This window comes from Arachis ipaensis, chromosome B9, assembly GCF_059453495.1.
Source record: "Arachis ipaensis isolate K30076 ecotype BB chromosome B9, ASM5945349v1, whole genome shotgun sequence".
NCBI lineage: Eukaryota > Viridiplantae > Streptophyta > Magnoliopsida > Fabales > Fabaceae > Arachis > Arachis ipaensis.
The window spans coordinates 16,732,136-16,793,083 of record NC_142444.1 but is presented as its reverse complement, the minus strand read 5'-3'; the positions used below and the strand labels follow the sequence as shown (position 1 = coordinate 16,793,083).

The 60,948-nt window shown below is 34.5% G+C and overlaps 6 protein-coding genes across 11 annotated transcripts; 3 read left to right on the top strand and 3 right to left on the bottom strand.

Moving 5' to 3' along the window:
- Window positions 1–4,745: 4,745 nt before the first annotated feature.
- LOC148543872 (uncharacterized) lies at window positions 4,746–5,751 on the bottom strand. The gene is made up of 3 exons (XM_088498752.1): window positions 5,680–5,751; window positions 5,114–5,575; window positions 4,746–4,997 (listed from the first exon to the last, which is right to left on the bottom strand). Exons 1-3 carry the CDS (start codon window positions 5,749–5,751, stop codon window positions 4,746–4,748), a joined length of 786 nt encoding a protein of 261 aa, XP_088354878.1.
- Window positions 5,752–14,390: 8,639 nt separating this feature from the next.
- Window positions 14,391–15,113, top strand: LOC148543871 (putative F-box protein At1g67623). Its single transcript, XM_088498751.1, has one exon. It carries the CDS (start codon window positions 14,391–14,393, stop codon window positions 15,111–15,113), a length of 723 nt encoding a protein of 240 aa, XP_088354877.1.
- Window positions 15,114–19,990: 4,877 nt separating this feature from the next.
- LOC110266765 (putative disease resistance RPP13-like protein 2) lies at window positions 19,991–27,538 on the top strand. Its single transcript, XM_088498750.1, has 4 exons — window positions 19,991–20,096; window positions 22,860–22,960; window positions 23,900–27,288; window positions 27,379–27,538. Exons 1-4 carry the CDS (start codon window positions 19,991–19,993, stop codon window positions 27,536–27,538), a joined length of 3,756 nt encoding a protein of 1,251 aa, XP_088354876.1.
- On the bottom strand, window positions 21,929–31,385 carry MIA40 (Cox19-like CHCH family protein). Of its 6 annotated transcripts, none has more exons than XR_015900125.1 (6): window positions 31,155–31,385; window positions 31,003–31,040; window positions 30,782–30,907; window positions 29,674–29,892; window positions 25,095–25,396; window positions 23,071–24,991 (listed from the first exon to the last, which is right to left on the bottom strand). XR_015900125.1 is itself a non-coding variant. In XM_088500474.1 (5 exons), the coding sequence occupies exons 1-4, from the start codon at window positions 31,273–31,275 to the stop codon at window positions 29,713–29,715; spliced, it is 465 nt and encodes a 154-aa protein (XP_088356600.1). In that variant the 5' UTR covers window positions 31,276–31,385; the 3' UTR covers window positions 21,929–22,121; window positions 29,674–29,712. The 6 variants fall into 6 exon arrangements, 4 of the variants coding, with proteins under 4 accessions (XP_088356600.1, XP_020966219.1, XP_088356599.1 ...); XR_015900126.1 differs by having other exon boundaries at window positions 23,071–23,221; XM_088500474.1 differs by lacking the exons at window positions 23,071–24,991; window positions 25,095–25,396 and adding an exon at window positions 21,929–22,121.
- A 22,892-nt stretch (window positions 31,386–54,277) lies between these two features.
- Window positions 54,278–55,645, top strand: LOC107615111 (putative F-box protein At3g24700). The gene is made up of 2 exons (XM_016317225.1): window positions 54,278–55,027; window positions 55,424–55,645. Exons 1-2 carry the CDS (start codon window positions 54,278–54,280, stop codon window positions 55,643–55,645), a joined length of 972 nt encoding a protein of 323 aa, XP_016172711.1.
- Window positions 55,646–58,654: 3,009 nt separating this feature from the next.
- LOC107615113 (GRAS family transcription factor) lies at window positions 58,655–60,927 on the bottom strand. Its single transcript, XM_021111614.2, has 2 exons — window positions 60,341–60,927; window positions 58,655–60,195 (listed from the first exon to the last, which is right to left on the bottom strand). The coding sequence occupies exons 1-2, from the start codon at window positions 60,792–60,794 to the stop codon at window positions 58,916–58,918; spliced, it is 1,734 nt and encodes a 577-aa protein (XP_020967273.2). The 5' UTR covers window positions 60,795–60,927; the 3' UTR covers window positions 58,655–58,915.
- Window positions 60,928–60,948: the final 21 nt, after the last annotated feature.

The window sequence follows — 60,948 nt, the reverse complement described above, 5'->3', positions numbered from 1 at the left end:
CTGCTTGGGTCGTTCGAATAATTTACGCAACCATGTTGGGGTTCTCTTCTGTAATTATATTTGAAAATAATTTAATATATGTTATATAGCACAACTGCTTTAAGCATTGAGCCAGTGACCCACTCACCAGACCGGTTCAATAACAGGTTTGGTTTTGGCAACTTTCGGAGGAACATTAAAGAAAAGAGACTCGATTCACATATCAATATTTCAGTCGGGTTGTCAGTACGGTTGGGCTATCTTCAAATTTAACCCTTAATTGGTGGGCAATGCGCTACAAACCAACATAATCACCCAATAATATCTTACTCTAAACGGCCAAAAACCTTAACCATATATGTCATATATCTACACTAACAGCGAAACGTAACTAATTGTTTGTCCACGTTTGCCGAACTTTACTATTGAACGTAAGTCGTGTTTAACATCTTCAAATTATTTTTTCATCTTGTGTTCCTTGCTAACTCTACTTGTTATACATAGTAAGATAAAATAAGTGATACTTTAAATTAAAAAAGTTATGTTTGATGAGTAGTTTATTATCGACGTTGAAGCGATGTGTACGCCCCACATTATGAAGATGCCAGCCGAGATATTTATTAACACTTCTGGCTTGTTATACAGTTACTTGTGCTGGGTCTGGGCCATTAACGTTTTAAAGCGTTTAAATGTCTCGGGCCCAATACGTTTTTTATAACAGACCGGAACACGCCATGCCAAACAAAGGCCATGCTGCAGCTCCCTACCAGGAAGCCTTGCCAGTTTCCAACAAAATAATATTGCAGGCCTCGTTATAAATAAGTTTCCATCATAACCATTTTACTATCATGCTTACATTATCTGGTTTCTTTAGGTTAAAATTGAAATTTGCTTTCGTTACAGTAACGAAGATAACATTTGTTAGCGTAACATCACAGTTACTGCCAACATTCTCGTATTAAAAATTACGGTCCGCTTAAGTTTCATTTGTAAGCTGTACTTTAATCACCCATTTATTAAAAAAAGTTACACAGAAACAAAAAGAAACATATCCAACTAGATGTACTGTCGTTTTAAATTTATGTATACATCCAAAATCAGAGTAAATAAAAAGAAGGTAAATTTAAGGAACTAAAAAATTTACAATCAATTAATAATTTTGAAGGGTTTTAAATATTAAGACACACATGTAAGGTCCGTCAAACATATACGTTATAAAACTAATATGTTCGATACACATTTATTGAATGAAATCTATCGAATTTGGCTTCATGATTCACTGCAATAAAGAAATACATAATATAATAAATAAAAAATTTTAAGCTGTGTTTTTATTCGAATACTAATTATACATCCTGATTATTTTAGGTTAAAATTTAATTTCCGGCTTCATTAGTTTAGATGTGTTACAAATGGAAAAAAATTGTCTTTTTCGGCAATACAATTTAATAAAACTAAACCCATTGATATTCAAAGAACGGCTAATTTTTTTTATATTGGCTAAATATAGGTGTAATACATTGTTATGGGAAAATTAGGTATTTTTTTTTATATGGTGTTTTATTCAAATCGGACGGTCCGATTTGTTTGATAAAAAAATAAACCACAAATTGGAGGGTCCGATTTGCTTGAAGAATAAAATAAACACGAAATCGGAGGGTCCGATTTGTATTTTTTATTTTTTTTAATTTGTTGAAATGGAAATCGGACGGTCCGATTTCAACATTAAATTTTTTTTTATTTTTGAAATTACAAATCGGACCGTCCGTATTGTAATTTTAACTTTTTTTATTTTTTTTCAAACTGAAAACGGAGGGTCCGTTTTCTGCTAGCACCATATATATGTAAAATATCTCTCTTCTCCACATTGTTGTATTACTGCATCCTCTTCTCCATATAAAAAAACAAAAGTTCTTCAAAGAACCAATCTGAAAATAAAAAATATTACTTTAAAAAAATCGTTGCTAACCTTTACTTTTTCTTTCGGTGGTCATATCTGTTCAGTGTAGATATAACGTTTAAAACAATAAAACAAGGACAAACAGAAAACAGAAAGTAATATCTAAGGTTTGAAATGGGAATTAATATAAATTACCATCATCGTTACCTACAAGTTACAAGTAAATATCATTAGTAAATATCAATATGCAATTTGTTGTCACCAAATTATTTGAAATTCTGTATAATTTTTTTCTTCGAATGTATATAAATCTCGAATTGAAGTGGCTACTGTCTTCAATACAAATAACCGGATTTGAACCGAAATCCCTCCTCCTAGCACGAGTCTGTGGCCCATAAAAAAGCATGGATTTGCAACCAAACATCGTCTGCACTCACGTACCGTAGTTCCCTTTCAGGGAAATTAACTCTGATAGCCTTTACCAACCTAGTGGCCAAGGCTTGAACGCAACCCGGTACTTTTAGGGGAGCAGGAGAAGTAGGCATTAAAAGTTTCATTACACGTCAGCACATACTCTTGTATCAACTTGGCCAACACCTACATGATCCGGGAAGGGTACGTGTGTCGAATTACCAGTGACACATCAATCAGATAAAGATTTTGATGTGACGCGAGTGAAGAGAGGAGGCGCTGATTTCATGCTTTTGAGGGTGTTGTTACCCAAAATATCATTTTCAAAGCTTCCCCAGGAAGACTGCTTAACCCTACAAAGACATTATTTCTGATGACGGGGGCGGAAGCAAAACCAAACAAAATTTGAATCCCCAAATCCTCCCACCGTAAAAACCCAAAAAGTAAGTCAGCCTCCCTTAGCTTGTCCTGACCCAATGGAGGAGACCATGAAGCAATTCACCTTTTTCGTTGTCACGAAGGGTCACAACACGGGAGTATACATCTCCTTTGAAGAAGCCAACAAGCAGATTCTCGGCCACCCCGAACCGGAGTACGCAGGGTTCAACAGTTACATCATGGCACTTCACGCCTACGAATCAAGGATGGAAACGCTGCAGGAGGACAAGGAGGCAACTGCGGAAATGATGTCCGAGACGGGCACAGTCGAATCACCAATGCGGACGCCCCGAACCCTACCAACATTCGAAGGGCGCGTTGCCTGTGTTGTTGGTGGTAAAGTTCAGAATGACCTTTCCATGAATGTCACTATATTCACAATTAGTTTATTATTGACAGGCAAACAATTCCAAATTCAGGCTAATTTTTTTTTTAAACTTACAGGAGCACCAATGATCCCGGCGGATGAGTGTGCGTCGCATAACTTCGCCCTTAGCAACAGCATGGAGCTCTGGCTATCAATGTATTGCTACGACACTAAAATACCCAGCCCGTGTTTCTTTCGTGAGGAAAAATTCCACCGGGAGCTGGGACCAATTTATGCTTTCAATGTTATAATCCTTGGAAACCCGTTTGGGCCAAACCTACGGGCGAAGGGTCGTTACACGGTTCTGGAGGATGACGCGAGGGAGGACGCTGCGTTCAGCATGTTGTGGGTTCTTTTAGCATACACGGGTAATGACGTCAGAGACTTCAACTATCTTCGTGCTAAGTCTCTGGAGAGGGAAAACGCGGATCTTCGGGAAGAGATCACGAGGTTGGAGTCTAAGATACACATGCTTGAATCTATTTGCGACAATAGCCTTGATTGTATGACCCCATAGATCGAAGTTAAAATCATGGCAACAACCCAGCCATAAAGGTTGCTTTATTCCTGCTAATCCCTTGGTTACCTAAAACTTTGTTATTTCCGTGTCTCTAGGAGGAGGTTTATGTAGGGTTGTCAAGACTTTTATGTTTGAGATATTTTGTATATCATTGTGTATCTTCAATGTCCTGATGAAGCATGGCATCGAGAAACACATTACATTAGGGTTAATCTGCTAATGATTTCCCGTGCTTAGATTGTGAAACGATAATGGTGTGCAACGGTAATTACTGGTGTATTAGTGTCTCCCGAAAGTTTTTCTGATTAAAAGATCGTTCGTTGAACTCATGTGTTGCGAAAAAAGAACATAAATTTGATGTTGCTTAATGCTCTATGAACTGATAAGACGAGATGCAACTATGCTATGCAAGTGTGCCAAATAAACATTGTAGTGTTGAACCCAACGTTTTACACCTGCAACAACTAAGCAGAGATGAAATTGTGCATACCAAAGTGTAATCTGCAAAACGATAAACAATAGATATTATATAAAATTTGTGGGTTACTTCCAACCGAGGAACCTGTTTGTTTGCATGCAAGTAAACTAATCGGAAAACTCATGCCTTGTAATCCGGATCAAATTATGGTGACGTCATTACAACAATTAACCGAACCTGCACCCTCCACCAATGTAGAAGAACAAAAACCGATGAGAAAGATGGAAAGCTTCCACTTTTACCCATGTTAAACAGTAATAGTGAAGCACGAAGACAAAACAGTTCAGAAATATGATGCGCTTGTCCAATGCTAACTAAGGTTTCAATGCCAAAAATATAACATAGCAGAAGAATTGGCTCTTCCCCACAAAAGTGCATACAGTCGATGAAAATGGAGAGTAACCGCAAAAACAACAACTAAAGAGATGATTGCACCGCGCTGGAGAAATTCATATGGTAGAGTAATCTAAGGCACACAGATTATGTCAAAACTACTTAGTTAAAGGACAGAAAATTTTAAGAGGAACAAAATGAGTTAAGCGTAGCCGTCGCAATACAATCACCATTCACAACGCAGGACAAAAAGTTTTTGACAAATGAAACAGGACAATCCAAAACAAGAAAGTCAACATCCTCTTTAACCCATGTTGATTCATTCAAAATCAACAAATTGGACCAACAGCTCCACCTCAGGTTGGGTACGGGAGATCTCAAAGACGGCCAGCTTGGTGGCAGTTATGTTGCACTTCCTCAAGAAATCCCCCCACCCTTGACTAATGCTGCCACAATTGCGCCTTCTTTTGCCCACGTATCTTCCGTAGACTGCCTGGACGGAGATCTCCCCCGCTCTCAGATTTACAATGGCATCATCGTTGACGTCGTCTCCAAAGTGCGGGACATTTGGCTGACCAAACCATAATGGACAATCATATGTAATTAAGGGGAATAAAACAGATAATGTGGTCCCCAAACTTAAAGAAAGAAATAGGTGTATATAGAGTGTAGAGACAAAGCCATTACCAGGAAGTGGATGCCCAATAGCCTTTTTGTGATGTGCATGATGAAAAAGGGGTGCTCGGACTGAAAAGTCTGCTCCACCTCAGCTGCAGCCGAGCTCTTGGGGACATTGATACATCCCATTCGACGCCGGGGCGTTTCAGTAGTGGTTGTGCGTTTCCTGGGCGCCTGGGGGGGTGTTTCGTCGCCGGAGTCATCACCCGTCGTATCATACGTCCTTTCCACACCCGGCGACTGAAAGATGCGAACGCTGAAGTCGTCTCTGCCCTTGTGCTTGAACAGCAGAATGTTAGATGGATGTAGCTTGTATTCATGATAGAACCTCTGCCATCCCCTGCCGAGAGTGATCTCTTTCCACCCATTGGGGGTGCATGCAATCTTGTAAGAATGGTTTGACCCATCGGCGACCGTAATGTACAGATGGTTGCTATCTTTGGGGAGGAGCCCATTCGGTATAGGCAGACGCTGCATAAAAGGGAACATGAGGAGTGCGAGTAAGAGATAAAACAAAATCCCGCGATTAGAGTAAGAAAAAATCGTAAAGATAAGAAGCGGAGTCGACAACCTACCATCGGCCGCGACATCTCTCCGGCCGCTTTGATAACCCTAAGGGCGTCACCTTTGGCGTGAGCTTCGGCCATCTCTTCGTCAGGGCACCAACACAGTGGATGAAAGGGATATTCTGAGTTAGAAGAACCTGTTCAGAGTCGATAGCTTATGAATCAGGCGGATATCAGGTGGAGATCTTATCTAACTCATTAGGTGTATTGAGAATTGCAGTACCTAGAAGAATGTGCCGTGGGCTTTTGATGAAGTCTTCTGCTAGAAGCCAATTGGTTGCCTGCCTCGTGGGACCGAAGAAGAAATTATGGTGTAGCCAGTTGCCACTCAAAATTAATAAAACAAAATTCTTTAAATGGAAAATTTTTATTTTCGGATATATGAAAAATTTTAATTTGAAATGACGCTTTATTAGGTTATTAGGCTTAAAAATTTGTAATGTGATTGAATTTAATAAAAAAATTACTAATAAATGAAGACATTATGTTGGTAATTTGCACTATTTATAAATTATAATTTCCTTTTTACTCTTATTATGTTATAAATCACCCTTTAATTAAACACGGGAGAAATAAATTATAGTTTTATACGAAACTAAAATCACATTATAACTACCATATATTTAACCAAACGTAGCGATATGCATGTATTTTTTGGAACGTTAATTACCCTATAATATATAGTTAACTCTTTCAGTTTCTACAAACTCGATAGTCACGGATTCCTTTACATTTTTTTTATTCCATCGATTTTTTTTAGCAAGCATATAGACAACAAAATCTAAAAATTTATTTGCGTTAGTGGCTTACGTTGTAACTTTTTTAAATTTTAAGTTATTTACAACTTATTGTTTTAAATTATATACATTTTTTATTTAGGTTGGTATTTTAAAATTTTAGGTTATGTTGTTAGGTTGTTATTTTTGAATTTTGAGGTCATCCACATAAATCGTAACAGTATGAATTTTAAAATTCAAGATATGCAACCCGATTTCGATATTTAATATTTAAGGTTCGTTACGTAATGTTTGCGTGTTATTTTTAAGTATTAATTTCCATTGTTCTTTACCCATCTAGCATCATAGTTATATTGTATTTTAACCACAATAAGAATGCTATTTCTAACTTTATTTGTTTCATCAATAAAAAAATTCAAGCATCGTTACTATCCATCTCTTGAGACAAATTTTAGATCGAATAATAATAAACTCAACAAACCTAATCATTTTCATGTTGCTAACACATTTCACATTATTAAAAATGAAACGCGAAAAATATCTGAACTTTTAAAAAATCTGTGCAGCATCTGTTTACAAAATTGTGAGGTAGACAACGTGTTAAAAACAATTTTATTGTTAGGAGGCCACTCAGATAAACACGCCTAAAACGTCTTTTTTTAAAGATGTCTTTATGTTGTGTTTTAATTGGTTTTGGTATAATTTATTCGGTGTTCCTCATCACATATTATTAAATTCTTCAAAAGATTTTCTTTCCAAAAACAATAAAAAACATTGAATTTGGACTAAAACAAAAAAGGTAATAGATTAACTATTAGATTTTTTTTAAATATTATTTACATAAAAAAATATATCACATTTATCAAAATATATATTTATAAAAGCTCTTAAAAAATTTTATAAATAAAAAAATAATTAATTTTTATCCGTATAATATATAAAATAATTACTATATTATTATTATATTATAGATTAAAATTTACTAATTTAAATTTTGTTTTTATTTTTAATATAAGCATTAGAAATAAATAATTTTTTTATAACAAGATATATTGTAATAAAATATATATAATATTAATTAGTTTTTAAAAAATTCTGAAAAGATGGTTTTTTCTAATAAAGTGTTATTAAAAAATTAACATTATAAAAACTAATTTCAACCAATATGATATAATATGATATAATAGGTTATTAAATATATTTAATACAAAACACATTGAATATAAATTTTTATTGAGTTTAAATTTTAAATAATTTTTAATTAAATTTTGAATATTTTTATTTTAAAGAGTTAGAATATTTTAACATCATTTTTTTCGTATCTTTTTAATTGAGTCTTTGATTTTTTAAATTATAAACCTTATTTATAATTAAGAGTAATGTTTTAACACCACCAATTAGTCACACATATAAAAATACAAGAACAATTCTATTGTCATAATTATAATCTAACTTTATAAGCAGTACAATACAATGAAACTATATATAAGTAATATAACTAAATTTTACCTACATCTATAGTCACATTTCATAAATAATATAATTAAATTATATTTATGTTTATAATTAAAATATGAATAAAAATACAAAAAAGTATCAGGATGGTTAATTTTTTTCATTCATAATTTTTTATTATTTTTGTTGTGAAAAATTTAATTATTTTAATAATTAATTATTTTTTAAAAAAAGATAATTGAATAACACAAAAAAGTCTTATTAAGAGTAATTTATTTATATATGATTTAAAAATAATTGAATAATTATATACGGTAAAAAATTAATATTATTAAAAAATAAAAATAAAATTTATTTTAAAATAAAAAATAAAGTTTATTTAAAAATAAAATTAAAAATCATGGTTTTTTTTTCTTTTTTCCAAAATTTATCTACGAGTAATTCTATAAATATTTTATGATGAATAAAAATATTAAACTCATACTAAAATTTATTCTAATAAAATTTATTTTTATTCTACTAAACATTAAATAAATTATTGAAAAGAATTTTGTTTCCTCCATTAGAGAAGAATGATAAACTTCCATACTTCTATTATGTTATGGCAATAATTTGGCCTGTTATTTTTTAATGTACATAATAATAATAATAATAATAATAATAATAATAATAATAATAATAAACAAGTATATCACAGTAAAAAAGAAAGCACGTCACCAAATAATTTATCATCCGAATTATATATGAATCAAATTGATAATATGAGAGCTAACACTACAAAAATCGACAACAAAGTTAGAGACTTACAAAACCTTTCTTAAGATCATAGAAAAAAAAAACGTTTATATTTGTGTGATATACAAAGCAATTATCATATTATTATTATTATTATTATTATTATTATTATTATTATTATTATTATTATTATTATTATTATTATTATTATTATTATTATTATTATTATTATTATTATTATTATTATATATATATATGAGCAAAAAAAGTCCAACTGTATGTTTTAAAGTAAAAATTTTTTTAATATTTGATTAAATGTTCTTGTATTTAGTACTTTTTTTTGCACTTCCTCTTAGTTAAAAATATAATCATTATAATTTTTTAGTTATTATTGCTAGGGGTATTTACAGATGGGATATGGCTGACATTTCTATCCAATCCGCACTAAACTCATTAGATCAAATTCGATATTCGCACTTTTTATGTTTGGATCAGATATCATATATATCCTTAAAATAAAAAATATAAAAAAAATTTATTTTTATAAAAAAAAGTCAATAATTTTTTTTGTTTACTTTTTTAAACATATTTACTTCTATCTGATTAGAGTGTGGATCCGATTCGATCCAATCCGATCATCTTACAGATCAGATCATATTCTCAAATTACAGATCAGATACGGATAAATACTGTGGATTTATATGGATATGATCTAATCTATGAACACCCCTAACTATTACTATAGGTTCATTGTTGCAAAAGAATGTTTCTTTTATTATAAACTATTATTAGATTTTAATTACCATTAAAACAACTGAATGGTCAACTTAATTACCATTATTATATCCATAGTTGTAAAAACCGAACTGGATCGGTTGGTTTGACAAAATTTTTAAAATGTCTCCACAAGGTCTCGAACCAAGAACCTTGGAGCAAAAATAACCTCTACTTGCCACTTAGCCATTGCACTTCTAAGTACTATATTTGACAAATACTAATTATATAGTATACATAAATATCTAATTTAATTTAATTTTTGTTTTTTCTATTTTTAAAATTAATTATATTTGAATTATATACCATTATTAATATAAATATAAATTTCACTAAAAATTTATTAATTTACTTGATCTATTTTATTGCTAGTATTGTGATTAAGGTTATTTGTTTTGATGTTAGTGTTAAAATCTACTGATATTATAGTTAGATGATAGGCTTTGTGAATTAATTATTTTTTTATTGTGTCAAAATAAGATACTATTGTAGTATTAAAATTTTATGATTTTTTTTATATTAGTTATTTTTAGAAGTTGAGACTTGATTCTTCATAAAATGTTAGTGAAGATATGCATTTCAAATTTTAATTTTAAGTTTTTAACTATTTTATATTTTATATTTACGTGAGACCAGTTTTATCGGTTCAACCAGTGATTTATCAGTTGAACCAATAAACCAGTGAACCAGTAGCTTGATCGGTTCGATCACTGGTTCAGTTCTAACAATTATATTTCAATCTAATTTCAAAAATTTCAATTTACTCAATTTAATAGTTATGACTCACAATTGGTTCCTAATCAAGCAACAACAAATTATGTCTCCCAATTGGTTCCTAATCAGTTCTAACAATTATGTCTTCCAACTTAATAGTTATGACTCACATTGGTTCCTAATATTATTTTTGTCACTGTCTCACAAAATCGTTAACGACATGTTGAAATGGACTAACGACTGCTACATTATACATTCTAGCGACTATTTGATGTGACAATTGAAATTTTTTTACCTTATTTTTTATTTTCAACTAAACACTTAAAACCCTAATATAAGTTACGGATACCTAAGTTAAAAAATCAAACTAAGTAAATTGAAACTTTAAAAATCAGATTAAAGCTCGAATATAACTTCAAAACAGAACTTTAACTTATGTAGTGATTAATTTAAATGAAAATCAAATAAATCAAAATTCAACATAATTTTTATCAATGTTTTTAAATTCGAAATTTCTATATCAAAATTAACTAGGATTTTTCTTTAAATTAAAAATTTAATGAAATAGTGACTTTAATTATCTTAACCAATGTCCTAATTAATTGCTTTTATATCTTAAAAAAACCGTATATGAGAAGAAAATAATTAATTTGTCTACTTTAATAAATAGTTATTTTACTAAAATGAGAAACTATTTTTTTAAAATTTTGAAGAACTAATTAATATTATATATATTTTGTTACACTACATTTAATTATAAAAATTTTATTTATTTCTAATACTTATATTAAAAATAAAAAAATTAAATTAGTGAATCTTAATTTATAATATAATAATAATATAGTAATTATTTTATATATTGTATGAATATAAATTAATTATTTTTTTATTTATAAAAATTTTTAAACGCTTGAGCTTGTTATATATATATATATATATATTTATTGACGAATGTGATATATTTTTTTATGTAAATAATCTTTAAAAAAAAATCTAATAGTTAATCTATTACCTTTTTTGTTTTAGTCCAAATTAAATGTTTTTTATTGTTTTTGGAAAGAAAATATTTTGACAAATTTAATAATATGTGATGAGGAACACCGAATAAATTATACCAAAACCAATTAAAATACAACATAAAGACATCTTTAAAAAAAGACGTTTTAGGCGTGTTTATCTGAGTGGCCTCCTTATTGTTATTAGCGACCCGGGTACTTAATTTAGAAAATTACTAATAACAAAACTAGGGATATATTGACTACATAAACACCAAACACCAAACAGCAAAGCGCAGACCACGTCCTAACCGTCTCCATTCCAATTGGAACTGCCTAATGATACCAGTTCACGAGGGAGTTATTGCAATTCCATAATAAATACAATAATTGTCCATAAACCGTTTTCACAAACTCCAACTAAACACTTTCTGCCGTCTCGGCTTCCACATTTATGATAATAAGTTGTATGCTCTTCAATTTACTCCATATTAAATGGTATACTACGTTCTCAAAAAAAATTTTCAACCATCACTGGAATCACTTTAAATTTAACATCATTTGAAAGCAATGCACTGTAATCTATAACAAAATAACGCCTACCTTCATGACTATATATGGACTGAAAATAATATATCATATAGATTGTAAGTATTACATATTATTGTAATAACTAGATTGATGTTAGAGTCAGGAACCAAAAACATGAATAAGAAACCCTTGACCACAAACCTTAAAACCGTCAACCACGAACCGTAACCAACAAACCCGAATCCCCATAAACTGTTAAGGGTATGCCCAACACCAAACCAACCTTATCCACGGCCGTGCAAGGTCTCCCAAGAAGCCAGGCGCTCCCTTAAGCGAGCGTTCTCAGCCTCCAGTTCAGCGACACGGGAGTCGACGGACAGACTACATATCCGCTCCAACTCCACAACACGTTCCCTGCAACTCTTAGCCACGTAGTAATTGTAGTCGAGGATCTCCTTCCCTGACTCTCCAACAACCGCTTGCAGGGATGATAAAGCGGCATCTTGCCTGGCCATGCGTTCATCGCGGGAGAACCTGCCATAGGCAACAAAGTTGACTCCGTCCGGTGGGCCCACCACATGAACCACAAACCCATAGTAGCGGACGCCATGGACGGAAACGCAATCGCGGGCCTTAAACACTGGAGGCTCTGTCTTAAGGGCGTCGTATGCCCTCCGCAGCGTCTGCTCAAGGTCCTCCGTGATGACAAACTGGTCAGGACTCACGGTGGGGACAACTTCTAGACTTCGAAATGACAAAAAACAATAACAATGAGCAGACGTAAAGGAAAACCGGGAAAGAAGATAATGTGAAACCGCCTACCGTCGTCGCCGAGAGGGTCGCTAGGGCCAGGTCCTCCGGAAGAACCACTTGCATCACCAACGCTGGGGCTCCACATTGTTCCAACCCAATGAACACCGACTCACTCACTGGAGGATGTATAACAACCTTCGATCTTATTAACAAATTCCGCAACAACGAAGTAATCTCAAACATCAAACTTATATATATTTATATGGGAAGTTCTATGGTAGCATTGGTTTTGATGGCTAAGAGTGATATAAATTTGACCAACAAATAAAATATTGACACATGACAAAAAAAAATTAAATCTAAAACTAAAATGATTCTCTCTTTTTTATAATTTTTTATAATTACTTTTATCAAAATAATTTTTTATAATTTTTTTTGTAATTATAAAAATAATTTAAAAAAATATTAAAATAATTTTTAATTATATTTTTAATTATTATTTTATTTTTAAAAAATAATATCTTATAATTATTTTTATAATTATTTTTACTAAAATAATTTTTTTATAATTATTTTTATTTTTTAATTATTTTTATTATTATTAGTTTTAATAATTTCTAAAAATAATACCAAAATTATTTTTTAAGTATTTTTATTATTATTTATTATCAAAATAAAATCTTTTATAATTATTTTTTCTTTTTGTAATTTTGGAAAACTAAAACTAAAATAATATTTTTTCTCTTAGAATTTTTTATGATTATTTTTAAACTAACACCAAGAGAGAGAATATCATTTTGGTGTTAGTTTTTTGAAATTATAAAAAAAATAATTATAAAAAATTATTTTTAGAAATAAAAATAATAATAAAAATAATTAAAAAAATAATATTGGTGTTATTTTTAGAAATTACTAAAAATAATAATAATAAAAATAATTAAAAAATAAAAATAATTATAAAAAATTATTTTAGTAAAAATAATTATAAAATTATTTTTTAAAAATAAATAAAATAATAATTATAAATATAATTATAAAATTATTTTGGTGTTATTTTTTTTGAAATTATTTTTTATAATTATGAAAATAATTATAAGAAATTATTTTGATAAAAATAATTATAAAAAATTACAAGAGAGAGAATCATTTTTATTTTAAATTTAATTTTCTTGTCATATGTCAATGTTTTATTTGTTAGTCAAACTTATGCCACACTTAGCCACCAAAACCAATGCCACCATAGAACTTCCCTATTTATATATGGCGTGCCCCATCACATTCTCCAATCCAATTATGTATACACACTTATCTCATTCGACAGTCACACCGCTTCCCCAGGGCTTTAAATTGGATAATAAATGCATTAACCTCACCTAACCGTTTTTCCCACCCTCCACCAAATGTTGAACGCTTTTTTATCTCTCATTAGACGCGTCTCATCATCTCCTCTCTATGTGATAAAGAAAACAAATTTCAAAAACACTAACTTCAAATACGTGATATTAAACTATCGTGCACTATGCAGATAACACAAGTAATTAACGATTAACTATTCATATATTAAACGGCTAAGTATCTGCCCGAAACTTTAACATTCTACTAGTTGCACGTGGAATAATGTATACAACAACAGCTTAACAAAAATAAACCCATATTTACAACTTTTGTTTAAGAACGGGTGAACAATGTATTATAATAACATTAATAGAGTTAATTTAATTAGGATAGTGCTAGGGGAACATTGTTAAAACATTTTCTGGTTCATCTATTCTTTTCCAATAATTAATACCATTCCCCATACAGTTTTCAGTTTTCACCACACTACACTTACGCTTACTCTAACGTTTAATATAACGAATGCGATACTCACAACGTATCCGCTACACTCAGGTTCAGGTTTCCAACGGGATAGGTGGACTTATAAATATGGAGCCTGTCTACACTCCTATGCGACACTCAAAACACCATACTCTAACGACGTATCCCCATCCACATCGAAAGAGGAACCAACAGGAACAAACTGAAAATGACAATCGACTGTTGTTCAAATATCGCTTTCATTCCGAACGACATATGGGAAGCAATAACCATTAAAGTTGCGACAGACTCCATCCGATCCCTGTGCAGTCTCAGAATGAGCTGTAAGGCTGCACACGATGCGGGAGAGGCCGATATCGTTCACCGGAGTGTTTCCATACCACCCCCGCATGCTACGCCCTGGTGGTGGTGCCTCAACCCGGAGGCAAAGAGATTCTTTGATCGCTGCATGGCAGCTGGCAACCCAGAGCTTCTGTTTCGGGAGGCACTGCGGGAACTCTTCATCAGACGCAACGAAAACGTTGGCATCCAGATGCTGAACAGTGCATCAAGTAGAGGCCATGCAGCAGCCAAATACGCAATGAGCATGATGTTGATGCTTCGCACGGACTACAACGTAGAAAAACAAAAAGGGCTGGAACTGTATCGGGAGCTTGATGCGGCTGGTTTACTCGCTGGCAGTAACGCGAGGTGCTTTTCAATTCTGACAGTATCGTGGCCAGGTGAGGTCCAAATGCCCCGTTTAGAAGAACAACACACTGTCTGTGCCTCACCTACGTGCTCCACCAGGGGCCACATGCCTCTTCTCTATGATTATCGCAGACGTGCGGCAGAGCGAAACTCCGTCCATGCTTTCGGCAGGGCCGCTCATATCCCCTGCATCCAGTGTCGCGCAGACTACGACCTGCAAGCCTTCGTCAATCTCCCATGACTTAATACAATTTAATTACAACCTGCATATTAAACATTAAATAAATGACTTGCTACAATTGAATTTCCCACTTGTTTTATATTTAGTTTTGGTAATTAAGTTTCGAAGTTTATAGATTATTTCATAATATTTAATTTCAAGCGCAACCCTGCCCATCATCGAAGCAAAATTAGGCAGCTTTATGCTCCTATCAGAACGACACATGTGAGCCCCACATTCGCTAACTTTCCTACCGTTGGAAATATTACAGTTGCAAAATTTTAATTTTCCGTTCAAATCACAGGCACATTCCTCGTTGCCTATAAAAACCACCAAAACCAACCTCCCATCTTAAACATGCGCAACCTCTTAACCTCCCATCTATACTCTCACTAGGAATCTCAACATGGTCCGTGCCAAGAAGAAATACTATGTTGTTTTCATAGGGAGGGTCCCTGGTATCTATAGTTCCTGGCCGGGCTGTCATAGGCAAGTTAACGAATTTAGCGGCAACCTCCATAAGTCTTACGAAACCTTCGATGAAGCTCGTTTGGCGTTCGAACAATTCGTATCTGCCAACCAATTACAGACTCAGCTCACCGACAATGGTTCTCTAGTGCATCCAATGCATGCAGCATCCATTCGACACAACCCATCACAGATCCCTGAGCAACTACTACCTTTCGACCAAGGTATACAGGAGCAATGTCAAATTGAAGGAGGGGACAACCACTCAACTGTCCGTCAAAGCAACCGATCCAACCAGAGCCGCCGCCAACAAAATCCCTACCACTTTATCCTGTTTATCTTCGTAACCATCCTCGTCCTATTCTTAACTCTGGTTAGGTTGGTAGGCTCCTCTTAACCTTACATATAACAGCACCTACAAGCATGTGTTACCTGGTTTGTAGCAGTCTTACTTTCCAATGTCTTGCCTTGTTTACTTTTTATCGTATATTCTATTGTATTAATTAGTCTAATGCTCACTTCACGCAGAACATCAGCTTATTATTCGACGTGAACTGTTATTAACTCAGCGAAGTCTAGTTTTTCATACGTGATTTTAGCAACTTAATCCCTTAATCCATTTACCCTCCTCCTCTGTTCAGGACATCTGAACATTTGCCGGTATATGCAGGCTAAGATTTATACAAATCGACAAATTTAACTTGAAAAGCGATGATTTTTTGTTCATTCTGATTTTTTACATTCCTAGTATGATAGAACGTAACGTTACTTCATAAAACTTCTATTTTTTAAAATATAAAAAGACAAAACGTCGTTACTGAACAATGAAAGATTGCTTCTAATTATGAAAAGCGACTACGTCATACGCGTTTTGTTAAAAAGACAAATTTGTTATACTGAAAACAAAATAACTTACCCAATGTAACTAACGACAAAAAACCACAAGAATCATACGATCTGGTGCAATTGGGGATTGAGAATGACACACACTTAATTAATGATAATAATTTGAAGAATCACGCACAGCTACAAAAAATTTTATAAACTGAAAACTGCCATAGGAAAGGCAAACTGCATAAAACATTATTTCGTAGTGCAATGCAACGATGCAAGTAAGGGAAAAAGACGACTACATTCTTTACCCACTCTATGACACCTACAACTAATACGCAGAGATTATTAGCGGAATAAAAACATGAATGGCGGAAAAATGTAAAAAACTTCCATGACAAACACAACTGCTTCACTTGCTAAAAGCTGCGTGAAAATGTATAGCACAAAGTAGAGGTGTAATTCATCTTTCAGCCCGACTGGGAAGTAGAAAACGAGAGTTGATGAAATGGACGGGAGGAAAAGGAATGGCATGTCATGAACTTTCCAAGTTAAAACACCTCCATGATGGTTAGATTATTGACAGTCATGGATCCGATTGAGACTGTGTTCCTTCATTGAAGCGATGTCTAAATACAAACAAATTCCGTACAACCCGGTTGTAACATGAATAGGAACTAGACATTTCTTGTATAGTTTCACCATTCTGTAATGAATTGGAGCAGATCTTTCACCAACCCCCTGTCATGAAAGTGACACATTTGAGTTAAAAGGGTTGAAAATTTAAGGCATGTTTGGAAATCTAAAAAAATATCAACGGAAAACGACAATACAGAAGATTTAGTTGGCGAAAACCAAGTCCAAAACAGCTAAAGTGGTTCATCGGCTTCTGTATTTTCTTCATCAAATAATAAGTATAGTTTTGAAAGGGACAATACAAAGTCAAAGGAGGTTCTTTAAACGATTCATAAAAATATATAAATTTTCAAAAAAAGGGAGGAAGAAACATTGGCATAACGATGGAAAAAACAACAAAAAAAAACAAGAACAGAACATAAGCATACCTGAACCGGATAAGCATAGAAGACAAACATGGGTTCCAGCCAACACAGCAAACCGTGTCTTTGCCTTCCACTAAACGAAACACAAAACCCGTGGTTTGTTTTACAAAGCAAAACAGAAAGAACCAGACTTGAACCTTCAAACAATGTAAAAGAACAGAAGCAACCGAACCTATGCTTGTCACTAAAACTGAAGAACCAAGGCAAAGCAATGCAGTAAGATGCAACATTAGTCTGATGCTAATAAAGCTTTCACTGCAATAAAACTAGCAAAACTGAACAAAAAAATGGGCCACAAGAAGATACACAATCTAAACAAAAATGAATTAACGTTATATTCAGTAAGTTTATTTCCAACAGAGAAAAAAGGATGAATATATACAGCCTCATGGCCCCAGCGAGGTCAACAAACACAGTCACCTGTTCGGCATGTCACGTGAATGAAATTTATAAGGTACAAATACTGAAACAACATGGCAACAACATATATGTACCTCTCCAACAAAATATCCTTTTCATGTTGCGCAGAATGTAAATCCCGTTTCTGACATCTGCTCACTTTAAATTGCTTCGCTCTTGCCTTCCCTCCTGACGAAAACAGGATTTATAGCCAAAGACGACGGTACATGTCGGCATAAACTTTGCATTCTTCCCCGTATTTTCCAATGCGCGCACGCAACATTTTCTAATCCCCCGTTGTGGGCCTCGTCCTCGGGAAGTCAGCGAGAATTACATGCACATCAAAAAAAATTTCACTGTATATATTATTTCTATTGCGTAATTTTTCGACGGCAAAAGAGATTATACATCATATCAGTTTCAATTTCGTGCATTCCTATTGGATTTTCGTGCTAACAACAATCATTAGAAGACCATGTTGGCAACATCACGAGGTACCATCGAATTTCTTAAAACAGAAATTTTCGAGTAGCCTGCGGAAACAAATATTGTTGGAGCTACCAACCGGGAAAAAATAGAAGTAAAATGGAGCAAGAAAAAAAATGACAGTGTTTGACTGAAAGAACGCTGAGACAAAGTTGTAGAGTGATCGGAACTAAAGCAAGAGTTTCTCGTGGCATTTAAGTACAAAGGAGAATCCAAATTTAAATCCGCGGCGATTCGTTTGGCTGCCTCCGAAATTGATTACTCAAGTTTCAGAGGTTTTCATAGTGATCACCATCATATGAATCGGAAAATTATTTCCCACACAGCGGTCATCTTCATGTAAACTTATCAAACTTGAATAATCAATATCGGAGTCACTCAAATGAATCACCAGGAATTTGAATTTAAATTCCCCGTTGTTCTCAAAAACAACGAAATAATCTTGCTTTAACTCCGATAAGTATACAACTCCGTAACGACCTTCATTCAAACAAACGCTAAAATCTTCTCTCTACCTCCATTTTACTTCTATTCCATCCCCAGCTGGTAGGTCCAACAATATTCAAGTTTTCAAATTACATTACAATAATTCTTTGATCTCTAACTGGCACAATAAAACATAACCAACAAGCCAGCAACTTCTGATGCAACATGAAACAAACCAAATCATCAACTTATACACCCTTTTCGGGCACCAAACAACTATTTCTAAATTTATTTACCAGCACTAATCCCCTTCTTAATTAATTATTTAATATTTGTAAGGCAGTCATCAACTGATTCAAAAATATAAATGACACAAGGACAAACTTCAACGTCACTCACCTCGCCAATTGATACACACGAACTGAATGCCCTATGGCAGAACAATATTGGTTTTGCATCCACATCTCTCATCCCATACATTACGGCAGTATTCTATAACCAAAAATTTATATAAAATAAATTCAAAAAACAAATAAGCTCATTCATAACCAAAATTAGAACTTCAGGATCTCCGAATACAGGTGGTTATACTTACAGTTTTTCCAACGTCTGGGTGTGCTTCCTACACTTGTCCCACCACACTGCACACTCGATCGGTAATCGCTGACATAAACACTCGGGATTTCATCCACCAAATACAACCGACTTCCAGATCCGTCGGAAGGCATCTCTCTCAACCTCTATCAAACAGATTTCAGATTAACCAAATTTAGAGGAAGTTTGACATCAACAAAGATAAAGATCACACACCTGAATGGGAGAAGATGGGCCCCACAACTTACGTAGCAAACAACAACGGCAACCCATTTCTATCCGTATCATGCATGCAGCTGGAACTACTAGATCTGCCAGGTATTAAGTTTCAATTACAAACACTGTTAATGACAATCAATCGGCTATTTGAAACAAAATAAAATGACAAATTCAGAGAAGTTCAAAAATTCAAAAACCATGATAACAGTAACAATTACCAGGAAATTCAAAGAAAGCTACACTGGATTACACACCAAACAAAAGAAATCGTCCAAATTAATACCTAACTTGGAGCCTCCATATCTGGAGTCGAACGGGTTCGGTTCGCCGGTATGCCACTGTTGGGAGGGGATGGTCAACGCTTCATCTTCGCTGTCCGGCGCTGCTTCGACGCCGTTCTTCAACGGGACTCCCATGGGATTAGGGGCCGTCGGTTCCTGGGACTGGGAGTGGCTGTGGGCTGCTGCTTCCGCGCGACTACGACGGTTTGCGAGGGACTGGGATGACTACGTCGGGTTGGGTATCGCGTTTAGAGAGCGGGGTTTCTAGTTTCTTCTACCATGGCTGCGCTAGGTTACGACTACTGATATTTAGGAAATCAAATGGGGGTGGGACATGGTTTTTATACCTGACCCGATCCAACATCAACAACCAGGCCCATGCCTTTTACTGCACAAAAAAACCAACTCCATGCTACCACTCTCCACTACCGCGCTGGCTTAATAGCTGCGGCTCAACTCCATAATTTAACAACACACCACAGCTGGCTGCCCCCCATAACAACAAATTCCTGTGGGTTTTCCTGGTCACCTTTTCAATATGTTTTCAAAACACCTTGCACCCTTTTTCTATGAGTCTACACCATAATAATCCCAATAAATCTACACCCTCAACATTTTTAATGATATATCTCAAGGGTACTGCATCCTGGATCACCAAAGATCCAAAAAAGTGGTCTGGACCACTTGAAAAGTTTCCTATAGTTATATACTATGAAGATACTTATCAAGTTCAAGGTTATAACTGAATTTTTCCTACGAAGAACATTCAAAGTTTAAATTTTTAATATATTTATTATCAATTTATTACAATAAAACTTTTTATAATACCTATTAATAATAATCTTAACATATATTTTTAGAATATATATTAACTAAATTTTTTATTTTACTATTTTAATTTTATTAAACCAAGTCTACTTTAAATACATAAATTCTGTGCAGCTCATTAATTACTGGCTGTATAGCCCAACAACCTTATCAAAGGAAACCATCTCAAATAATGGACAAACATTGATCACATGTACCCTGAATAATTTAGAGGACATCTCCAGCAAATCAAAAGATTAAGGTAAAAGGTTAGGGGCGTTCAAATTTAATTCGATCAAAATTAAATCGTTTATTCAATTCAATCTAAATTGAAAATCGATTAAAACCACACTAATTTAGATTTGATTGGATTCTATTTTTTTCAAATCGCTTGATCGGATCGGTTTTTTCAAATCGCTTGATCGGATCGGATTTTGTCTCTACTATTCATAACCGATCCAATCAAATTCAAACTGTATAATGTGCTATAATATTATTATTTTATTATTATATTTACAATTATACTTATAACATGTTCAATTTGTTATATATTTTTATATTATTCATGTATTATTATTATTTAATAAATATAAATATTTTATGTTCAAAATATGATTTATTTATTTATTTATTTTAACTGACTTATAATTTTATTTTTATTGTTATGTTATCGTTGGCTTCTTAAAATATTGTTGAGACTTGTTATGTCATTATTGATTATTTAAAATGTGATGTTGAGACTTGTTATATGTTTTAATTTTTTTTAATTTACAAAACCGCAAATCCAATCCAATCCAAACTGCTTGAAATTGGATGAGATCGGATCGGATTTTTTTAAAAAAAAATCATCCAATCCAAATCGCACTACAAGTAAAATTAGTGTTCGGATTAAACGATTTTTTTACTCAAAACCGATCCAAACCGCACCGCGAACACTCCTAGTAAAGCCAGATACATTATTCATAAATCATAATGCCTTTTTTTTTTTCTGTCTAACCCATGATAACTTTTTGCTAACATGTTCAAGGTGACATCTATAATACAAAATAAAGATTTTATGACACTCGTTAAAATGCATACTCAGTCTCTCCTCATCACATTAGCTTATAAGAAAGTACGACTTCCATTTACAGTAATAATAAAGGAATCGGTAAAAGCCACTCTCATTTTTTATAACGTTACTCCTCATAATATTTTTACATTGTATATTTGTATAAATTTATAAAAAAAAATAATTAAAATAAGAGTGGCATTATCATTTCTCTATTAAGGGCCATATTTCTGAGAAAATGAATACAATAAAGGTGACCAAATCTTAAATCACTTCGAAGTCCTATGGAGATCCTTCAATGTAAAGCAGCATCATATACTTGAAAAGGTTTCCAATCTTGAAGAAAATTGTAGCCGTGATATTTTCTTATTCCATTTAGTATGCCCAGAGAAGTAAGGGAAGCCATCTATTGTGAAGGAAAAAAAGATGGCACTTTAGTATTTTGTTTGGCGCAAAGTGGGAGACAGAAATTGAAACAAGAATAAAACTCTAATTTAATTTGCACAAAGGTTAAAATTGAAATTAATTAATTGAAACGAGGATATTTTAAGTATAAAATGTTATTAAAGTTTCAGTGTTCATCTTTAAAAATTTCAGTCCTTTGTGTCTCTACTTTTTGGAGGTACTGAAATACTGAAATTTTAGAGACAGAGACAGAAATTTTAGTATTAGTCTCTGAGCCAACAAACATGATACTGAGTCTCAGTCTTTTAGTCTCTGTCTCAGTATCTCAAAACAAACACTACATTCGCGTGCTCCCTGACCCTGAGAATATGATAACTAAGCCTTCAAGGCTTCAACAGCCATGAATCAAAATTTTAAATGTTTTCTTTATATATGATATCCATATGCATGGAAGTATTCACCTTCTATGTGAATTGTTTCACCTCCAGGCCTTCTGATCTTTCTATCTATAAATTAATTGTTGAGGCATTATTCATCTTGTCTACTTTTCTAGGTACTCTAACACCCAAGCTCTTATTGTGTCATTCGATTGGGTTAGGTGTCCATAGGCACACAACTTTTGGATGCTCAAGTATCATATCTCTATGCTAGAGCTACTTAAAGCAAGATTATATGATTTTTTTTTTAAATGGTGTACACTTGTTAATTCCATCTATCTATTTTTCTATATCCAATGCAGCATTCTCATTTGTGATTTGTGAAACATTTAATAAGTTGTTCTTTAGCTGGAATTCTAATTCCTGCTCAACACTTAGTCCAGACACCTTAAGCACCGCCACGGTGAGAGAAATATTTATCTAACCTAGTGCATGCATGGAAAATAAAATAAAAAAGATAAAGAACAAGAAAAGGGAAAAAAAAAAAGAGCTTGAATCTTGGCATCTATCTCAAGATTATAAAAATATCACTAGATAACAAAATGCGTGGATTATTGTTAGATGTGCATGGATCCCATAGTTCTCTGTTGACTCTGTTACTTTCATAGCTATCATAAACAAAGACGAAATGATCCATAAACAAAGGCTGAAATAATTGCATGACCTGAAATAGAAAAATTCCACTATTCAGATTAGGAGATCCAACAGACATTAATAATCTAAAAGGGCAGCTCGGTGCAGAAGCATTCCGCGTTAACGCAAGATCCAAAGAAAGCCTGCATCCAAAGGGTATAATGTACGCAGCCTAACCTGATAATTAGATCCGTGGCTGTTTCCACGAACAGACATTAATAATCTATATTTAAAAATTAAAAAGACCAGAAAAGAAACAAGAGATGCACGCATACTACTAACTCCCACACTTTTGTCTACATACTATGCTATGCTATCTGCTAACTTGACACCTTGAAAAATTTTGCAAAAACACCACAGAAAAATCAACCATTTCCAAATAAGCATCTGGAGGCAGAAAGCTGTCTCACAAAACACGGGAGGCACAAGCCATCAACAGAAGTGACAAGCAGCCATTCTGCTTGTCTTCGGAAGAAACACTTACTGAAGATGCTCAATCATTCAAAGACTTCTGATTGCATTCAGCCGGAGGAAGACAACACCAGTTTCTATGCAAAGTGGATTCTCTGGTTGTTGATAATTGGTTGGTTTGGTATTTCTTTGTGGTATGATTGTTGGCTCATCTACTACAAAGGAAAGGTCAAATGGATAAAAGAACAAATTGCCATTCCTGAAAGCTCTGAGAGATGACCATTATCAACTTACTAAGGAAGCAGACAAGTTAAGATCGCGAGGCCGTGAATTCTGGGGTTCAGAAGATCTATCTGACATTAATCTGTGGCTAAGCAAGGAAGAAAGTCTTTGGGTAAATTCAACAAAGACACTGGTCAGTGATGCAGATGCCTGTATCAAAAACTACGAAAAACAGAGCCAAACATGGATTCCTGGTTGTTTTTCGGCTATCCTTAGATTGATACCCATCAGAGATGTTCTTCATCAAATAGATAGAGTTAAAACATTGGTGGAAGGTCATCTTGAAAATAAGGATAAAGATGCCAAGGACATCTATGACTCCATGCAGAAGTCACGGTTGAGGAATAGAAGTTTGCTGGATCAATATGCAGCTGAGGAGAGCCAAAAGACAGTCAAAACTGAAGACGACAAAGAAGATCAAAAGCAACGGAAGCCTTCTACTAGCCTTGATGAATTGATGAGAAAGAGCAATGATCTATTTTCAGGCATGGAAAAGAGACGGTCTGTACATCTGCTGCTTCCACTGCATGCTTTCACAAATGAATTAAGTCAGCTGCAGTTGGAAACTAACACAGAAAATCTCTGGAAAGGACAAGCTAAAATGCTAATTGCAGAAGCTGAAGTCCTCATCAGCACCTACTCATGGTGGGTATCACATTTTGGCAGCATAAGCAAAGCAACAACCCTATTAAAGAAATACTCCAATGGCATCCCCATAGTAGGGAGAATGTTTAAGAAATACTTCAATGGCATCCCCATTGTAACAACTCTATTCGAAGAGGACATGGAACGCATTGTCGATGAATTCCATAACCTCCTTGATACAAAGAGCAAATGGAAATTTGATTTCAGTGATAGCGATGCAATGGAGTCTGAATTACCATTTCAGAATGCAGATGATGATGAAATCACGTCAACTGTGAATAGCATCCGTATCAAGCTAGATGAAAGTGGCTCAAAGCAAGAGCCAATGAACTCGCTGTATCATCAATTAGAAGAAATGAATAAGGAGCTTCGGGGAAGGAGGGAAGAAACAGCTGTAAGAAAAGCATGTTTGGAGCACTTAAAGTCAATTAGTCAGGAGGTGGACCATTCAGTGTCCAATTTCCTAAAAGAGAAAATGAACAATCCGGAGCTTCAGCAAATATTAAAGGCAACGGATCTGCTTCAGAAAATAGTAAAAAATTGTTATACCAAGAGGCAGAACTCACCCTCAATTCCTGCTACGAAAAATGTTGCAAGAGAATTGGTCTCCAAGCTGACCACCAGCAGTGGTAATCTTTTGACACTTTCCATTGTGGGGATGAAGGGGGTGGGGAAGACAACTCTGGCAAAGGAAATCTTTTACAATAAAGATGTTATAAACCACTTCCCCATCCGTGTCTGGGTGGCCGATGGAGCTGCTTCCAAAGTAAAAGTTCTGCTGATGAAACAGGATGGAACCATAGACCACCAGGCATTGTCCATCACAGAGGTACGTGATCACTTGAAAGGGAAGCGAGGCCTTATTGTCCTGGATAACATCACAAAAAAGGATGATTTTGATCAATATAAAAAGGAACTGATATCAGAGACTGGAATGACAAATGGAAGCAGAATATTGCTTACAACACCCTCAAACAACATAGCTTCGTATGCTGACACATGTGGCGGCCCTCACCAAATTAGATTAATGACAAAAGACGAAAGTTGGGCACTGTTTCAGAAGGTGACCATGACTGTAAAGCCCAAAGAAAATTCTCAAGAGGAAAAGCTTGCCAAGAAAGTGGTGGGCAGATGCGGGGGCTTACCACTGCTTATTGTTTCTATTGGGTTTCTATTGTCAGTGAAAGGCAGCATTACAGAAGATAACTTGCGGCCACTGCTTCGTCAAATCAATCATGGCCATCAGAATATTCGATGGCTACAAGCTTGGGTGAATACCAATCAAGAACTGAATGAAACTTTGAGCGACTGTCTCTACTACATGACACTCTTCCCTGCAGACTTTGAAATCCCGGTCAGGAGATTAGTCAATCTATGGATAGCAGAAGGATTGGTGAAACAAAGGGATGACAACCAAGAAACATTAGAAGCCACAGCAGAAACATATTTAGAAAACTTGAACAAATGCAACATGATTCAAGCAGTGGCACTGAAGTCTAATGGGAATATTAATACATATCGCTTGCCAAGTATGCTCAGAGAGATCATTTTGGCTGACAAAACAAGCCATAGCCAGTACTCAGGTACACATGTAGAGCGGCGATTTGCCTACCGCTTTGATGATCGTGGTCTTGATGCAAATGCAGCAAATGTATTCAGCAAGAAAAAAATTCCCCTATCTGTTTTCTTCTTTGACAAACGTGAGGGATGTAAGCCAGGAGAACACATAGGGAGGATCCTCTCAACAGGCATCGCAAATGAGCAATTCATGGAAATCAGTGTTCTTGATCTAGAACGCATATTCAGACCACAGTTGCCAGATACTCTAGGTATGTTGATTCATCTCAAGTATCTTGGATTAAGATGGACTTACTTGGAGGAGTTCCCAACATTCATACGCAAACTAGAGAACCTGGAAACACTTGATGTAAAGCATACATGCATCCGTGTATTCCCCAGCTTCATCTGGAAATTGAAGAAATTGAAGAACTTATATCTGAACCAAGACTATCGCAGTAGACTTGAGGGTAGGCCAAGTGGAAACTTTCAGCATAATCTTTACAGATTATGGGGTGTGTTCATATATGGGAGGTGCCCTCTTCTTTTTGACTTTCAAAGGCTGAAGAATCTTGGGAAATTGAAATTGGCCTTCCAGTTAAAAGCAGAAAAACAAGATACACTAGCCAAGAAGATTGTGCAGCTGAACCAGCTTGAGTCGCTCAGACTTAGATCAGTAAATGAAATGGGTGAACCTGAAAAGCTAATATTGAGAGATATATCAAAGCTGGAGAAGCTCGCATCCCTGCAATTGTATGGGAAATTAGAAAATGGGCTTCGCATGAATCACCTCCCACAAAATCTTATTAATCTCACATTGTCAGCTTCAAAGCTGCAAGATGGTCAGGATCCTATGCAACTATTGCAGAGCCTGGAGAAGCTTGAGTCTTTGTGTTTCTATGCTGACTCTTATCATGGAAAAAGCATGCTTTGTAACCCAGGTAGCTTTCCAAAACTTCTAGTGCTAAGATTTTGGAATTTAAGGAATCTGGAGGAATGGAATGTGAAAGAAGGAGCAATGCCTAGCCTCAGGGAATTTGAAGCACGGTCATGTGAAAAATTAGCAGTTCCCAAAGGATTGAAGTACTTGGGGAATATTCAATTGATCAAGTTACATAAAATGTCAAACGCATTCATGAGAGAAATTTTGAGTAGTTATAAGAAGAAGATATTATCACCAGACGTTCGTATCTCACCCTTCAAGTAAAACAGGTACGTTTCCGACTCCCCACCCACTCTTCTCTCTGAATCTGTTCATAATAATACCTAACTTCTCACTCTAACTTGTCACAGGCTTCCTCTTGCTCTTCATTATTCGGATTTGTATCTGTCCAAAAAGCAGGCAAGAAGAGACTACTGTTTTGGTGAATCAGTATTTTCAGTTCTCCATGTTTCACCTCCTTCCCAGGCTTTGTTAGCTTTAAGAATAAGTGGAGGTTTCTTCAGTCATTAAGGCTTTCAATGTACTTCTCAAACTGCTGCACCATTATTTCTGTTTAATTTGGTTGTTATTTTTGAGATGTTGATCTACATGACTAAAAGGTCATGGAATAATATCTATATTATTGCATAGTTGCATTGCTATGTTGGAAGAGTTAAGGCAATTTCTTCGTTTACAAGTTTGTATTATCTTATTGATGAAATTACTAGAGGATTTAGAAATATCATGGATTGCATTGTTATCCACGAGTTATTAAAAAATACTAATGATAATATCAGCAACTTATATCTTAATGATAAATTTTTTGAATGTTTAAAATGTGAACGGAAGAGAAGGTAAGGGTAGGGAATGAAGCAAAAGTTACCAAAACCAAATTCTCTATTTTACCTAGATAAACCTTGCTGTTCTTTCAAGGAGATAAAGTAATTTCTATCAACTCCACCGGGATAGGAAGCCAATGTATCAATGTATTTATGTATTGAACATACGAAAGAATGTAACTTTTAAGATGATTCAAATAAATTATTTACTATTTGAAAAGGTATATAATGGGAAATGGAAGAAGTTTGGTGCACGACCTTTTCTTCTTTGAAAACATACTTCAACATATATAATCCATAAATAACTATATTTTCCTATTTCCAAGACTTATTCTGGACCTCTTAGTTAAAGTATAAGGTACTTCCATTTTGACTAATTTTACATTTATTATTATTACACATATACCCTGGCCAGTAGACAGTCAAGGCCAACTGCCAACCGACTGTCGACCAAGCCCCAACTGATACCACTGACCACCATCCAACCCTGGCCGACTGTCGGCCAACCTCAAGCGGCCAGTGTCACATCAACAGCGGCGGAGGATTATGTAAATAATTGAAAAGTAAATGATAAAAATGTAAAATCGTACTCTTAAAATCAATTCAGTTCTAAGTAATTTATTATCCAAACATAAACTTGATTTGTATTCTCAATTTATGTCATTTATCCCAAACACAATATTTAATTAACATTCAATTCAATTCTAAATATTTTTTTCCAAACACACCCAGAGAGAATCATCAAAATACCTCCTTATTCCAGTTTCTCATTAACACAATAACTGCACACTGTACCCAGAAACAACCTTCATCTTTTGGCAAGCCTCAACAGTAACAACCCAAAACCAAGAGATGGAGGGGAGATGACTAATTACACACTACTAGGCACATTCAGCCTTTCTTCTTCCTTCACTTTCCGGCACTTTAAAGATGACAAAGATTGCTACAACAAGGATGGAGGAGTGGTGTGACACAGTCAATAAGGAAAACAGCTACAACAAAGATGGCATGACAACAGAGAAGTTGATGTGGCAACCTTGTAGGGTTCTTCAAGGGCAGCCACAAATTCTTCTCTTTTCTGTTGGCCACTTGTTAAAAGGATATGACAACAACAAAGCCATATCCCATCAGATGGAACTGACTATATGAATTATAAGGGTTTTCATGTCTTCTGGTAACATATATATAGATTTGAACCGTTAAAATGAATCTGAATCTCCTTTGGTCTCATCAGTAGTTATTGACCAGAAAATATGTGACTGACAAAACAGGAGGAGTGTAAGAAAGGATAAGATAGAATCCGGAGGAAAGGAGACAAAGATGATTGATTTTATGTAGTTTAACATTTAAGCTTCCAACCACCTTTTCCAATTTAGGGATCACAATCTATAAGCATCTATAGTATTTCATAGGCAACTCTAATCATTGTTGCATCATTATGTCACCTATGCTATCAATCTGCATATATTTTGATTCTTTCTTTCCCTTTTCCCATCACTTAATTAGGCAGCATTTTTTAACTCCTGTTTCATAATTAAATGATAACATGAATCAAACTGGAGAGGGAATTTTCTTTTTTCTTTTTTTTTTTTTTGGGCCAAATCCTTGCAGATCTTAGATTTCAATGACTATCTAGAAGAGAATAAAAGATGCCAATTTTTTATTAAGAAAAGTTTAACCACTAAGTTATTGCAGATGTGGTACAGAAAAGCAATTATATATTTTAATCAGAAAATAGACGTGCACAACATGAAGAATTATAAGAAGATTGTCTATCTACCTTTTGACTATTAGGATAAAGGTAAATTTAAAATGAACTTTGCGTACTTCTATCTGAGCCGCAATGGAGAGAATCAAACTCTTCTCTTAAAGCCTGGATTTTGGACTTTGTGGCTCCCTAGACCATTGTGGAGGAAGTATCTTATATTCCTGTGTTGGTTCAGACTTCTCACTTTCATCTTCACCTAGAACATCTTTAGAAAATGCATTTGGATTGGCCTTGATGCAGCTCTGCAGGGCGACAAATGGACTTACGCAGTCTGAGCCCTACAAAAGAGGATTGCATTTCATACATCAACCCTTGTCAATAATATATAAATTAAAAAAATTTTGAATCTTGACCATTTGCACAAAATAATGAAATTCAAGACAAAAACATATAAGTTCACAATTAAAATGGGGTTCAACAATTATGCATGTACGTGATGTACCCAATGTGTTTCTGCAAGCCTCACATGACATCAGCAATATGAAGAGCCCAAATTAAATACATAAAGCCTAGAGTTTAGATTCACTTCTCACCTACTAACGTTAAAGATATTGTTGATCATCAAAAAATGCTATGTGCATACCAAAAATGAGCTACCAAATTAGCCATCATGTATTTGTGTATGAATGAATACATGTATTGTTTAACTCATTTTTAATGTGTATTTTGTATTTCAACATGTATTTTATACAGGTAGCCGATTTTTGTATACATCTAGCATAGTTGATATATCATACTTATCACAGGCTCTTATATTTAAAAGAAACAAAAATCATAACTGAAGAAAAATGCTTATTTATTCAACACTAAATAGTTCTAATAAAATCTGGTTAACATGTATATCGCTACTAATTGCAATTATATGGATTATCATTATCATAATACTAACAATAAAATATACGGCCGAAAACAAATTATATGATGATAACTAATTACTGTCACATTAACCGCAAAACACACTTTGTTAATTCCAAACTTGTACATCCTCAACCAATGTAATCAACTAAACAAAGCTCTAAAAAGGAATAAAAAACAATTAAATAAAATGGCACAAACTATGAAGTAATAAATACATCATTACAAGCTAACAGGGTTACTTAGACCTGGTTTGTAAGTTACTTAGATTTATATAGGAATACATATATGACAGACATGTTTGGAACTTACCTTTTCTTCAGCAGTGCTCTTTAGAAAACAGAGAAACGCCTCCGAGAACTGGAAGCCGCAGGGACCAGTTCGCAAGTCAGCAATGCAAGGACATTCTAGAGCTCTCTGAGCCTTTGCCTCAATAGACTGAACAGAAAAAAAGTTACACAAAAGAGGGCACAATTTTCAACACTTCCATTCGCTCATTGGCATGTCAATTCATGAGATTATCATGTACAAACCTCTTCAGTGTCATCGTTGTTTCCATATGCCGCAGCTTCTGTAACAAAACGAACGAAGACACAGCTTTAAGGCATTTACACAAACAGTTGAAAGGCATAAAAGAACAATAAAATAGAGAGAGTGCAATCAATGAACGAAAAAGTGAAAGAACCTGCAAGAACGGAATCGAGGGAAGTGGAATTAGAATTGTTCGAGGTTGAGGTCTGGGTTGAGGTTTGGGTTTGGGTTTGGGTGACGTGTGCCGCAGCTTCGGCGCTTTGAGCTAGACCCATGCTCTGAAACTTGATTGACGATTAGTTATCGCAGTTGAGTTTGAATAACCACCTTCCTTGAATCCTTGTTAGCTCTGTTTGGAAAACACAAGTATTAGAATTCTATTCAGAATTGGATTCTTTTTCTTATTTTAAAATTTAAAAAATATATAATTTAAATTTTTGTGAGAATTTTAATTCTCAACTTTAAGCCAAAAATAAATCAGATCGAAATAAGTTTAATTTATAAATTTAACCTAGTAAAATTTATATTTAAAGTTAAAATATCTAAATTAATTCTAATATAATTTAATTTTTTAAATATATTTATTTTTCTCTCCTTTTTTTCTTTTCGTTTATCGAGGGTAACATAATAATATTATGTAAATTTTAACATTTTTTAAAATTTATTTGTTCTAAATTTAAAAATTGATGTGAGAACTGAAATACAAATTAATTCGTTTTAGAATTCAATCCAATTAATCTCATTAAAGTTTCAAAACACACCGTGTGTTTCCTTTCACTTTCCTCGAAGCAACGCTCGCTTCATTTGCCTCCTTGCAATCCACAAGTTGAGGAGAAATGATATAGAAGTAACATTTTTTGGAGTTTTTTGGGCGAGTTTTTGAGATAGTATTTTTTTAGTTTATTTTTTAAAAAAAATTAGAAAAAATAAAAGTAATTTGATGATTAGATATGAGATAAACATTTTTTTATTTATAAATTATATTTAAGTATAATAACATAAAAATAATTATTTTTTATTATGTTAAAATATTTTTTAATATTTTTTTAAACAAAGATATAAATTATAATTTTTAAAAAATATATTTTTATTTTTTAATATTTATATTTTTATTATTAAATTTTTTTAAATATACTAAAAATAAAAAAATTATTAAAAATATTTTTTTAACAGTTTAATGATACTCAAATAAATTCTTTATTCATATTAGTTAATATTTTGTTTAAAATTTGTGATGTAAATATAAATTATTTAATCTTATTCTCGTGTATTATTGTATGAGTATAAAACTCCAGTCTTTTGAGATTAAAATTTAATTGGATCAATTTTAAAAAGTTATCCAAAATCCTGTTAAATTCATGTCGACAATTGTGTAGAAAAAGTATATAAAAATGTGATCCAATTTATATAATTTAGAGAAAAGAATAAATAGGTATATGACTTTTTGTTTCGCGGACATTTTCGTTTCTAACTATTTGAAAATATTTTTAAATCCCTCACCTCCTTAAAAGTTTGACGGATTAGTCCCTCCGTGCAAATACTTCCGTCAAACTCTGTCAAACTCAACGGAAAAATTTGACGTCACTCCCGTTCTGATGACCTAGCATTACGGCTGCACACGTGGCACATTAGTGGAAGGGTAATTTTGAAAACTGGACAAAAAAGTCTCCCTCCCTCATCCAACAAAATCAACCGACCGACGACCCCCTCAACACCACCATTAACTTTCTCCTCCACCTCAATCACACCACCAAAACCAACCGCCACCTCCGCGGCAGCAGCAGCAACAACAATCTTCGGTAGTACTATATCCCGTCGTCGCATTAATGAGTCCCACAATTCCATTTGTACCCTCGTCCCCGTGGCAATCCAATCCCATCCCTCAGCTCCATCACCATCACCATCATCAACAACAACAGAACCATCTTCAGCTTTTTTGGCCACATTCTCTCTCTTACCCGTAAAATCTCTTCGAGTTGACTCATAATCCGTTTGCCCCTCCTCCTGGTGTACCCCAAACCTAAACCCTAACCCCAATTCCCAACTCCAACATTGGAATCAACGATCTTAGGAGATTAGGATTTTCAGTCAAAACTGTCGCTACTATTACTACTAATATAAGCAATAACAGCAACATTAAAGTTGATGCTTTTTGTTCAGTAGCAGGAGCTGAAGCTAAAGTTCAGGTTTGATCTTTGCCTAATGACACTTTTGCTCATAAAGTTTCACTTAATGGGGTGGTGGATTCGTTGTTGTACTTAAAGTTGAACAATGGAAACTTAAACTTCCATGTTAAACTGCATAAACAAGGTCCAAATTTTTTAAATTCTGCTGCGAATTTATATGTTGTTGAACAAGATAGGAGAGGGATTGAGAGGAGGAATAACAACAACAACATAAATATTAATAACAATAGTTTTCATGGTGGTGGAAGGAATCTTAGGTTTGAGACTAGTACGCCAGGGTTTGGGAACAAGCAAAGGGGAAAGGGTCATTGGGGCTCTACGGGGAGAAGGAAGGGTTCAGAGGTTGAAGATGATCGAATGATGCCTGTTGATTCTGGGGGATTGGGTGGTAGGATTGAGGGTATGCACCCTAGGAAGGAAAATTTTAGGATGGTGTCTGGTGGGAGAGGGAGAGGGACTTTTTTGTCCAATTTTCAAAACTACCCTTCCATTAATGTGCCACGTGTGCAGCCATAACGCCAGATCATCAGAACAGAACCACGTCAGACTTTTTTGATGAGGAATAAGTTTACATAAATTAAGTTTACATGTGGTATCAGAGCATGTGTTTTGAAAGTATGTGATTTTCTCTAATTTATTATGATGTTCACTATGTTTCAGATTAATTATTTATAATTGAATTTTAATTGAGTTTCAATTTCATGCCATCAAAACTACATATTTATGGTTGTATATATTCTATATGTTTTCTTTTGAATATTTTAATTTGACCATAAATTATACTCATGTATGAATTTAATTTTGAGTTTATGTTTAGTGATGATGACAATTATGAAATTATTTTGAATACGTAATGTATTCTAGTTTTATGAAAAGTCTATAAATATTTTATTTATAGTATTAAATTTATTTCGACTATTTACTGCTTGTGTACACCAAAGTGACCAAGTTATAACGTAAAATGCCAGTATAGTTAATAATGTGTTAATTAATTTTAGAATTAGATTTACCCAAAGAAAATCTCTTCTATTATTAATAGACTTGAACGAGAAAATTTATTATTCTTGGGTCAGATATATGTATTGTCCAAAGATGGTATATGTATTTGGTAGAGAATTTTAATCTTCAAGTATGATAAATATGGCATTTATTTTGTATGTTAGTATATTATAGAATTTTACCCAAAGGTGAACTATAATATGCTTTGTTATGTTCTATAATCTGAGTAGATAATAAAATTAAAATTAATATGAGCATTGTATAATTAAATGACAGGTATTTCAATTCATTCACAAGCTTCATCTGTTACCATGTTTAATGGCTTAAACTTCTCTGAATGGAGTGAACAAGTGAAGTTCCATTTAAGTCTTTTGGATCTTGACTTGTCACTTTTGGAATAAAAACTCATTATCACTGATAATAATGATGAGAATGAAAAGTATGCACTTAAGACATGGAAGCGTTCTAGCAGATTAAGCCTTATGTTTATGCAAATGACTACTGCAAGCAATATTAAGACTACCCTTCCACAAACAGAAAGTGCTAAAGAATATCTTACGTTTGTGGAAGACCGTTTTCGTTCTACTGATAAGTCACTTGCTAGTACATTAATGTCACAGCTCACGGTCATGAAGTTTGATGGGTCTAAGAGCATGCAAGAGCATACTATTGAGATGACTAATATTGCTGCAAAATTAAAGTCACTGGGTATGGCAGTTGATGACTCATTTATGATGCAGTTCATTCTGAACTCACTACCTTCTGAGTATGGAGCTTTTCAAATTAATTATAATGTCATGAAGGAAAATGGGACATTAATGAATTGATTGGAAAGCTCATACAGGAAGAAAATAGACTTAAAAATTGTGGTGGTCATTCTATCAAATTGGTTCAAGGAGCTGGCAAATCAGAAAAGAAATTAAAGACAAAACCCAAGAATTTTAAGAAGAAAGGACATGCTAATGCAAAACAGTGTCATTTCTATAAGAAGGAAGGACATTTCCAAAAGAATTGTCCTAAACGTAAGGCATGGTTCGAAAAGAAAGGTATATCTGAAACATATGTATGTACTTATGAATCAAATTTGATTGATATTCCTCATAATTCTTGGTGGCTTGATTCTGGTGCTATAACTCATGTATCTAATGTAATGCAGGGATTCCTTACGATCCAAACCACAAGCCAAAGTAAGATATTCCTCTACATGGAAAATCGTGTGAAAGCACCAATTAAAGGAATAGGAACTTATCGTTTGGTGTTGGATACAAGCTTTCATTTAAATTTACCTAAGACTCTTTATGTACCTTCAATGTCTAGGAATTTGATTTCTGTTTCAAAGTTGGACAATTGTGGTTTTTCTTTTAATAGTGGACATGGTTGTTTTAATTTATTTAAAAATTCTAATATTTTTGGTTATCGTGTTTTAATTGATGGCTTATATAGATTAAAACTTCTTGATCAATTTTCTGAATCCTTGCTTATTGAGTACCAGAATGATGTAGTTAGGCCAAATACACCTAAAGAAAGTTCTGTATTCTTGTGGCGTAAATGCTTGGGTCACATATCCAAGGAAAGAATAGAAAGATTAGTAAAGAATGAGATTTTACAAAATCTAAATTTTACTGATCTTGGTTTATGTGTGGATTGTATTAAGGAAAAACAAACCAAACAAAACAAGAAAGGTGCCACAAGAAGTAGTCAACTTCTTTAAATTATACACACTGATGTATGCGGACCTTTTGATGCTCCATCTATTGGTGGAGAAAAATATTTCATCACTTTTATTGATGACTTTTCACGTTATGAATATGTCTATTTGCTTAAAGAAAAGTCTCAAGCAGTTGATGCTATTGAGATTTATATTAAAGAAGTTGAAAGGCAATTAGACAAAAAGGTAAAAGTTGTTAGGTCAGATAGAGGTGGTGAATATTATGGAAAACATAATGAAACAGGACAATGTCCTGGTCCATTTTCAAAACTTCTAGAAAGACATGGCATATGTGCACAATACACAATGCCATACACACCGCAACAAAATGGTGTGGCAGAAAGGCGTAATCGAACGTTAATGGATATGATTAGAAGTATGATGAGCAATTCTTCTTTACCCAAATTCTTGTGGATGTATGCATTAAAGACTGCCATGTATTTACTAAATAGAATTCCTAGTAAAGCTGTTCCAAAGACTCCTTTTGAGTTATGGACTAATAGGAAACCCAGTTTATGGCATTTACATGTTTGGGGTTGACCAGCAGAAGCAAGAATATTTAATCCACAAAAAAAGAAATTACATTCTCGAACAGTGAGTGGCTATTTTATTGGCTATCCAGAGAAGTCTAAAGGGTATATTTTTTATTGTCCAAACCATAGTCCAAGAATTGTAGAAACTGGTAATGCAAAATTCTTTGAAAGTGGTGAAGTTAGTGGGAGTGAAAATCATCAAAATGTAGAAATAAAGGAAATTAAAGTTAATGTTCCTATACAAGTTAGTGTTCCTTTATCCACACCTACTCAAAGAGTTGTTCCAACTATTGTTGAACACATTAATAGTAATGAACAAGATTTGAATGATAATGCTCCCAATGAAGAAATTAACTCACAAATATCAAAAAGAAATGAGTCTCAAGAAATGCCATTGAGGAGATCTCAAAGGAAAAGAAAGTCAGCTATTCCAAACTATTATGAGACTTATTTACAAGAAGAAGATATTGGAATATCTAAAGATCCAGTTTCATTTACACAAGCCATAAATAGTGATGATTCAGAAAAATGGATTGATGCCATGAAAGAAGAGTTAAAATCCATGGAAGATAATAAAGTTTGGGATATTGTTGCATTGCCAAAAGGTGCTAAATGTATTGGTTGTAAATGGGTCTTCAAAGTTAAGCGAGACTCAAAAAGCAATGTTGAACGATATAAAGCTAGACTTGTTGCTAAGGGATTTACTCAAAAGAATGGTGTTGATTATAAAAAAACATTTTCACCTGTTTCTAAGAAAGATTCATTGCGTATCATTATGGCACTTGTAGCTCATTATGATTTAGAGTTACATCAAATGGATGTAAAAACTGCCTTTCTGAATGGTAATCTTGATGAAGAAGTTTATATGGATCAACCTGAAGGTTTTCCAACTGAAGGAAAAGATCGTATGGTGTGTAAACTTAAGAAATCAATATATGGACTAAAACAAGCCTCACGACAATGGTATATTAAGTTTAATAATATCATTCTTTCTTTCGGTTTTGAAGAAAATGTTGTTGATGTATGCATATACCGAAAGGTCAGTGGGAGTAAGTTTATCTTTCTAGTCTTATATGTTGATGATATTTTGCTTGCAACAAATAATTTGGGAATGTTGCATGAGACTAAAGAATATCTTTCTAGAAACTTTGAAATGAAAGATATGGGAGAGGTATCCTATGTAATAGGAATTGAAATTTTTCGTGATAAATCACAAAGATTGTTAGGATTGTCTCAGAAGGCCTATATAAATAAAGTTCTAGAGAGGTTCAACATAGAAAAGTGTTCCGCAGGAATTGCACCAATTCAAAAAGGGGACACATTTAGTCTTATGCAATGCCCAAAAAATGACATAGAACGGAAGTAAATGGAAGGAATTTCATATAGTTCTGTAGTGGGAAGTCTTATGTATGTGCAAACATGCACAAGACCGGACATTAGCTTTGCAGTAGGAATGCTTGGAAGGTATCAAAGTAATCCTGGAATGGATCATTGGAAAGCTGCAAAGAAGGTTTTAAGATATCTTCAAGGTACAAAGGATTATATGCTCATGTACAAAAGGTCTAGCCAATTATAAGTAATTAGTTATTCAGATTCAGATTTTGGCTACTTATTCTTATTTGGAGAAGCTGCCATATCATGGAAAAACTCCAAGCAAAGCGTTGTGGCAACATCTACTATGGAGGCAGAATTTTTAGCATGTTTTGAAGCTACAAATCAAACTTTATGGCTGCGAAATTTCATTTTAGGACTTGGCATTGTTGACTCAATTGCTAGGCCATTAAAAATTTATTGTGATAATTCTGCAGCAGTATTTTTCTCAAAAAATGATAGATATTCTAAAGGTGCCAAGCATATGGAAATAAAGTACTTTGGCATTAAAGAAGAAGTTCGTAAACAAAGAGTGTCCATAGAACATGTTAGAACAGAACTTATGATTGCTGATCCATTGACTAAAGGATTGCAACCAAAGACATTTAAGGAACATGTACATAGAATGGGTCTTGGTTCTTCTGAATGATGCTAACACTCTGAGCTCACTATGTTTATTTATGTATTTTCTGAACATTGATAGTTTGTTGTTTCTAGTTAAAGTAATATTATTTTGAGTTATAACATAATGATCTAGAAACTTTATGGGATCGATATGAAATTGTGTTATTTATGTAGCTTGTGTAGTAAGATGCTAGTGGTTGTAGTATATGGAAGGAAATGTGTTTCATATTAAATGCATGACTGCCATAACTCACACAAAGTATTTTACCATATTAAAGCAATTATGTAACGTGTGAAAATATAATTACACTTAGGCCAAGTGGGAGAATGTTGGAAGTTTATTGTAATTTAAACTTCTGTGGTGGCCTAATTGTAATTATCTATAAACTATTAATGATTTAATCTCATCCGTTAATTCTAATGTTTGATGGACGCATTAGATTTAAAGATAATAACACATAAAAGGTGGTCCTCTCTCTGCCTCTATACATGATGTTTTTTTTACGGTTTCCACTCACTGAAAATATTGAGAAACTGTCATCCTGATGAACGTCTGCAAGAAAGGAAAGAGAGAGAAACCAGTCTTGAAGTTCAACTCTACTGTAACCAAAACTCTTCTAAATCAGTCTTGAAGTTCAATTCTATCATAATCAAAACTTATTATGGCAACCAATCCAAGTATGAAAATCACAACTTTTAAGATCCTAGTTAATGCTTCCGCTAAAATAAGTTTACATAAATTAAGTTTACAGGAGGTATTTGCACGGAGGGACTAATCTGTCCAACTTTTAAGGAGGTGAAAGACTTAAAAGTATTTTTAAATGGTTAGAGACAAAAATATCCGTGGGACAAAAAATCAGGGACCTATTTGTCCTTTTCACTATAATTTATTTGAAACAAATTCAATTCAATCTAATCTAATCTTTTGTGATTATGATCAATATATTATTTTAGTATAGATTTGATTAGATTCAATTGAATCGGCCATTTGTGATTTTGATCTTATATTGAAACCGTCCACATATCCATTGAGACGCTCATGATGATATTGAAACATGAAAACCTTAATATAAACAGAATAATACAATAGAATAGTAAAATAGATGGTAGATGAGATAAGTCTCAAAGTAGTCTTTGAAGTTGCACTCGAGTTTTATAGTAGTCCCTGAACTTAAAAGTTACCCATATTCATCCCTGAAGTTGCATTCCGAGACTCAGATTCGTCCTTCCGGCATATTCCGTCTACCTGACACCACCGGAAAGCTAATCTGGACTTCTCCGTGACACGCTGGCCAGGTAACGGCTAGTTGACGTGGATTAGTAAACTTTTATGGTGCAATTTGGTCCTTAAATCAAAATTAAAAATTTTAATCCCCAAATTTAATCATCATTCTCTTCTCTATAGTAATCCCTCTTTTCTCTACAGGCATAGATCTTCATATCCCAAATTCACAAGATTTTTCTTTTTGTTTATTTTTAGTTGAAGTTGATGTTTCAGTGGCTAAGAGAAGGGGGGTTGAATCCAATGTTCTGAAAACCGGTTCGAACCGGCCGGTCAAACCGGTCGAACCGTGAACCGGACGCTGAAGCGGTTCGGATAATAAGAAAAACCGCAGAATTTGAATATCGGCGTTGAACCGACGAACCGGCCGGTTTTTTAACCTTGCAGCAAAACGCCGCCGTTTTGTGTTTTGGGAACCCTAATTCCCTTTTCCCCTTCGCAGCTCCCACTTTCGTCCAGCACTCCAGCTGCTCTGCACTCCATCGTCCCACAGAAGAGTGAAGACAGAGCAACACCCACGACTCCACGAGGCCGCCACGACCCACCACAGTTCAGCATGGGTCAGACTTCAGAGAGAGTGAGACTGTGAGAGACATAGAGAACGCCTGAAGCCCTCAACGCACTCACCTCCGTCGCGCCTTCAGCACCGTCACGCCGTCAGCTCCGTGGCGCCATTGGGTCCGTCGCGCCTTCAGATACCTCACGTAGTCAGCACCGTCCGCCGTCAACTCCGTCGCGCACTCAGCTCCGTCGCGCCCTCAGCCACTTCGCATGTCACCTCCGTCGAGCTCTGCCTCTGAGAAAGCAATAGAGAAGCGTTGAAGCGTTGAAAAAATTAAAGCCTGAAGTCCTTCGAGCTCTGAGAGAAAGCAATAGATTTCCTCATTTCCAGGTAAATTTTAATTTAGTGATTCTGATTCTGATGAACTGAACTCTGATGAACTGAATTCTGATTCTGATACTGATTCTGATGAATTGAACTCTGATGAACTGAACTCTGAGTCTCTAAAACTGTTATGAACTGATATAGTGATATGTGAACTCTGTGAACTCTGATGAAACTGTGATGAAATATGAACTGATTTTGTGAAATCTGATTGTGTTAACTTTGATTTTGTGACATGATTTTGTGAAATCTCATTGTGTTAATTCTGATTTTTTGAACCTGAGATGTTGTTTGTATACTCTGATTTTGGAATTTGGATATTGTTTGTTCATTTGTTGTGAACTTGAGAGTTGAGATTATTGGGTTGGATTGCTGGTAATATTTAGGTATGGAAGAAAGTATCAACCAAGACATACCTAGGAATAATAATGCTGAAAATAATTCTGCTTCGAATAAACGTTCTCTTCCTCCGCGAGTAACGAAAATCAATCACAAACTTGTAGTGTTCGGGGGAAAACTCATCCTGCTTGGAGATACGTTGCTTTACAGAATATAAATGGAAAACCGCATTACCAATGCTTATTTTGTCTGAGTACTTTTGGGGGCGGGGGAATTAATAGAATGAAAAAGCATTTGGCGAACTTGGATTTTGATGATTGATGACAAACTTGGATCATTTTGATGCTGCTATGTTATGTTTGATTGGTTGTTTGTTGACTTTTGAACTTTGAATTTGTATTTGAATGAGATTATAACATTTGGTTTATGTAGTACTTTTAATTTGAATGATATTTTAAAGTTTAGATTAGACTATAATTATATTTTCATGTGCTTATTTATATTATATTTATTATTTTATTATAAAACGGTTTTTACGGTTCAACCACGATCAAACCGGTTGAACCTATGAACCAGTGAACCAGTGCCTAGAGCGGTTCGATGACCGGTTCGATTTTCAGAACCTTGGTTGAATCTTAGCCCCCCTTTTTTCTTGATAACACTTGCTGACCTTTAAGACCAATTCAGGAAACTTCTTTTCTTTTTATCTCGTGACTAGCCACGAGACTTTTTCTTTTGTCTCGTCCCCAGCCACGAGACTTTTCTTTTTGTCTCGTCAATTGACACGAGATAATTTTTGGTTTTTGCTCCTGTGCAGTAGAAACAGGAATGGAGTAGGAAAGAGAGAAAGTTACACCCAGATATATCCTGGTTCAGCTGCTAAGTGCAGTGCAGCCTACATCCAATCTCCACCACAAACATGATGGAATTTCACTATAATCTTCCAGATTACAAACTGTAAAGTGCTAACCCAACTTACAAGGGGATTCCCACAGAATCATGAAACACAACATAGATGAACAAAGGAACTCTTAAGACATCTATGGCTTTTTCTTTTAATTTTGCACTCTCTGCCTTTTTCCGCTCTATGGCTTTTTTATACAAACCTCACTGTTTGCCTTTTTCCATGAGACTCAAGACATGACAAAATTAAACAGAAAATTACTAAACAGAATACATTAAAGGAGAAGAAAATCTGTAAGCTTAGGTAGCTCTGAGAATCCTATGCCTTGCACTCTCACTGCTTACTTCTAACTCGTTTCTTCAAACCGTGACTGTTCACTCTTTTTATAGAAGAAGGAAGCCTCCACACTTGAAGCCAAAACCCAAGCTTAACTTCTTTTCCTTCACACATAACCGGTTCGGCCACACAGAGAGAGAAGAGATAACCATGTAAAAACCAACATGCAATTACCTCTAATCCTTCCTTGATCATCACTCTTCATCAATCTGAGCTCTCCATCCTTGGCTTGCTCTCCAAGATGGATTTCTGGCCCTTGATGCTTCATGATGATGATGACTTCATCTGCTTCAATCTCTGCCTCTACCATCACTTCGCCACTCTAGCTACTTTTTGTGGTGGTTGAGCAGAATCAAAGACAAGTCATGCCTCCAAGAATCTCACCTTGCTGGCCCAATCTTCTTCATCCTTTTTGAGCATGAAGAGCTCGAGATTACCACACCAAATCTAACCATATTTAGTGAAAATCTAAGCCACAGCACACTTTTATTTTGTTATGTTTTCTTGCCATCATTGTGATGGTCTTTAGACTTGCTCTTCCTTCACTTCGGTAGCTCCATGTAGCTTCCATGGCATCCATTTTTTCCTGTGTAATAACCGAAAAGGAGAAGCAAATAGAGAGAAAAAGAAATTCGAAAAGCATTGAATTAGGAAAGAGAATGAGATTAAATGAAATGATTCTTTCCTTGCTGAGTAGCGTGTAGCCATAAGTGCTACAATCAAATCAAATGTCTTGTTTTCTCTCTCATAGTTCCCATACAATAAATGACAATGTAATGAATTTTGGAATCCATCACATGGTAAAATGCTTGGATCCGTTGGAAGCAATTTTGCTTTCTTTTTCCATTGGTTTTGGATCATGCATGAGGAACTTTCATCAAATATAAAATTGGGCTTAGTTGCAATAACAATTAATTCTGGCCCAATAATAACATTTGCTTTCCTGATGAATTTTTGGATCATGCATTGAGCAAATAGGAAAGCATTTATTTGGGCTTGTAGTAATAATAACTCAATCTGGCCCGATTAGCACAATAAACAATTCAGCCATACTCATCATATATTCTAGCATCAAACTAAAGCTGAATTTTTTTTATTTAATTGGGCTTGTATCAGAATTTTATTTTCGGCCCAATTAGAAACCTGCATCACAAAATTATTAATTAACATATGTTAAATAAAAATCAAATTAATAATTTTGTAATTAATTATTTCAATAATGTTTGTTCATCATCAAAATTAAATTAGAGTTTTCCAAACTCATCAATCTCTCCCTTGATGACAAACATTATTAAAATTGAAATGGAAAGAAATTCTAAAGATTAGAGTATAGAGTACTCCCTTTGAATATTTGAATTTCTCCCCCTTTCAAATTGTTACATGGCTCCCCCTTAATATATACTATTTTACCAAGGGAAGCTTTATACCTGTAACAATTTTATCAAGCCTGAGGCAACAATGTTATTCAACACATTCAATGTAAGATGTTGAATGGCTTGATTTATGATCAGAATTGGATGATAATCAAAACTCATTTGTTATCAATAATTTGATTTTCTGCTCAACCTTTTTACACATATCAATCAACAAGAAAGTTTATTCAAATATTTTTCCTAGACAAGATATCAGAGCAAAATTATTATGGTAAGGAAAATATTTGAAGCATACATGGTCAAAACATGGCAATTTTTATACTTTCCATAGTTTAAAGGAACTGCCAAAAAATATCAAGCATATTAACCAGGATGAAACAGAGTATTCAATATAAGCATGCACATTCATCAAGGTTAATTAATAGCCAGTCATCCATGTAATCAAAACAAATGCATTGCCAAATCATTATAAAACAATAGCAGCAAACATAATGTAGTTTCAATATTATCAACATGCTATCATCAAGCATCAAAATATAACAAGGGTGATCATGAATTTTCAACAGAAAATTTCATCCCCTGTTTTCTCCCCTGTTTTTTCAGATTTCAATTTTTAGCTTTTCTTCCCCTTTTGTCATCAAAGGGGCACCTGCAAGGAATGATTATCATAGAAAACAGAGTATGCAAAATATATCCCAAAACATAATCAAAAAGTGTCATCAGAGTATCACATAGGTATGCTACTGTCAATTTCCAACCTAACAAAATAAAGTAACTAATTGAGCCAAAGTGTGCCAATATCAAACAGTAAACATAAATTTAATCATCCGAGAGATTAAAGTCAGATCCCTCAGCCCCTGCTTCACCACCAGCTTCATCATCAAGGCTTTCTAACATTAAACCGACCCTTTCTTGGCATTTCTTCCAGGCCGACTCATTTTCATATGCAAGTTTGCGAGCAGACTTGTGAAATTGAACCATGAGATCAGACATGTTAGAGAATTCTGTGAGAATGTCTCTTAGGGAATCGGTCGCCTTTGAGGATTCTAGCCGGCTCTCAAAGTCATCATTAAAAGCCATTGATTTCTTTCCCTTTTTAGTAGCGCCGCCTCCTTTAATCATAGAAACCTTGTTCTCTACATCCTCATTTGTTAAATCTACCTTAAAGTACTCAAAAATGCATGTGAGGAACATTCCATAAGGTAAATTAGCCTTTTTTGTACTCTTTACAGATTCCCACATATGTCTAATCATAAGGTAACTAAATGAAATGGAAGAAGATGTAATAAGAGCAAATATTATGAGACAGTCAGATACAGTTACCCTGTTATGAGAACCACTTTGTGGGGTGAGGATGTGAGTTATGATGCGGTGCAACAGGGAGTTGGTTGGACCCAAAGCTTTGTGAGTAGGAACGGTTCCATCCAAGCCAGATAGATTTTCACAGATTTGATGAAGAACTTGCTTGTAGGCAACCCCAACATGTGAATCCCATTTATCGCTCATGTAAACCTTCGGCCCTTCATCAATGTAACCAAGGGCAGAAGCAATGGTCTCAGTATTCAGAGTGATGTGCACCCGTTTTACGTAGGAGTGAAGGCTACCATCAATATGCCTCAGATTCGCATAAAACTGTCTCACCAACCCTGGGTAAACCATTTTATGAATAAGGAGCAATGGTGACCATTTGAGACCATCAAACAGGGGTTGTAGGTTGATTCCTTTGGAGGCCAGAGACTCGAGATTAACCAGATAGGAGGGGCACAGATGCCGTTTTTCCAAAACCTCTTTGTGAAACTCATAGAAAGCACATGTTGAAAATCTTGAAGGATCAAAATGGGAGTGTGGTTTGTGAAATTTATTCTTGAACTCCATTGAACTAAGGTTCGTGGGTTCTCTGGTTTCATGAAGCATGAATTCTTTTGTCTTCTGTGAACTCTTCTGGGATGCATGTGGAGTGGTTCTTTTCGGCGATGATGGAGGGGGTGATGTATGAGATTCCTCTTCTTCTTCTTCCATGCTTGGCTCCTTCGCCTTCTCGCTTTTTCTTCTTCCAGAGGATTTTTGAGCAATAACTTTGCGCCTCATAGTTTCGGTCTTCTTGGTGGGGGGTGAAGGGGAAGATGAAGAGGTGGAGTGAATATGAATGTGTGTATGTGTTTGGGGTGTAGAGGGCTTCTGAGATAGGCAAATTCTCTCACTCTTCCTTGGTGCTGTTTTCTTTTTCATAATGATGAAGATCAATGGAAATGGAAGTTGGAGAGGGAGAGGTGGCCGAATGGTGAGGTGAGTGGAGGGAGGTTAGAGGAGCATTAAATGCTTGATTGGAAAGAGAGAGTGGGGGGAGTTATTAGCCATTAAGAGGGCGGTTATTATCCAAAGGGGTTTCAAAAAAAACTGAAAAGGGGTTTCCTTGAATCAAGGAATTAGTTGGAAGGAAAGATTTGATTTGCTTCTTCCAACAAGATTTGATAAGACAACCAAGAGATTTTGTGAATTTATTTTCCAAACAAAACGGGAAACTAACAAAACTGTCATGGTGAGGTTAAGAAATTTTGGTGGGACCCATAGAAATTTAAATCTGCGTTGCCTCCCCTTTGATCATAGCTCTTCCATCATCTCGCATTTTTATCTCGTCCAAACCTACGAGACAAAACTGAGCAGAATCAACTTTTCACAAATTATCAATGAAACTTAAATCAAACATTCCCAAACTTTTTCTCAAGGTACAGAATCTGTCTTCAGAGAGGGGTTTTGTAAAAATATCAGCAATTTAGTCTTCAGATTTTACAAATTGAATATCAATAGTACCCTTTTGCACATGTTCTCTAATGAAATAATATTTTATCTCAATGTGCTTGGTTCTTGAGTGCAAAACAGGATTTTTTGAAATGTTTATAGCACTCATATTATCACAAAATAAGGGTATACTATTGATTTTTAATTTGTAATCTTCCAATTATGTTTTTAACCAAATTAATTGAGAGCAACATGCAGATGCGGAAATGTATTCTGCTTCAGCTGTGGATAAAGCCACTGTGACTTGCTTCTTGCTTGACCACATGTTGAGTGAGCTTCCAAGGAAGCAACACATGTCGGATGTGCTTCGTCTATCTACCCTATCTCCCGCATAATCTGCATCACAAAACCCTACTGCACAAAAATCATCAGATTTAGGATACCATAACCTATAATTACAAGTTCCCTTAATGTATCTAATGATGCGTTTAATAGCCGTAAGATGGAATTCTTTTGGGTGAGATTGAAACCTTGAGCATACACCCACACTTTGAACAATATCCGGTCTAGAGGAGGTAAGGTACATGAGTGAACCTATCATTCCTCTATACCTTGTTTCATCCACATCTTGGCCATCATCATCCTTTTCAAGTTTTGTATTAGGATGCATTGGTGTACCCATTGGTTTGGAATTTTCTAGGCCAAACTTTTTGATAAGTTCTTTTGCATACTTTCCTTGGTGAATAAAAGTACCACTAGGAGTTTGTTTGATTTGGAGGCCAAGAAAGAAGGTTAGCTCTCCCATTAAACTCATTTCAAACTCACTAGTCATGAGTTTTCCAAACTCTTCACACAAGGATACATTGGCCGATCCAAATACAATGTCATCAACATAAACTTGAACAAGGAGTATATCATCATTAGATGCTTTAATAAATAAAGTAGTGTCGGTGGTACCCCTTTGAAATTGATTTTCCAACAAGAAGGCACTAAGCCTTTTCATACCAAGCCCTTGGAGCTTGTCTAAGACCATAAAGAGCCTTAGTTAGTTTGAAAACATGATTTGGAAACTCTTTATCCTCAAAACCGGGGGGTTGAGCCACATACACTTCTCTATCAATAAAGCCATTAAGGAAAGCACGCTTAACATCCATTTGAAACATTTTGAATCCCTTATGGGCAGCATAGGCAAGAAGCAGCCTAATTACTTCCATTCTAGCTACCGGAGCAAAAGACTCATCAAAATCTATACCCTCTTCTTGATCGTAACCTTGGGCCACTAATCTAGCCTTGTTACGAACAACTTGTCCATCCTCACCAAGTTTATTTTTAAAAACCCACTTAGTACCCGTTACCTTCTTACCATCCGGATGAGGTACTAGTGTCCAAACCTCATTCTTGTCAAATTGAGCAAGCTCCTCTTGCATGGCCTTGACCCAAGATGGATCTTCATGAGCTTGTTTGACATTGTTGGGCTCCATTTGTGACAAGAGAGCAAAGTTGCTAGGTTCAGTTTGCCTTTTGGTGGAGGATCTTGTTGTTACACCTTGAGAGGGGTCACCAATGATGAAGTCATGAGGATAACCCCTCATAGACTTCCATTCTCTAGGCTTTCGGACAGGTGTTGAGCTTTGATGAATTTCTGGTTGTCTCACTGTTTCAGTTTCTCGTGCCTGCTCAGGAGACAAAATAGAAATGTCTCCTCCAATCTGACGAGACAAAACTGGGCTGACAAATTCCTCATGTTGAACAGATTTGGGATTTTCTTTACTTGTTCCAGCTTCTTCACCATCTGAATCATTATCTATCACAGTACTGGAAATTAAGTTAGAATCACAAAAAGTAACATGTAAGGATTCCTTCATAGGATTTTGGATCAAACTTTCCAAGGTTTTCCTTATTGTTAAGTACAAAGCATTTGCATCCAAAAACATGAAAGTACTTAAGATTTGGAGGGGTTCCTTTCCATAACTCATAAGGGGTTTTCTTTACTCCTTTTCTAATGATTGTTCTATTCAAAATATAGCATGCTGTGTTCACAGTTTCAGCCCATAAAAATTTAGGAATCTCATTCTCACATAGTACAGCCCTAGTCATCTCTTGAAGGCTTCTATTCCTTCTTTCAACCACCCCATTTTGTTGGGGGGTTCTAGGGCATGAAAAATTATGAGAAATTCCTAAGTCATCACAGAATTTTTCAAAATCTTGATTTTCAAATTCTCTTCCGTGATCACTTCTCAAATGGGCAATTTTCAAATCCTTTTCATTTTGAATTTTCTTGCAAAGGGTGGAAAAGGCATGAAAGGCATCATTATTTTGAGCAAGGAAAAGTACTCAACCAAATCTAGAATAATCATCTACCACCACAAGACCATAGTGTTTACCTCCTAAACTTTGAGTTCTAGTAGGACCAAAAAGATCAATATGTAACATTTCCAATGGCCTTTTGGTTGAGATTCCATCTTTTGATTTAAAAGATGATTTTACTTGTTTGTCCAATTGGCAAGCATCACAAGTAAGATCCTTATCAAACTTGATATTTGGAATTCCTCTAACCAAATTCTTTTTGACTAGCTTAGAAATTTGGTACATGCTAGCATGACCCAACTTTCTATGCCAAAGCCATTTTTCAGATTCAAGAGATGTAAAGCATGTTATATTTTGTTCCTTTAAATCCTCAAGAGTTAATCCATACACATTGTTGTATCTTTTGGCTTCAAATAAAATATCCCCAATTTTCTCACAAACAACCAAACAAACAAACTTCTTAAAAATAACTTCAAAACCTAAATCACACAATTGACTAACACTAAGTAAATTATGTTTTAAACCATTTACAAGAAGAACATCATTTATACAAGATGAAAAATTTTTACCAACTTTTTCAACAGCCACTATTTTTCATTTTGCATCATCACCAAAAGTGACAAGTCCTCCATCATATTCATCAAGCTTTATGAAGAAGGTTGTCTTTCCGGTCATATGCCTAGAGCATCCGCTACCCATATACCACATATTTTCCTTCCGTTTGGATGCTAGGCACACCTACAAAACAAGCTCAAGTGACCTTAAGTATCCATATTTTCTTGGATCCTTTCACGTTAAACCATCTCCTATGTCCTAAGCCATTATAATCAAAGACAACTCTACAAACTTTATCACCAATCATTCTCTCACCAAAAAAATATTGAATCGGAAAGTGTCCATTTCGATTGCATAGTCTACAAAATCTTGAAGTTGTTGTTTTGTTAAAGTAGGTGGGGTCTTGAAATCTTGTATCACTAGAGGATGAAGCAATGTTTTCAAAATGAGATTTTTCAGCAGATTTATAAAATCCCAACCCAGCCTTATCATAAAGAGGTTTTTGACTAGCCAAGATTTGATTCAGATTTTCAGAACTTTGGGTGAACTTAGCTAAGTCTTCCTTAAGCCTTTTAACCTCTTTAAGCAACTCTTCATTTTGCTTAAAACAATCTACATATGCAAGAACGGAATGATTACTTTCACAGCTCTTAATTTGGGCTCTTAACTGCTTATTTTCTTCAACAAGATCACAAGCAGTTTCGGCCTCTCTCACTTTCTCTTTAAGAAAACTATTTTCAGCTTTAAGAATGGTGATTTGTTGTTCAAGTTCTTGATTTTCCAGCAGGAGGCATCTTATTTTTTCAGAAAGGTGGTCTATCATAAGATGAAGGTCTTCAGTGTTAGGGTTGTGAAAGACTACATGATCTATGTGATCTGCCATGAGACATGGTTATGACTTGGTCTCGGTTTTTTCATCATCATCTTCTGAGTCATTCTCCAAGTCTTCCCATGAAGCCATCAGTCCCTTCTTCTTTCCTCTTTTCGGCTTCTCCTCCTTCTTTAACTTGGGACAATCAGATTTGAAATGCCCAATTTCCTTGCAGTTGTAACAGGTTACTTTGCTAAGGTCTTTCTTCACTTTTCTTGAGCTGCTGCCTTTGCCTTTGAGCTTCATCATTTTCCTGAATTTTTTGGCAAATAACACAAATTCATGTTCAGAGAAGTTATCACTGGATTCATCATCCAGAGGGTTAGTCACAGAAGAAAAAGCAATTCCTTTCTTTTTTGAATCTTTTTTCAAATAGGTGTTTTCAAAAGCAAGAAGATTTCCTCTCAAATCATCACAAGTCATGGAGTCTAAGCTACTGCTCTCAGAAATAATTAAAGCTTTTGTTTTCCACTCTTTTGTGAGACATCTCAGCACTCTCCTCACAAGCACAGAATCAGGATATGTAATTCCCAGAGCATCTAAGCCAACAATGATGATGTTGAATCGTTCAAACAGCTCATCAATAGATTCTCCTTCCTTCATTGCAAACATTTCATACTCTCTGTTCAACATATCTATCCGAGTCTTCTTTACAATAGTGGTTCCTTCATGGGTGATTTGTAATTTGTCCCAGATTTTCTTTGCCGTTGTGCATCTTGATACCCGTCGTTACTCCTCGAAGCTGATAGCACAGTTGAGCAGGTTTACTGCCTTGGCATTTAACTCCACCTTCTTCCTATCTTCCTCGGTCCAGCTTGCTTCTGGTTTGAGAGTGACTATTCCTTCAGCACTTGTGTTAGTTGAAAATTGAGGGCCTTCCAAGATGATCTTCCAAAGTCTGTAGTCTACTGCTTGCACAAAGATCTTCATTCTCTCTTTCCAATAGGTATAGTTTTTTCCATTGAAAAGAGGCGGTCTGTTGCTTGACTGTCCTTCTGTAAGATTGTAGGACACCACATTTGAGCCACTATTTTCTGCCATAAGGATCTTTACTCCAAGCTACAAAGCTTGATCTCTTTGAGACCAAGCTCTGATACCAATTGATGGTTTCAGTGGCTAAGAGAAGGGGGGTTGAATCTTAGCCCCCCTTTTTCTTGATAACACTTGCTGACCTTTAAGACCAATTCAGGAAACTTCTTTTCTTTTTATCTCGTGACTAGCCACGAGACTTTTTCTTTTGTCTCGTCCCCAGCCACGAGACTTTTCTTTTTGTCTCGTCAATTGACACGAGATAATTTTTTGTTTTTGCTCCTGTGCAGTAGAAACAGGAATGGAGTAGGAAAGAGAGAAAGTTACACCCAGATATATCCTGGTTCAGCTGCTAAGTGCAGTGCAGCCTACATCCAGTCTCCATCACAAACATGATGGAATTTCACTATAATCTTTCAGATTACAAACTATAAAGTGCTAACCCAACTTACAAGGGAATTCCCACAGAATCATGAAACATAACATAGATGAACAAAGGAACTCTTAAGACATCTATGGCTTTTTCTTTTAATTTTGCACTCTTTGCCTTTTTTCGCTCTATGGCTTTTTCATACAAACCTCACTGTTTGCCTTTTTCCATGAGACTCAAGACATGACAAAATTAAATAGAAAATTACTAAACAGAATACATTGAAGGAGAAGAAAATCTGTAAGCTTAGGTAGCTCTGAGAATCCTATGCCTTGCACTCTCACTGCTTACTTCTAACTCCTTTCTTCAAACCGTGACTGTTCACTCTTTTTATAGAAGAGGGAAGCCTCCACACTTGAAGCCAAAACCCAAGCTTAACTTCTTTTCCTTCACACATAACCGGTTCGGCCACACAGAGAGAGAAGAGATAACCATGTAAAAACCAACATGCAATTACCTCTAGTCCTTCCTTGATCATCACTCTTCATCAATCCGAGCTCTCCATCCTTGACTTGCTTTCCAAGATGGATTCTGGCCCTTGATGCTTCATGATGATGATGACTTCATCTGCTTCAATCTCTGCCTCTACCATCACTTCGCCGCTCTAGCTACTTGCTGTGGTGGTTGAACAGAATCAAAGACAAGTCATGCCTCCAAGAATCTCACCTTGCTGGCCCAATCTTCTTCATCCTTTTTGAGCATGAAGAGCTCGAGATTACCACACCAAATCTAACCATATTTGGTGAAAATCTCAGCCACAGCACACTTTTATTTTGTTATGTTTTCTTGCCATCATTGTGATGGTCTTTAGACTTGCTCTTCCTTCACTTCGGTAGCTCCATGTAGCTTCCATGGCATCCATTGTTTCCTGTGTAATAACCGAAGAGGAGAAGCAAATAGAGAGAGAAGAAAGAAATTCGAAAAGCATTGAATTAGGAAAGAGAATGAGATTAAATGAAATGATTCTTTCCTTGCTGAGTAGCGTGTAGCCATAAGTGCTACAATCAAATCAAATGTCTTGTTTTCTCTCTCATAGTTTCCATGCAATAAATGACAATGTAATGAATTTTAGAATCCATCACATGGTGAAATGCTTGGATCCGTTGGAAGCAATTTTGCTTTCTTTTTCCATTGGTTTCGGATCATGCATGAGGAACTTTCATCAAATATAAAATTGGGCTTAGTTGCAACAACAATTAATTCTGGCCCAATAATAACATTTGCTTTCCTGATGAATTTTTGGATCATGCATTGAGCAAATAGGAAAGTATTTATTTGGGCCTGTAGTAATAATAACTCAATCTGGCCCGATTAGCACAATAAACAATTCAGCCATACTCATCATATATTCTAGCATCAAACCAAAGCTGAATTTTTTTTATTTAATTGGACTTGTATCAGAATTTTATTTTTGGCCCAATTAGAAACCTGCATCACAAAATTATTAATTAACATATGTTAAATGAAAATCAAATTAATAATTTTGTAATTAATTATTTCAATAATGTTTGTTCATCATCAAAATTAAATTAGAGTTTTCCAAACTCATAAGAAGTCTTATAACAATAATAACAACTAGAGTCTTCTTAACAACTATTATTTGAACAAGTTTAACCGTTTTTATCCCTTTTTTTCTGTAAGAAAGATGGTAAAATTATAACATAAAAAAAGTTATGTGATATATATAACTAAAGAAATAATGCAAAGTTTAGTTTCTAAAATTGTGAACGTTCATAAAAATTTGTTGACTTTTAAAAATGATTAAATTGATTCCTAAATTCATAAATTGTGAATCTCAACTCATCTCTAATACTAATATAAAATATTAAAATGTCAGCATGACATTTGCAAACAAAAAGATGATATGATTAATATTTTAATATGACTAAATTAGTGTCTTAAATTAGTTAATTATATTTATTTTGCTTAATTAGTTTTTTATTAATTAGAGACTAAAATAATAAATATTAAATTAGGTAAATTTTTGCTATTTTTTTGTTTCTCTAATATTACCCTTAATTAATTTGAAATATCTATTTAATTATAATAAAATCTTAGACACATTATTTTAATGGAGATGTCATACGATTTGAAATACCATAATATAGCACTTTATATTAATATTATGTGAATGACAGTTAAATTAAGATGATGCATAGTTATTTTGGAACAGGATTCGAAAGGAAATATAATATAGTATATAATAATAACGATGTAACTTTTTAATTCCATAAATACAAGAGATAGATTTTTGTAAAATCATATAAAAATATAAAATTAAATTTTGTAAAATATTTTAATTAAACTAGAGTTAAATGAGTGCATAAAATGATAAATATAAAGACATAGTATGTGACTTTTAATTAACAAAACATATGCGTGCTTTCAATGAAGTTGTAATTTGTAGTCTCTTTCACATCTATATGGAGAAGAGAAGAGAAGAAAAGAAAAGAGAGGGGTTACTACTATAGAGAAGAGAATAATAATTAAATTTGGGGATTAAAATTTTTAATTTTGATTTAGGGATCAAATTGCACTATAAAAGTTTACTAATCCACGTCAACTAGCCGTTACCTGGACAGCGTATTACAGAGGAGTCCAGATCAGCTTTCCGTGGTGCCAGGTGGACGGAATGTACCAGAAGGACGAATCTAAGCCCGGGAGTACAACTTCAGGGATGAATATGGGTAACTTTTAAGTTCAAGACTACTATAAAACTCAAATACAACTTCAATGACCACTTTGAGACTTATCTCGATAGTAGATCGATCTAGTCATCTAGCAACGCAAACTCAAACTGAAACGATGACGTTACTGATCGTAATTATGAATGACGCGGAGAGGAATGCGTCAAGAGGACTGGTACTGCTCCATCGTCACACGGCCACCGCAAGAACACCGCCGCTGCCAGACCTTCCGGAGGAGTTGATAATGGAAATCTTGCTGAGGCTTCTAGCAAGGACGCTTGTTTTTCTAAGGAGCGTCTGCACTTCATGGAGAAACCTAATTTCCTCCCCTGACTTCACCTGCAACCACCTTTATCGTTCATGCTTACGCGATCCAAGTTTGACTCCGCCACGAATTGCTTATTACACTCACAGTTCTGACTACCGTGATTTGTATGGTGTTATCGAATCTTTCTCCGTGCAGTCAATATTGGATAATCCTTCTGAGCCTGCTAAAGTCGATTACTTCAGTGGACAACGCTACCACAGAATGGTTGGTTCTTGCCATGGATTGTTATGCTTTTTTTATGATGATGGCGGCCAGAATACGCATGGCATCTTGTGGAATCCCTGTACCGGATTCACATTCCAATCACCGCAAATCAGCGGTCAAGCCACCCTTTGTGGCTTTGGTTACGATCATCTCAGTGACAGCTACAAGCTTTTTGGAATTATAAGGAAGAAAGTGCCACTGCCATCTGGTTTGGAATTTAGTAGTAGAATTTATACATTTGGACCAACTTCTTCGTGGAGAAAAATTGATGATATCCCATTAGGCCTACTTGGTGTCCCAACTGACGACCTTTTTATGCCTGATAATATGGAAGGGGTATTTTTTGGTAGTAATAGAACATGCACTATTAATTGGAGTGAGGAATGTTAGGGCCAGCAATTTTTGTGATTTATAGTCATCAAATAGCCATCAATGATGGTTTTAATGGTGTGAGATTGGTGTGAGATTTCATCCAATGATCCACTTTCTTTACTAGTTACATGCTGATCAGAATTTAACAAAGTTGCTGGCCCCTAGATTTTTCCTAATTGGAGTGTTAATCATGTGGTTGTTTATTTTGATTTGGGTAAAGAGATTTATGGTCATTTTTTCCTGCCTTATACCGATTTAGATAATTATTTCTGAAGGATGAGCACTTACTTATGTATCTTGAAAAACTGTCTTTCTGTTTGTTATAAGCTTTTGAATGCACAACACTGGTTTCTGTGGCAGATGAAGGAATACGGAAATGCTCAACCTTGGACTAAATTGGCAATCATTCCCTTTCACCCGCAACTCGTAAATTTGGGTTTTCCTCTACAATCTCTCTACATCTCGGAAAGTGATGTTCTTTTGGCCATTTCTCCATCTTTAAGAATAGTTTTGTTTAATTTAAATGATGGTAGCATAGATTTACCTGTGATTGACGGCACTGGTGATGGCATGGAGAACTAAATGGTCTTCGAAGCAACTCGTCCGAAATGCTCAAACCCAAGCCTATTGTCTCTTAAAACCTGTGTGCACCTTCACTTGGTGAAGTCTTTTGTAACATTAGTTCACTACCAACTTTGTTATTAATAATGTTATCAAATTTATTTATATGTTTATTTTTCAGTTGGATTTAAATTAGATGTTGCAAGCATAATGTTCTTTACTGTTTATCGTTAAATATAACCAAAAAATAAATTTACGATCGAATTTGTTTGTATGTGGCCTATTATATATTAAAACTTTAACATTGTGAGTAAAAATTTCAAGTACACATTAGAAGTTTAGGAAGATTAACACTCTTTTTTGAATGCTAACTGCTCAACAAATCAGTCTTAACAAAAAGTATTTAATTATATCAAATTTTTTTTAAAATTAACAGACTCATATTTACATAATTTCTTTTAAATAAAAAATAAAGACGAACTTATTCAATAAACAGATCTCGTTACTAATAATTAGATCCTAAGAAATTCTCTTAGTAATTAAGGTTTATTAGAAAATGCTTGGCCACCCAACTTTTTTTTTTCCTTTTAGGACTACTCATAATGAGTATCTTTTGTAATAAACTTGTAAATAACATTAAAAAAAGAGAATACATTAGCTAATTGCAGCTAAACTTATTCTCTTGGTTTTTCTTTTGCTGCAGTAGTTATTACTTCATTAATTATTCTTGTCAATTTACCGTTCTATTGAATTTGTTGTTACTTTTTAATACACAACTGCATATATATCTTTATCTGTGAAATTTTTACTGTATAACACTTCCACAAATATTCAATAATCTTTATACTATTAGGATTTAAAAAATATAAAAAAAAAATAAATTCTAAATTTTTTAATCTTTTGACAAATTAGTCCTTTAAAATATTTAATTATAAAAACATTTTTATTTTTACAAACAAGAGATATATAGATTTTTTCATTTATTTACTGGCTATCCATTACCCATTACGGTAGCAAGGAAAAAGGAACCAACAATTTAAAAGACATTTAGATTTAGGTCATATTTTGTGAACCTCATGATCTTGTGCTTGATAAACCTTTTTCACTGACCATGACTCCATGAGTAACAGCACCAAGACCCTAAGCAATTAGCAGCGATAAACCTTTCTCACTGACCATGACTCCATGAGTAACAAGCATCAAGACCCTAAGCAATTAGCAGCGGCGATGTTGGCATTACTTAACAATCACCCAATTTAAAGACCTAAATGTCCTCTTACTTTTTGGTCTCTTTTTTTACTTTGGCATTGTAATAGAAAGACACTCTAATATTCACATCATTAATTTTTGTGATTCTAGAAAGGTAGATGGACATAAGAACTTATATGCCTCAAATTTATAAAACATGAGTATTTTGTAATTAAATATTTAAAAAAATAACTTATCAAAAAATTAAAAGATAACCTATTTTTTTCCCTAAAATTTAATATTTAGAGTTTAATGTTAGTCAAGTGTTAGCCAAAAATAATAAATTTTATTAATAGAAATTTCATGGTTCATTCACTTATTTGAGTGCTCAAAAAGTTAATCAGAATAAAAGAATAAGAATAAAAAATTAAATTTTAATTAATTAATATTAATTCATTTATATTGTAAAATTATTTTTTAATACTTATTTTTAGAGAATTTAAAATTAATATTTAAGATTTGACCAGTAGGATTTAGAATTTATTTTTTAACATGCATTTCATAGAGTTTAGCTTTTTAGCTTTATTCTATATATTTTGAATGTACCTTTTAGCTAATTATCCAAAATTTTATAAATATTAATTAAATATATAAATTATTTATTAAATATAAAAGTTATCTAAAAAATTATTTGTTAAATTTATACTATTTTTGAGCTTTTTTAATCATTCTCTTATTTCGAAGTTATTTAACTAAATATTTCAAGTGCATTTGTCCGAATTAACAAAAATTCTGCTATTGAAGATGCTTTTATTTAAGAGTGATGTTACACGTATAAATATTTTTATAATTAAATTTAATTAAGTTGGTGTAATTTAGTGAAAAAATGTGAATGTAGATTAGACATAAGTATTAATTTTTTTTTCACGCTTTTTGCAATATAAATTTTTATTGGATAACACAAAAATTTATTGATTATAGTATACAAATTTTTAAAATATAACACACAAAAATTTACATATAACACAAAATTATTAATATAGTATATAAATATTTACATATAACATACAAACTTTTATACTTAGCACAAAAATTGTAGTCTTTCAAAAATTTTTATGTTACACATCAAAATTTATATATTATGTACCAAAATTTTTATATTGTGCATATTTTATTGGTATAATTACAAATTTTTATATATAATGCACAAATTTTTACATATAATACACAAATTTTGTTGCAAATGTATTTTATTTATTGGATAAGTCAATGTTCGAAATACATAGTCCTCACAAAATTTGTGTGATGGACATCAAAATTGACATGTTATATACTAAAATTTTTGTGTTGTATATATTTTATTGATATATTTTGTTTATTAGATAAGTTAATGTTCTGAATATATATTCCTTCAAAAATTTGTGTGATAGACATCAAAATTGATATGTTATATACTAAGATTTTTGTGTTGTATATTAAAATTTATATGTTATGTATTAAAATTTTTGTACTCTAATTTTTTTAACATTTATAGTGACAAATAATATTTTTGTTTTTAAAATTAATTTGTTATTTTTTAAAAAATTATTTAAAGACTTAAAGTGCTTATAAAAAATTTAAACAAATGATTTTTTTATAATAATTTTTTTTAAATAAATATTTTTATGATTAAAAAATTAAATATAAAATAATTTATTTATAACTTAGACTTAATGTAAGTTTTTATGTTTTAAATTTTTTTAAAATGAATTTAATTAAATTATTTATTCAAATAAATTCTTAATTTTAATTGGAGAAAATAATGGCCACTCAAGGAATAGCAATAAAACACAACGCGCAGCCTTGCTATAATCATACAATTTTATAATCAAGAATTTCAGATAGATGGTATACAATGGTGAGAGATTATAGGCAAAATAGAAATTACAAAAAAAAAAAAAAAAGTTAAAGACTCTGAAATCCTGGGCTACCATTTTGGTTCTGAAAACCTCTCTTAAACTGACAAAGACAAACAAGCAAGCGACTCACCCTATAAATAACTATGTCTAAGACAGAAATATAAAGATAACAATATAGAGACCTTTATGATTTATCAAACACACCCTATAAACGCGAATTCAATGTAGAACTTGATCTACCTTGTTTTTCTCCCCCATCCAACTTCCACATAGAACAGAAAGAAACAGCCTGTCCCTTCCAGAATAGTCCAACACACTTGTTATCCTCCTCAACTTTCATCTCCCAATTACTATCATATTTCCTTAACAAAGCTCTAGCTCCATCAATGGTATCCTCTCCAAGCATTCCTCCTACAAACCCTGCCTCCTTCATTCTTTCACACCATTTCTCTTTCCCTTCATTCATCTCCCTCTGGTTGGTCAGGGCCTTCGCCGCCTCGCCTTCCATCACTCTCCTTTCGTCACTCTCCCGGCCCTTGAATGCAACACTCGTGGAATCCAAGAAACTCCACAGGTACTCCACTCTCCGGGAGAATCCGGCCGCGAAGTTTCCACAGCCATTGCAACTGCATTCAATGTTGTTATCACTTAGTATCACTCCTTTAGGCTCCATGCTTCTCAAAGCCTTCAGAAACTCGCTTCTCTCGTCAGGATTTCTGTGATTCAAGTGGTGGAGCCTAAACTGCGCACAGACAATAAATGTTTCATCCGAAGATGTGTCGATACTCTTCGAATTCAGTGTCTGTAATTCAAGATTATCAATCCTGTTTATCTGCAAATTGAGCTTAATGGTTTGAGCATAACCAAGGAGGTAAGAAGAGAAGTTATCACCGGGTGGACCTACAGAGAAAGGAGTTTCCATGTTCTGTTCATTTTCATTGGAGGAAGCGGTTACAACGGTTAGGCGAACCAGAGGAGGAGGTCCGCCGGGTCTTCGGGTTAACGCCTCAAGAAAAGTAGGCCATTGGACACCATGGGAGACTCCAATGTCAAGGATGTGAAGAGTACGCGAACTACTTGATTCTTCTTCGGAAAGGAATTGAAGGATTGAAGCGTTTGCAATGTTGTTAGGAAAAGAAAACCAAGGGCTAACCTCATAGAACTTGAGGAGTGTCTTATGGAAGAATCTGGAGTCCACTGATGCAAAAGTCTTAGTCCCTGAATCGTTTGTTATGGTAGAAGAAGATGAAGAAGACGAATACGATGAGGATAGATGGTGTGTCAGTGCGCTGAGTCCGTGTGCCGCGAGTCGGTGATTCGCATCGCCTGTAGGCGAGGCTAGCTCATGGAGCACATACAAGAGGTGCTGTACACGATTCAAATTTTTAGCATTTATAGCTAAAGCACAAGGGATGAGCAACTGTTCCGCCCACCTACCTTCCTTGTTTCCATTGTTGCAGTTATTGCCATTGTTCTTGCCTCCACCTATATTGCATAGTTACAACTTACAAATATGAATATGGTGTTTGATAAGATAAAAGGTCTAAAGTAATTAATATGCTTCATTATTGTTGTGTTGAGCTCTAGCTTTCAGAAAGTAAAGAATTAAAGGAGTATATAGAGCTTCTACCTTTTTTGTTCCCACCAGATTTTCTAACACTAGTCCCTTCGGCAACTGAATCGCCATTGTCAACTTCATTAGTTGAACGAGCCTTGAATTTCTTGGCTCTGTGGCTCTGTGAAGGCTTTTGGACCGAGCAATCATTGTCGCTGGAGTTTCGTTTCTTCGTCGGCAAGTCTGAAACTGGTAGGTTGTTGTAACTGTAAGGTTCAGGATCCGAGGGTGTTGTGCAGGTTGTACTGGTGGCAGTGGTGGCCACCACGGCGGCAGTGCCGTTTGCGGCATTCGGGGATCCGGTGCCGGCATCAATTTGGTTATGGTAGCAGATTATGTCTTGGTTTTGATCCCAGAACTGATAATCTTGAATGGGATATGGATAATCCAAGAATGGTGGGAAGAAAGAGGCAGAACCTTCTAGCTGCCAGTCAAGAGCATCTTGTGTTGGGTTTGGTTCCATGTTCATTGTTAATGGTAATAGAAGGAAGAAAATTGAGAAGGATTATTGAAGGTTTTGAAGGGGCCTAGCTAGTACTGTTGGATCATTGACTGAATGAAGCTAGGAAGGGTAGGACAATAAGAAGTGTTTTTTTAAGTTCATCTTTTTTTTTTCCTGCAAA

Bases quoted from the DNA above. Each gene is read 5' to 3' on its own strand.
- LOC148543872 (XM_088498752.1), bottom strand. From the start codon at position 5,751: ATGGCCGAAGCTCACGCCAAAGGTGACGCCCTTAGGGTTATCAAAGCG. The intron at 5,576-5,679 runs GTAGGTTGTCGA...CCTTTTATGCAG, and splicing joins GAGAGATGTCGCGGCCGATG to CGTCTGCCTATACCGAATGG. The intron at 4,998-5,113 runs GTAATGGCTTTG...TGGTTTGGTCAG, and splicing joins TATTGGGCATCCACTTCCTG to CCAAATGTCCCGCACTTTGG.
- MIA40 (XM_088500474.1), bottom strand. From the start codon at position 31,275: ATGGGTCTAGCTCAAAGCGCCGAAGCTGCGGCACACGTCACCCAAACC. The intron at 30,908-31,002 runs GTTTGTACATGA...TTTTCTGTTCAG, and splicing joins ACAACGATGACACTGAAGAG to TCTATTGAGGCAAAGGCTCA. The intron at 29,893-30,781 runs GTAAGTTCCAAA...CCTCTTTTGTAG, and splicing joins AGAGCACTGCTGAAGAAAAG to GGCTCAGACTGCGTAAGTCC.
- LOC107615111 (XM_016317225.1), top strand. From the start codon at position 54,278: ATGACGTTACTGATCGTAATTATGAATGACGCGGAGAGGAATGCGTCA. The intron at 55,028-55,423 runs GTATTTTTTGGT...TTTCTGTGGCAG, and splicing joins TGCCTGATAATATGGAAGGG to ATGAAGGAATACGGAAATGC.
- LOC110266765 (XM_088498750.1), top strand. From the start codon at position 19,991: ATGGGATTAGGGGCCGTCGGTTCCTGGGACTGGGAGTGGCTGTGGGCT. The intron at 22,961-23,899 runs GTGAGAGAAATA...CAACTTACTAAG, and splicing joins ACACCTTAAGCACCGCCACG to GAAGCAGACAAGTTAAGATC. The intron at 27,289-27,378 runs GTAAAACAGGTA...AACTTGTCACAG, and splicing joins GTTCGTATCTCACCCTTCAA to GCTTCCTCTTGCTCTTCATT.
- LOC107615113 (XM_021111614.2), bottom strand. From the start codon at position 60,794: ATGAACATGGAACCAAACCCAACACAAGATGCTCTTGACTGGCAGCTA. The intron at 60,196-60,340 runs GTAGAAGCTCTA...TATGCAATATAG, and splicing joins ATCTGGTGGGAACAAAAAAG to GTGGAGGCAAGAACAATGGC.
- LOC148543871 (XM_088498751.1), top strand. From the start codon at position 14,391: ATGACAATCGACTGTTGTTCAAATATCGCTTTCATTCCGAACGACATA.